At 53.8% G+C, this 69914-nt stretch overlaps 2 protein-coding genes and 1 pseudogene across 4 annotated transcripts; 1 reads left to right on the forward strand and 2 right to left on the reverse strand.

The window, feature by feature from the left end:
- The first annotated feature begins 8120 nt into the window (after nucleotides 1-8120).
- Nucleotides 8121-8213, forward strand: LOC137776001 (small nucleolar RNA SNORA11; annotated as a pseudogene).
- A 3561-nt stretch (nucleotides 8214-11774) lies between these two features.
- On the reverse strand, nucleotides 11775-26586 carry MFNG (MFNG O-fucosylpeptide 3-beta-N-acetylglucosaminyltransferase). Of its 2 annotated transcripts, XM_068560781.1 has the most exons (8): nucleotides 26332-26586; nucleotides 22002-22050; nucleotides 21489-21591; nucleotides 20926-21079; nucleotides 18048-18133; nucleotides 16005-16170; nucleotides 14167-14252; nucleotides 11775-12715 (listed from the first exon to the last, which is right to left on the reverse strand). In XM_068560781.1, exons 1-8 carry the CDS (start codon nucleotides 26584-26586, stop codon nucleotides 12649-12651), a joined length of 966 nt encoding a protein of 321 aa, XP_068416882.1. In that variant the 3' UTR covers nucleotides 11775-12648. The 2 variants fall into 2 exon arrangements, with proteins under 2 accessions (XP_068416882.1, XP_068416883.1); XM_068560782.1 differs by lacking the exon at nucleotides 22002-22050 and having other exon boundaries at nucleotides 26325-26586.
- Nucleotides 26587-29452: 2866 nt separating this feature from the next.
- CARD10 (caspase recruitment domain family member 10) lies at nucleotides 29453-53584 on the reverse strand. Of its 2 annotated transcripts, none has more exons than XM_068560351.1 (21): nucleotides 53509-53584; nucleotides 53086-53337; nucleotides 52077-52214; nucleotides 50308-50633; nucleotides 46344-46535; nucleotides 45248-45403; nucleotides 44538-44663; nucleotides 43226-43417; nucleotides 41920-42054; nucleotides 41458-41573; nucleotides 40634-40662; nucleotides 40061-40184; nucleotides 35674-35833; nucleotides 35127-35235; nucleotides 34220-34463; nucleotides 33989-34058; nucleotides 32852-32954; nucleotides 31520-31678; nucleotides 31311-31426; nucleotides 30719-30834; nucleotides 29453-30466 (listed from the first exon to the last, which is right to left on the reverse strand). In XM_068560351.1, the coding sequence occupies exons 2-21, from the start codon at nucleotides 53318-53320 to the stop codon at nucleotides 30226-30228; spliced, it is 3087 nt and encodes a 1028-aa protein (XP_068416452.1). In that variant the 5' UTR covers nucleotides 53321-53337; nucleotides 53509-53584; the 3' UTR covers nucleotides 29453-30225. The 2 variants fall into 2 exon arrangements, with proteins under 2 accessions (XP_068416452.1, XP_068416453.1); XM_068560352.1 differs by having other exon boundaries at nucleotides 30719-30831; nucleotides 53509-53561.
- Nucleotides 53585-69914: the final 16330 nt, after the last annotated feature.

The raw sequence follows: 69914 nt of genomic DNA on the forward strand, positions 1-69914 counted from the left end.
AAGGAAACCCTGCAGGGCTGGAAGCTGAATCCCACAGAGCCAGCAGCTACCGGTGGTAACAGACAACCTCTTTCTCTGTCACATACACACACACACACACACACACACACACACACACACTCATGCAGAGACACACAGAGACAAAACACCAGACACAGATACACACTGAACTGTCCTCCCAAAGGCAAAACAAATCCAGAAAGACCACAGGGAATCGTCCTGTCTCAGAGAAAGCCACAACTGTGCACTCCCAGAAACAAGGTGGACACACACCCTGAAAAACACTCACCAACAGACCTGCTCCCCTGGGGTCTCTCTGCCCTGTGCCCCCACTCCTACCCCTAGCTAGTTCTGCCCCCATAGTTTTCTCCCCAGGAGTCAAACCCAATCAGGATTCCCTACCCTCACCCATCCCCTTTCCCAGATACGCAGGCCCCCCAGGAATATCCACCCTCCCACATGTCCTCCTTTAACGCAGCTCCCAGGAATGGGGCTGCAGGCAGTAGGTGCTCGGCACACCTCCCCCTCCCCCTTGCCTGGGGCTCACTCCTCATCTCCCCTCCTCCGTGGAGCTGGCGGCTCTTCTCATTTTCCAGCGAGTGCGTGAAAACACACATTAGAGCAATTAGAGAAAAGTCATCGGAGGGCAAGGCAGGAGCCACCACCACACCTAATTGCCAGCTCCAGCAAGGCGTGGTGAAGCACAGACTCACTCGCACAGATTACAAATTGGCACAAATTCCAAAGCAGGAAGGGGTGGGGGGTGGCTGGGTGAGGAGGCTCCAAGTTTCATTTTAGATTCTCTTGTTTCTGTTTAAACGTCTTCTTTGCTGTTTGCAGCAGTTTTCACAGCCATGCTCCCAAGAGAGTCAGGCAGGGCAGAAATGATTTCAGTCCCATTTTATAGAAGGGAAAACTGAGGCCCAGGGGAAGAACGGTTGTAGAAGGTCCACCTGGACTGGTCTACCTGGCTGGAGGTGGGGATCAGTGTGGCCCCAGACCCCAGGAAAGGCCCCCACTGACCCCCATCAGCCCTCTCCTCTCCCTGGAAAGAATCAACAAAGGGTTGAGGTACAGGGCAGGTTCCGGATCGGCCACAGGCGTGCTGTCTGGTGCTCATGGTGGGCAGCGTCTGCACATGGGGTGGCCTTGCCCTTCACCAAATGGCAGGATTATTTAATTGATGGCTGCTGTCCCCAGGTGCTCCTGTGTAAAAAGATGTACTGTGTGCTCTTTTCCCCTGACAGGGAGGAGGGGAAATATCCTAGAATCTGAGTGCAGGGGGCCCATTTCTATGCCTCCTTATCCCACAAGGCTCTTCCCAAGCCTGGCCTGGTCCCCACCCCCAGCAGCATCCCAGGCATCCTAACCTTCCAGCTGGGGCCCACCTTGCCGGGCCCTGGCCTTGGGGAGAAGCCAGCAGTGAGGCAGGAGTGCCCCCTGGTGGTAACAGCCTATACTACCCACTGGGACTCCACCCCCCGGGGTCTGACATCAGGGCCTGAAGACACTGGGGATGGCTCCATTCCTGTTCCAGCCTCAGGGAGATCGGGAGGCTCCTGGGTGGCAGATGGACACTAGGTATGGTCAAGAAAGAAGGCAGGGGAGGATGCCCAGTATCAAGCATGACCCATCAGAGGAGCTCAGGAAATGTGGAATGGATGAATGAAAGAATGAGTGAACAAATGCGGAAATTAATCCATTGTTTCCTAAAAGGTGGTGTAAATATCACTAGTAATATACAAGATACCTTTTAGATAGTAGTGCACTTTTTAGATAATAATTCTTGTTTATTTTAAGAATTATGTACTTATTTTGATGTATGTTAGATATAATAGATCTGGCTCATCAAATCCATTATATAAACTTTCTGTTTAAAACAAATGTCTTTAGGTACAAAAAAAAACCATTAAGTAAGTAACATATGGGTATTCTCAGGACCTAGCATAGAAAGTGTTCAATTAATGCTAATAAATGAATGAGGAGATGACCAGCAGATTATGACGCTCTTTGTAGAGCAGAAGGTAGACAGTCCCAAACTTTGCTGTAAACTGAAATCACCGGGGGAACTTTTTTAAAAAAATATCTCTGGGCAGGTATGTGTCTTTGAATCTCCGGAGGCTGAGGAAGAAGGCAGTGTGTCCTGGACAGCTCCCAGAGGAGGGGAAAGACACAAAGCACCCAATTTAGGTGACTTATAAGGAGCAGCATGGCTTCGTTACCCTTTGAGATAGTAAAACTCATCACTGGAGGAAGCAAGCTGTGCTTGGGTGACCTGGGACTCCTTTGCTGGGTAAGAGATTGGACTGGATGAACTTGAAGTTCTCAGGCAAGGAAAGAGAAGTGAGTTATTCTTTATGTAAACCAGCTTCTACATTGACACACAGTACAAAGTTAATGTGTACTTACTATGGTTTTAACATACTAATTAAGTATTCCTCATTTATTCACCCTGCACATCATGTTTTATTTGACATATGTCTTTATTATCAGTTAATATAAATATTACATTCGTTGCCATACAGAGGATATAGAATTTGCTGTCCTGAGTTGATTTACAAGTTAGTTCATTTACGGGAGTTTTCTCTCCTGAAAAAGAAAATCCCCTTCTTCTTGAAAACTGTGTCTAGTTAATTATGGACATATATTAATATAATGTAGTTAATGTGGCTACAATCTGTTTATCTGTTTTAATTGGATCCCGGTTTGATCACAACAACTTTCAGTTACTTTCTTAATTAGAAGTTGGAGGAGTGAGGTGTTTGGTGTTGGCTTTGGAAAGGGATGCTGTTTGCTTCTAAATCCACACGTCATCTAAAAAGCGCAGGTTGAGTTAATATTTGATGTGTGAGTTGTTCCATTATCTTGTTAGATACCACTGATAACAGAAAAGAATTTCCCGTCATGAATTTTCATGGCTATACCGCTGCGAAAATATTGATAAAAATAAATTGTATCCTATTTGGAAAGATTGGCATACCTATTGAGATTGAGTCTAATTTTTTATATCATTTTAATAGTATTAAGGAGCAGCTTTTTAAATTTTGAATAGATTTTTAAAACATAAAACATGAATAGATTTGTCATAGCACAGGGTCAAAAATCAGTTCTGTTGATGGCAAGTTATTCAATATTAATTCCATTTTATGAACAAATGCAATTGAGTTGCAAATCCCTTAACAGAGGGCAGTGTTAGGCCAATGTTTTAATCGGTATTAGGAAATGTCAGACTAGCATCCCCAAGGAAGAAGAAATCTTTGGCACAATGCTGAAAACATATGTGTTAGTTTTAAAGCTGCACCTTGCTCTCTTACATAGCTACAGGGAATATAAATTGGTACATCCTCTCTCAAGGGCAATTGGACAGTATCTACCTAAATGATAAATGCAGCTTCTCTTTAATTCACCGATCCTACTGCTAGGAATTTATCTTTCAATATACTCACACATGAGCATAATAACATGTGTACAAGAAAATTCATTGTTGCATTGTTTGAACAGCATATGATTGGAAACAACCTGAATAGCCATCAGTAGAGGACTGGTTAGTAAAAGAACTGTATAACTCTTCTTTGAAATGCTACATGGCTGCAAAAAAGAATGAGGGCTCATATACAACAAAAAACAACCCAATTTAAAACTGGGCAAAGGACTTGAAAAGACATTTCTCCAAAGAAGACATACAAATGGCTAATAAGCACATGAAAAGATGCTCAAAATCACTAAGCATCAGGGAAATGTAAATCAAAACCACAATAAGATGGTTCCCACCCATTGACAAGACTTCACATGCATTAGGACGACTATTATTTTTTTTAAAAAACAGAAAACAAGTGCTGGTGAGGATGTGGAAAAATTCGAACCCTTGTGCATTGCTGGTGGGAATGTAAAATGGTGCAGCTGCTGTGGAAAACAGTATGTCAGTTCCTCAAAAAAAATGTACACAGAATTACTATGTGATCCAGCAATTGCACTCCTGTGTATATTCCCAAAAGAACTGAAAGCAGGAATGCAAACAGATATTGGTACACCAGTGTTCATAGCAGCATTATTCACAATAGTCAAAAGATGGAAGCAACCCAAGTGTCCACGGATGGATGAATGGATAAACAAAATGTGACATATACAGACAATGGAATAGTATGCAGCCATGAAAAGGAATGGAGTTCTGATACATGTTACAACATGGATGAAACATTACGAAGAAGTTTTGGTGGTGGTTGCACAACATTGCGAATACAATTAATGCCACTGAAGTACACTTAAAATGGTTAAAATGGCAAATTTTATGTTTTATATATATTATATTTTAACACAATATTTAAAATTAATAATGTAATTTCTTAAAGGCAAGGGTGGGGAGTCTAAATCCCCTCTCTTTGAACATGGGCTGGCCTTGGTTGATGCTGCTGGACTTCCTAAGCTGGGTCATAAGGGGCAACCCAGCTTATACCTGGGACTCTGAGCCAGCATGTAAGAAGTCCATCTACCCTGCAATGTCATACCAGAGAGACCTCATAGAATGAGAGCAGCAATTTGAGTCTTCCCACCCAGGTGTCAGACACGTGGAAGAGCCATCAGATAATCGTAGCCCCAGCCAGAGCCGCCCCAGCTGACACCAAGTGAAGCAGAGACAAGCTTTCCCACAAAACCCTTCCCAAATCTCAGATTCATGAGCAAAATAAGTGGTGTCACTGTTCTAAGTCACTAAGTTTTGGGGTAGTTTGTTATGCAGCGATGGGACATGGAATGGTAAACATATTACTTATGTATTAGAATTTATTTCAATTTAATTTAAAAATAATCAGATACACATAAAACAGATTTGGACTACATAAATATCTCTTGCAAACCAACTGGTAAATTGGATGTTTTCACTCTCATGGTCTGTATCCTGCCTCTGTAAAGTCATTAAAGGTGCAAATATACTTTCACCCAAATACTGAACAAAGCTGGGGTGGGAGAGGCTCAGTGGGCTGGAGAGATGGGAACACAGGTCCATCTGGAGACTCTTTTCCCAGAAGGCCACGTTACGGGAGAGAGAAAGGTCACTGGAGCTATGTAGCATGAAGGGACAGGTTTCTGACCCAGCAGGGCCAGATTAAAGACAAAATTTCGTCAGCAGGTCCTTGAAATAAAATCCAGAAGATGGAGTTATGAGTGACATAGATCACACAAGATGGGGTTTCAGGAGGCTTGAGAAGAAAGTTATATAGCCAAAGCTAGAGAATTTCAGACCAGGACCATTGAGGGGCTAAAGGTTTATTTTTTAAGCTTAGAAGAACTTAAAAATAAATCCATAATGTATCCTCCAAACATTCCCCCACTCTCTCCTTCCTGTGTGTGGCTCTCTTCACTCCATCAGTTTCTAGAACTCCTGCTTATTTGTTTATCTGTTTGCTGTATCTCCCTGTATTATTAGTCAGGGTAGGCTAAGTGCTGTAACAAACACCCCAAAACCCAAGGGCTCAACTCAACACCAGTTTGTTTCTGGTCCTTCTAACACTTCAGTGCATCTGTCTGATGGACAGACTTCCACAAAGAGATTCTGGGACCTGGGCTCCTCCCATCTCCAGGCTCCTGTAACACAAAGTCCTTCCCGTCCAGCCAGTGATGAGGACAGAGAGAGATCATCTCATGGGGGGGGGGGATTTTATGAGCCAGGCCTGCAAGTGGGGCACATCTATCAGCCAGAAATCAGTCACATGGCCACCCTCTCACTGCAAGGGAGGCTGAAAATGTAGTCTCACTGGAGGCCAGGAGTATTGCCCTACCCCCCAGTTTACTCCCCCTGTGTGCCAGTTCTCATGCCCCTTGTTCACAGTGACTGTCACCATGCCTGGCATAAATGTGGCGTCTATGAGTGAATGAATGGTGCTGGGGCTGCACCGCTGGAACTGGGCTGAGTAGGCACGTTCCTTACAAATGCCCTGGGAGATGGAAGGATGTAGTCACTCCCATTTCTCAGATAAGGAAACTGAGGCTCTGAAAGCTAAACAGCAGGCACAAGGCCACACAGCTAGTCGGTGCCAGGGCCAGGTCTCAAATCCAGGAAGCCTCTTCTGCCACGTGTCTGTTCTCTCCACTCCCCTGGCAGCCTCTCCAGTAAGCATATTCACTTGGCTCCGGGTCTGGTTATCTTCGAGGCCGCTCTGCTTTCTAACAGTCAATGAGCTATATTTGACAAGCTGCTGGTTCCTTGGGGTGGCAGCTGTATCTCACTCATCCCTCTGCCCCCTGGCTACCAGCACAGCCCTTGAACACAGTAGGTGCTCAAACCACGGTTGGGGGATTAATTTGTTCACACTGGCTCAGGCTTCATGCTTTGCTGCTTGCACAGTATGAGGGTCGCTTACAACTTACAAAAGAAATAGAGGGAATATTTATTATCCTGCCTCTCCCTGTGCAGTCAGAGCTGTCTCCCACAGCAGGACCAGTGTCCACCCCGAAACGTGCTCCCGAAGCAAAGACAAGGGCTGTGTCACTTGAGGGCCAAGGCCACAGATGTCTCACGGCCCCCATCAGGGTTAGACCATTAACTCCCGCCACATACATACATAGAATGCCCTCGCCCCAGCTAGTCCCAGGAAGGAGAGTAGATAAAGGCAGCAGTGTGAGGTTCTGTCCATGGTGCTGAACGCACCTCAAATCCTTGTTCTCTAACCCAGCAGCCACTTAGATCCTCTTGGGAAACCAGGTAAAAAATGCAGATTCCCTGGCCCCTTCTTTGGAGACTTGCATTCTGAGGATCTAAGATGGGGCCTTGGAATCTGTTTTTACCAAGCACTTGTGATTCTAATACAGCCAGCTTGGTACTAGCCTGAGGTTGACTCACCCACCTAAATAGTCATCGGTCTTCATGAAGTGCCTGCTATGTGCCCAGCACTGTGCCAGATACTATAAGGCACAGAGCTGCATCGAGCAGGGTCTCTGCTCTGGGGGGAATTTACAAAGTCATTCAGGAGGAGATGTAGGGAGGGAAGGAGGGAGAGAACTTGCTCTGTTTTATGTGGACACAGTGCCAGGTACATACTTCATCTTTGTCCTGCAAGGTGAGATAAGTAGGCACGTGAAACCAGTAATCATAACCATAACTAACATTTATCTTTCCTTAGGGTCTCCCTAGACATATCTCAAGGCAATATGTGATGCATTCTGTTCCTTCTCACCTCCTCATGGCTGAAGACCCAGATCTTCCTGATTCCTGCTGCCCCTTATACCCCCTAGAATTTACTCCTCCCTTCTTCTGTCCCATGGTCACATTTCGTCATCGATTACATGATACACCATGTTTTCAATATTGTCTCAACTGGGATTCGAGTTCCCTATTGAGAGTAGGGCTTACACCTGACCCCCCTGTGTAGCCTCTAACACTGGGACCTCTCCATGCCCCCACCAGAGGAGGTGAACAGTAAATTTTATTGGATGGATGACTAGGGGGAATGATAAGTGGGCAGAGGAATCTGCCCAGTGACTGTGCCCAAGGAGAGTGCTGCTGGGTTACAAAGCAGTTGGGACAAGTGTTCAGAACCAAAAGAAGTCAGGATGGGCCTCAAGGAAACCAGGAAACAGGCAAAATGCAAATCAGGCAGGGGCCAGCTTCTGGTCAAGGTCTGCCTCTCCTTTCTCTGGGTGTTTGGGGAGAACAGGAAGTAGACTCAGGACAGCAGTGTCTGATGAGAACAGATGTTCTCTGGGCCTGAATGTGGGGCATGGAGGAGGGGACAGAGGAGAGAGAAAGGGGAAAAGCAAAGGGGGAGGGCCATAGCTAGCAAAATGGAATATCCACAGGCCCTCTTATTTATTTAATTTTACTATTTTTTATGGAAAATTCCAAACACACACCAAAACAAAGGGAATAGGAAAAATGAACCCCCACGTGCCCATCGCCCCGCTTCAACAACCATCCCCATTTTAACATCCTTATTTAATTCCTTCCCCCAAGCGTCTCTTTAAAGAAAATTCCAGACAATATATCATTTCAGAATATATTCAGAATGTATCTCTCACATATTAGAACATTTCTGAAAAAGTAACCTCATTATCACACCTAATAAAATTAACAATTTCTTAATACCATCTAATGCAAAGTCCACATTCAAATTTCCTCATTTTTATCAAAAATGTCTTTTTAACACCCGACAGGAATCTGGGTTCATTGTGACAAGGGGCACAAACCTTGTGGCCTTCCTATGAACAAATACCCACCACATATCCCCCTGAACCTCCACATGGCTGCTGGGCAGGACCAGTGGGGCCGGGCTCAGTACTGGAAGGAAAGCTACAGTATTTAGTGGGGGAGTTTGCCACCTGGAGCCTGTCCTGTCCACACGTGGGTGGGCCATGAGTGCTCTTATAGGCATATAGGCTTTGAACCCCTCTCTTCAAAGAAAAAAGAAAAACAGATTCCAACTATATGCCATTCTGGAAAAGGCAGAACAATGGAGACAATAACAAGATCAATGGTTGCCAGGAGTTTGAGGGGAGAGGGGAGATGAATACACAGAATACAGAAGTTTTTATGAGCGGTGAAAATACACTGTATGACATTGTAATGATTTTATGTCATCATACTTTTGTCCAAACCCATAGAACGTGCAAAACTATTCACTGCATAAAGTGAACCCTAAGATGCACTAGGGACTTTGGTGATTATGATGGGTCAGTACAGTTCAGCCTTGGTTAAAAAAAAAAAAATGTCTTAAAAAGAATTAACACCGAGGGTAGACGTTTTTGGCAAAACTTTTGTTTCACTTTTATATGTGTATACATATTATATATGTGTGTGTTTGTTGGATTGTGATGTAAAATGTACTTTTTAGATTAAAAAAGTTTGCAGGCTACTGTAGTTATGCTGGCAAATAAAAGAACAAATTAATCTAAAAAAAAATGTCTTTTTAGGGTCCATTTTTTGAACCAGGATCTAAACAAGGTCCATGCACTGCATTTTGTTGCTATGACTCTTAAATCTGTTTTAATCTCTAACATTCCTTCCTCTTTCCCTTTTTTATGTCATTTTACTTGTTGAAGAAACCAGGTTCTTTGTCCTGTAGAATTGTCCTCATTGTTGATTTGGTGGATTGAGCCCTCCTGGTGTCATTTTACATGTTCCACTGCCCACTCCCCGCCCAAATCCTGGAAACTGATATTTAGACCCAGAGGGTTGATCTGTGTAGAGTCAATTATTTTGGCAAGCGGACTTCCTGGGTGAAGCTGTGTCCTTCCTAGTGCACCATATCAGGAGCAAGTAAGGTCAGATATTCCTTTTGTGTGTGATACTAAAAATGATCAACGTTACCAGCCTGATCCTTCCATTATAAAGCTTCCCCATCACCTGGTCCCCAAGGGGTTTTAGCACCTTTCGTAAAATCTTAAAACTGACAAAGCTGGAATAGCTCTGAGAAACTCATTCACTCATTTTTCATCTCATCCCACAAATATTTGTTAAGCATCTACTATGCACCAGGCAGTGAGCAGGAGTGAGAAAAAACCACCACAATCCCTGGGATCACAGAGCCAACAGTCAGATGGGGGCGAACAACAAATACTTGAGCAAGCAGGTACACCAACAAGAGACGTTTAGAGCCATGTAAAGAGCTACCCCAGAGCAAGGTGATGGTGGTCAGGCAGCCACTTTGTGGTGGGTGATCAAGGAGAGCCTCCTTAGGAGAGGACATTGGAGCTTGACAAGAGCGATCCAGTCATGCATTCCAGGGAGAGGGAGAGCTGGGGCAGGCAGAGAAGCTGCGCACCATCAGCAGTAACGAGGAGGCGAGTGTGCTCAGCACCAGTGGGCAAGGGTGAGGGGGCCTGAGGGGAGGCCAGCGAGGAGGCTGCTATGGTAACACAGGCGAGACTGACCATGACCCAGACCAGACGGCGGAGTGGAGGTGATGGCCAGTCCAGCGCCCCTTCCACCCCCTTTTACAGCCGAGAACACTGAGCTTGGGGAGGGCAGGGAGACAGTGGTTATTGAGTAACTACCCGCCACAGGAGTTTTCTACGCAGCATCTCAAGACCGCCCCTGCACACTATGTAGAGGTCATTGTGCCTATTTCACAGGTGAGGCCAGTGAACCGTGAAGTCACCTGCCCAAGGGCATAGAGGCAGAGGGGGAAAGGAGGATAGAGCCCAGGCCTGAGGAGGCCCTCTGAGCTTGCAGGGTCATCCCACGCTGTGATGACCACTGTGGAGTCTCAAACCTTGGCCCTGGCACCTGAAAGCCCTGTGACCTGGACCAAGGGCCTTCTCCCTGTGCCTCAGTTTCCTAACCTGTAAAATGGGAATAATACTTGCCCAAGGTGCACAGCAAAGCCGAGACAAGTTGGTCCAACTTTGCTCCCAGTCCCTGCCTGTGGGGCCCACACGGGTCACCTTAGCACAGCCTACAGGCAGCTTCACACCCTCCCATACGGACCCACGGAGGGTTAAACTCAGCCTCCCTCCTTCCTCCATCCCAATTCTGATCCTTGCTGACTCTGCTCCCCGCCCTACAGCAGCTATTCTGGGACAATGGAGGCAGCAGATGGCCCGAGTCCTATTCCCTCCACCCGACCCTCAGAATCTGGGAGCAACCTGCAAATTTGCTGCTGCTTCTAAAAGCGGTCCAGCCGGCAGCCTTCCGCGTACAGGGTGGAGAGGACAGCGGCAGTACAACACGCTATCCCATCCCGACCGGGCTGTGGGCCCAGGGGCCGCCCCACTCGGCTCGTATCCCACAAACCCAGCATTAGGTCAACCCAGAAAGAAAGGAAGCCCTGCACCTAACAAGCACAGAGCGGCCTCCCTCTGGGTCAGGCTCCTCCTTGGAAAAGAAGGTGCTAAGGCTCCAGCGCTCGGCGGTTCCATCAGCCCAGACAGAGTTGCGGCAGGGACAAGGTCCTTCAAGGGCTGGAGGACGTGCTCCAAAGGAGCCCCCAGTCCCGGCTGCCTGGTTCAGCGCCCCCTTGTCCTCCCTCCCTCATCCCCTCAGCCCTGAGTCCCACTGTGACGCCAACTCCCCAACATCTCTGAGCATGATGCTGGTGGGGGGCAGACAATTTTCCTTCCTAGCCTGCCCCACAGGTACCATCAGGCCTGAAATTTCACCATGATCACTTTCATTCAGTCATGCAACCTCTTCGGGACATGAAATTCTAAGGGCATTTACCTTTACTCAGCTCCTACCTGGGCTGTCAAAGTGCCCTTTTATCTGATACCAGAGGCTGAATCCCTTAGCTCCATTCAGCCTTCCTTGATTCTCTGGCCACGCCAACCCAGGCCCTGAAGACAGATAAAAGGAAGAATCGTCCCCAGCAAACCAGCACCTCATAGCACACAGATATTCACACACACACAGGTGTGACACAGGCACAAACACATCCATACACCCCACATACGTCTTTAGGCACAGACGAGCGTAGAAGGGTGTACGGCACATGCACACCCTTATATGCCCTGGCATGCAGTGACACAGCACACACTACTTACCATCACTGTTCACTGAGCCATTCCTTTCTCTGTGCTGTGCCCTTTACAAACTCTGCATCATCTCACCTACAACCCGCGAGGTAGGTATTCCTTTTCTCATATGAAAAATGAGCAAACAGGCCAGAGAGACCAAGTGGATTCCTCAAGGTCACACAGCCAGCAAGGGTAGGGCAGGGCTGTCTAGCCGAGGGACCCAAATCAACACCACTGCGACAGACAGATCAAAGACCCTGCCCTGGCCAGGAACGACTTTGGCTGCACGTAACAGAAAACTGAACCCAGCAAGGCTTAAACAAATAAGGGTTTAATATTCTTACACAACCAGATGTTGGAAGGGACAGCTGTGGATGATTGTCTTGGCCTTTCCTTCATGGTAGCAAGGTGGCTGCCCTAGACCCAGACATCACACCCACATTCACAGCAGGAAGATGGGGTCTGGGGCTGCAAAACCTTCCCCAGAAGCCTCTCTATTGGCTTTGCTTAATTTGCACTAACAGACAGAGCTCTGGCTCTGGCCAGAGCTGGGTCATATAGTGGCTCCTAACAGAAAGGGAAGCTGGGAAAGTGAGCAAAAGGATCATCATGACTGGCTAGGACCCATTCTGATTCGTCATCTGGGTCTGGACATTCTGATGCTCCAAACAAAATCGGGTGGGGAGCAGGGACTGGAGACTGGTCGGCAATAACAGTATCTGCCGCAGACCCTGGATTCTGCCCTTCTTCCACCTGGGTCCCCTCGGTGGTTGGGGATCCAGCCGAGGAAGCCAGGAGTGGGTGGCCCAGCGCTTGACCCCAGGAGAGTGACTGAGAGACCAGAGGTGGGGGCTCTGACCACACCAAGGGACCCATGCAATTCTCTGGAGAGTTAGGACTCCTGAGCCCGAGCAGCTCAAGGACCCCTACCTTTGTTCAGTTCAGCCACCTAAGGCCCGTGGAAGTCCAGCTCCTGAGGCCTCTCTGGCCCTCACACGGTGCACCTGGTCCTGGGCTGTCCAGCCCACCTCCCAGGGGCTTGGGATGCCTTTACCGCCAGCCACCATCCAATCCTGGGCCTGCCCACCACAGAGGCCCTGCCAGGGACTGCTGCCCACACAGGAACTGCCACGGGTCCTCAAGGCCGCCTGGGAGGCTAAGGACGACCAGAGGCTTCAGCTCAACCTTTGCCCGGAGGTTCAGGGTTCATCGGGCCACCAGCTGTGGGCACCAGGGAGTATCCGGGTAGAGGAGACAATGGAGGGAGCGAAACCTGTGGAGAGACGAGAAATGGACAAGACGGGTCACCCCCACGGGTTCCTGGGGAGCGCGTCACAGATATGCTCTGGAGCAGAGTTTCTCCACCTCAGCACGATGAACACTGGGGGCCAGATAATTCCGGTGTGGGGCTGTCCTGTGCATTGTAGGATACTTAGCAGCACCCCTGGACTCCACCCACTAGATGCCAGCACGCATCCCCTGAGTCCTAACGATCAAAAATGTCCCCACACGCTGCCAATTGTCCCTTAGTGGGGGGCGTTGCGGGGAGCTGCAAAATGGTCCCTGGTTGAGAACCACTGGTTTATAAAGACTTCAAAAGCCCGAGAAACCATGAAGAGGCCTCAGCTGAGGCCACACCATCTGACCGCACATATCTGAGTCCCCAGTTGGCACCAGCCCCACTAGGTAGCAACCTTTAGATTCTAAATCTTCAGGCTTTGAGAGAATTTAACACTGATTCTTAAACGTCTTGGCAGTATAGCCATAGCTTCCACACCTCCACTGATGGGGAGCTCACTCTATTAGCAGGCAGCTCCTTTCCTCTTAGAATTTGAGCCAAACTCTGTCTCCTTGTAATGTCCAACTTGTTCAACACAGCCCTGGTCCCGGCAGCCTTGGGATAGCTGTGAGTCCTCTGCCCCCAGCCAGACAGCTCCGCAGAATTTCAGGGGCAGGAGTGCTGGCTCCCCTAAGGGTTACCCTACAGATAAATCCAAAGTCCAGACAGAGCCTACAAGGCCTTCGGGGGCATGGGGGAGGGTGTTCCCTGCCACCTCCCAAACTGAATCTGACACCACTCTCCTCTCTTCTCCCACATTCCAGTCACACTGGCTTCTTTTACTTCCTTGAGTAGGTCTTGCTCCCCTGCCACAGTATGTCACAGGCTGTGCTCTGAGCTGCCCTACAGCAATCGGGGCTGGGGGTGGGACGGAGGGGGCTGGGCTGAGCAGCCCTAATCCCCCCAGGGAGTCTTTGGGGACAGAACTGGAAGGTGCCTAAGTGGCATTCTAGCCCCCATTCCAACCCTCTATCCATCGAAAAGTATCATCAAAGAAACAAAGAGCCTAAGAAAGATTTTCTTTTCATTTCCCCATGAGTGCCTGGAGCGCCTCCATTAGAGCATCTCCTGTGCTCAGTGAAGAGAGCTCAGTCTTTCACAGGCTCCCAGAGGATCAGGCCTGGGAGAGCCCTTCAGATCCACATCGCTCAGCCTCCTTGTGTTACAAATGGGGCGACTAAGGTCCAGAGAGGGCAAGGCACCTGACCAAGTTCACACAGCAAGCCAGTAACAGAGCAGATACTGAAATCCACTGCCTCCACTCCCAGCTCTGCGCTGTCAGCCACTGGCCTCTCTCACTTCCCTCCCTCCCGGCTCCTCCATCTTTGGATGCCTGGGCGCAGGCCCCACTCCTCCCATCCTACAGTTTCAGCCTCCAGACCCACCTGGAGGAGTCCTCCTCAGGGGAGAAGGGGCCGTGGAGCTTAATGACGTTGAGTTTCCCCTCAAAGACGCCATAGCTGAGGGTGACCTGCGCAGAGAGACACAGAGAAGAGAGTGAAGGGTGCGGGGTGTCCCACTGGCAACTCCACAAGGGGGCAGCATTTGGGCAGAAACAGAGAAGGCACATAAGGCATTTTGAGGGACACAAAAAGCCTGCCTCTGCACCTGAAATTCCACCGTCAGTAACAGGTGTTCCGCTGAGGGCCCCACCCCACTCCCCTTTGACCATGATCCCATTTGTGCCCCCAACGGTCCAGTTTACTAGGGAGGCTGGAACGATTCCCTCATCTACAGATTGGGAAACTGAGGCTCAAGGCAGGAAAGCACCTTTCCAGGAAGTTGCATGCCTGAACGGAGGTTTCCTGAGACCCACTCTAGGGCCTGGGCAATCCGTCTCCACCCAGAGCCTAAGGTCACTCCACGAGAAGTGAGGATGCAGGATGATGACACGTGTCAAGAGGTAGTCAAGCACAGTGGTTAAAGACTGTGGGCTTAGGGGCCACCCAAGCAGGGTTCAAATCCCTCTCTGTCCTCTACTAGCTGTGTGCCACAGTTAGTTCCACTCTCTGGGCCTCAGTTTTTCCATCTGTAGAATGGGAATAATGTTAGGACTCACCCCCACGTGAATGCTGTGAGGAAGCAGAGAGTTAAAGAAGTTAAGGCCCCCAGTGTGGTGCCTGGCACAGCGAGGGATCTGAAAACCCCACCTTTAGGGTGCCCTGGTTTTGGCTATCCAAAATCTGCCCCTCTTTCCTGGCTGTGGTCCTAATGGGACCAATCTGCATCCCCGTTCTAGGCCTGGCCAATCAACTCTAACTCTAGGCGCTAGTAGGAAACAGGTCATGTGACCCAAGTGGGCCATGTGACCAATGAGCGCCAGTCCTGAGATCTGGTGGAAGGAGGAGCTCTCTTCCCATGGGTGGGGTGGAAACCTGGGGCTGCCACCTTGCCAGCATGAGGGCTGAGCCTGCCTGAGAATGAGGCCAACGTGGGGGAGGGCACATGAGAGAGGGGAGGGACAGAGTCTGAGCACCCAGACCCTGCCAGATCTAGCAAGTCAGGCCAAGCCCTCAGCTTCCCAGGTATGCAGGCCCATAAATGACCTTTTCTGTTTAATTAGTCTGTTGCCTCTGTCACTTGCAGCCAAAAGGGCTCTGACTCACACCATGGGGCAGAAGATCCCAGGGGCCTCCCAGCCAGGACCCTCTACGGGGCTGGAAACCCATGAGTTGGAGGGCGTGTCTGCAAGGCAGAGCCAGTTGGACCTCAGCAGAGTCATTACTTGCCAGGTGGTGGGAGGGGTCCCTACCCCTTCCCGAGCCTGACATTACACTTGGATGTCCCTACTGAAGACCTGGTCCTTCCCAGTGACACCTGAGTGAGAAGGAAAAGCAGCAATCAGTAGACGGGTAAGCTTTGGTGAAGGAGAGGGCTGCCGATAGGCAGTTGAAAAGGACTGGCCCCTTCAGAGGGTGCGGGGAGGATGGGAGGTTGAAGAGAGGAGAGAGGGAAGGAGGTAGCATGTGGCGAGCTGGGTGGTCTGAACCTCAAGATGAGCTTCATCTCATGTGTGCAGGTCCCTCCAGCTGGCATTTGGGAACCAGATCAAAGAATTTTAGCATCATAAATGCAGACCCTTGAGGGTTAGAGGTGGAGAGAGCTGAGACACTGCATGCCCTCAAGGGGATCCTTTACCACCCTGGGCCTCAGTTTCCCCATCAATAGGGGAGAGCTCCCACAAACACCTTCCCCAGTGCCACCTGCCCCAAGGCTGGCTCACCTGCTCTGGGAGCTGGGCAGCCCCCAGCAGCTGCAGGGTCTCCAGGTGGGAGTGGAAGAGGGGGCTGGGCTGCAGGTGGCCGCCCAGCTTGCACTCAACGATGTAGCCCACAGTGCAGTCATCAGGCAGCCGGATGAGGGCAGATGTGTCCACGAAGCGGGGGCCACTGAGGGACAGAGTCATGCTGCAGCCACTGACCTAAGGCCTCGACACCTAGAGCCCTCCCTGACTCCCTGAAGACCCTGCCTCTGCCAGGGCCATCTGGGAAAACAGAGCTCGGCTCTAGCATCTGCCTCTTGCATACTGTGTAGCCTTGTGCAAGTCACAAGCCTCGGGGAGCCTCAGTTTCCTCTTCTGTAAAATGGGCATGATAATGGCCCTGCCCTCACAAGGCTGTTGTGAAGATTAAGTGGAGGAAAGGTGAAATGAAGCCCTTTATAAATGTATCCTTTCCTTCTCTCTCTTTCTTTTCATTCATTCACTCATTCATTCATTCATTCTTGAGTTTGAGCATCTACCTGCTGCCAGCCACCATGACACAGAGGCTGAGGACACAGAGATGAGAAAGAAATGCTTCCTGCCCTCAACAGCAGCCCCGATTCTGGAGGGAGACAGATAGAGGAGCAGGTCATTTCAGAGGAGGACTGGTGCTAAGTCAGAGGGAAGCACGAGGCCTGGGGACACAGGGAGGACAAGGTGGATTCCCAGGGGATGTGGCAGGCTTTTGTTTTGCTCTTTACTTAATTATGGCAGTAGCAGTTTTTAAACAGAGTCTTACAGGATGAGCTGGAGTCAGCCAGGTGCCGAGCAGGGGAGGAGCAGTGTTCCAGGCAAGGGCGTCACCTGACTGCATACCCCACGAATGCCGCGGGGGTGCCAGGCGGGGCAGCTTGCCCTGCTGCGCAGGATGCCTGACCGAGGGGTCGAGTGGGTGCAGAAACCCAGCCGTTGCTCCCCTCCCCAGGCTGCACCTGCCCAGAGTGGGTACATTTTTCTAAATCACACAAATGTACCATAGAGGTGGACAGAAGCCTAGATGGGGGCACCCCAGGCACAGGGATGACCCCTGGTTGTGGGTACATGCCTGCTGTCGACAGATACTAGGACAGCACTCCTGCTCCCAGTCAGGGCACAAATTGCCCCCGGAGGACCCCACCCATCCAGGACAGGGCACGGCAGGCTGGTGTGGTGACAGATCACGCAGGCCTTAGAGCCAAACCCAGCAGTTGAGTGACCTTGAACCAATTACTTTGCTTAACCTCTCAGTACCTCAGTTTCCTCAGCCAAGTAGAAATAAGGCCAACACCCCTTCCTCCCTGGGGGCTGTGATACTCTTAGCAAAGCACAGACCTGGCTCAGAGTCAACCCTCAATTCAAGGTAGCGACACTGATGTGGCTGTGAATAACAGCCCGCTCGGCAGACCTCAAGAGGCTAGACCTTTGCCACGTCCTCTCTAGAATATCAGTACCCCCACCAGGTACTGAGGGCTTCCACTACTCCCACGATCCCCCGCAGTCTGAGCCCTCTAGGACCATCCCAGCTCAAATGCCACCTCTTCCAGGAAGCCTTCCCTCCTTTCCCCAAGCAGAAGGCCCTACTCCCTCCTCTGAGTGCCCCTCCAGTTGGCCTTCACCTCCCCTGTGACAGTGACCAGTCAGAAGAGGGCTGAAAATGGGACCTAATGTTTGCCGGGCTCCTGCCAGGTGCCAGCCCAGACACTTTTTCATTTAACCCTTACAACAACCACTGGCCATTGTACTATCAGGTCCATTTTACAGATGGGGGCACTGAGGCTCCTGGAGATTACACAACTTGCCTGTGTGTGGCAGAGTGCACTAGGCGGTGTACCCCCAAGGGCATGGTGACAGGTGGCTTGCTCACCACTGTGTAACTCTGTGATGCAGCGGGAATGAGAGGTAGTTTCTCCTGAGCTCTCTCTCAAGCCCTTCCTGCTGCAAAGGCCCCACCCACACACCAGCCAACACCGCCTCTCTGCATCCCCCCCCACCACCTCTTCCACCAGTCTTTAGGTCTCTGCTTACCTGGCCCATGGGGCCATCTTCAAAGCCAGTTTGCGGTTGATGCAGAAGCCGGCACCCCCGGTGGCAAACCAGAACTGTACCAGCCTCTGTGGGGAGAGATGGGGAGGGCCAAAATGTAGGGTGACCTGGGGTGGGGGCAACAGCCAGGCCCCCCCTTACCCCCAACCAGCATGGCTCAAAACTTTTTACTTCACATCTCACTAGAGTCTTCCTACAGCCTGACATTATTATGCCCATTTTATAGATAAGGAAACCGAGACCCAAAGTCACATAGCTATTTAAGAATGATGGGGACACCAATTAGACCCCAATCTGGCTGGATTTCAGTTAAAGAGGACACATATCCTATTTGTCTACCCAGTGCACCTTATCCCTATCCTCAGAGAAACATCCCCGTGTGGTTCAGGAGGGACTGCCCAACACAGCACCTGCTCCCATAGGCCACAGATACGGGCAGGTGCCCCAGGAATGATGGATCACAAGACCACACCTTTGACCCAGTGACTGGCTCAGCGACAGGCACATGACTCAGCCAGCCAATCAGAGTCCTCGCCTGAGTTCCATATGCTGTGAGGGAGAGATGCTTTTACAGGGTCACCAGTAAATATAATCCTGATGCCATTTACACCGGGCCATGTACACTGGCCTCGCCACTCCCAACTCCTGGGACCAAGAAAGCTTTTCTGCAAAAGGAGAGAATGAGGTCTCATGGAGGAAAGAGAGAAGGGCAGGCAGGCCTGTGAGCCCCTGAAGCCAGCAAACCCCTTGGCATTTCAATCTCAGCAACCAATACCACCCCTTTGGGGTGTAAACCACTTTCTGCCCTCACCCAACATCACCATGGCCCAAGGCCTCTTCTACCTCCTCTGTGAGGACCTGTGAATTCACCCATGAATTTCTTTAAGGCTTTTGAGAAACACTGAACCTTTTCAGCTGTACCATCTCTTGGTCAAACAAGTGCCCTAAAGTTACCTTCTCCCAAGTACAGAGTTGGTGCTTCATTGATGCATGTTGCATTGGGTTGGGTTACCTCCCACGATGCAGCAGTGAGAAGAGCCGTGGGCAGGGAGCTGGAAAGTGGAGGGGCCCCCGCCTCCTCCACTGCACAGCTGTGTAACCTTGAGAAAGTTCCTGCCCCTCTCTGTACCTCAGATTTGTCACCTGTGAGTACAACATTGGCTCCAGTTCTGAAATCCAATGGCTCTCCTGGCCCAGAGGTGTCCTCCTCCTAAAGACCTCTACGAGCTTACTTCTGGAAACTCTGCCCTCTTAGAGAGAGGTCAGGCCTCAAACAGGCAGAATGAATGGTTTCTTGAGGACCTGACACACAGGAGGTGCCCAATAAATGCTTGTTTAATGAATTAATGAGGGCAGGGCTTCCACTCCCAGAGAACTATAGCAACATCAGCAGTGACCATGCAAGCGCCTAACCCTGAGCACGGACTGCGGAGCCCTGTGCTGCAGGTGAGGTGACCAAGGTGCACAGAACTGAGGTCACTTGACTGAGGTCCCAGAGCTGGGACTGACTCCAAGCCCAAGCCCTTGTCCCCTTTGCTGTCCTACCCTGGGGGATGCCAGGGTCTTAACAGGCCAGGACACTTTGGAGCAGAGTCCTGGGATCCCGCTGGTGGGGTGTCTGACAAGGAGGGCATTCATGCACGTTGTGAGGTCGGGGACTGGGTGTGCCCAGGACTGGGTGTGTCCTGAACCAGCACAGGAAGAACACAGCTCAGAGATGAGGCTGAGATGAGTCGGGTGCTGATTGATAACGCTCACTAGTGTCCACCACGTGCCAGATCCCGTTCCAAGCCCTTGGATAGATGACCGCATTTAATTCTTTTTTTGCTCACAATGGCCCTATGAGGTAGTGACTGTTTTCACTGATTTTACAGATAAGGAAACCGAGGCACAGAGAGGTGAGGTGACTTCATTCAAGGTCACAAAGCCAGGAGGTAGCAGGGCTGGTATGTGAACCCTAGGAGTCAGGTTCCAGAGCGGAGCTCTCAAACCCTTAGGTCAGGGATGAGGTGGTGTGGGAGTCTGGAGGACCCCGCGGCTCACCTGGCATCAGCTCGCTCATACGCGCTCCCCCAAGGCCCAGGAAGATTTAATTAGGGCTCAGAGGCTGATTAGCTGCAGATAATTAAGGTTCTGTGTTTCCTGCTCTCGGTTTCCCTAGTGAAGCAGATGGTGACCCTGGGAGGGAGAAAACCCCACAACTGGCCCAGCTCCTGCTCCAGGCACCACGTCTAGAGAGGGGGACCCATGGCCTGACTCTTCACAGGGGCCACGGGAGCCCTAGGGGCAAAATCTGGCGACCTAAACCTGTCCATTCAGGTCTGGAGCTGAAGCTGGTGCTGGGGACCCTGTTGTGCAAGGTGTCAACTCAGTTGCTGGTTAGTGAAATCTGGAAAGAGGAGGGGTGTCTAGAGGAGAGGAGGGGAGGGGAGGGTTCAGGGGCTCCCGGCAGCCACAATTCACTACCCTGCCCAGCAGATTCAGCATTTTAACAATTTGTACAACTACATGGTGATACCGGGTGGCTAGGAGCCCCGCCGTGGAGTCAGGAAGCCTCAACTCACCCCCCCATGCTCACTCTGTGACCAGGACGAGCCCCTGCTCCTCCGTGGCCGAGGCCCTACTAAGCGCCAGTCTCTGTGCCTTACCTGCATTATCTCAATCTCCCCATTTCATAAAGGAGGAGACTGAGGATCACAGGCGAAGCCACCAGCCCAGACACACCCGGATGCAGCCAAATCTGAAACCCAGAAAACCCACCGGACCCCTCCACAGCCCCGCCCCCGAATGGCCCCGCCCCGCATGGCCCCGCCCCCGGGGCCAGCGGCCAATGCACGAAGGAGGCAGCGAGGGAACCGACCGTGCGGTTGTTCGGCTGCGGCTCGGAAGCGTGGATAGGCCGGTTCAGGCTGGGCCGGCCGATGTAGACGTCGCGGGTCCACGGCAAGGTTTTTAGCAGCTTCAGCAGCGCCCTCGGGTTCAGGTAGTTGTCGTCATCCACATGACAGAACCACCTGTGGGGATGGAATGCGGGACAGTGAACTTGGAGGGGGTTCCCAAGGGCTGCCAGCCAGCCAGACTCTGCCCTGCGCCCTCATAATCAGTCAACAGAGTTATGGGGTGGGGGAGGCTAACATTGAAGGCACCTGTTCTGTGCCAGGCAGCGTCTGGTGTAAGCTCATGAGGAAGTTGTGCCCACTTCACAGGTGGGAACCAAGACTCAGGAAGGTTAAGACACTTGCCCAAGGTCACACAGCCGGTGAATAGCAGAATTTGAATCCCATCTGTCTGCCCAGAGACAGACCCCAGCAGGCCCTACATGTGATTAAATTCACAGGGCCCGGACAACTTTACTTTTTTGACAAGACACCTCATTTAGGAACTGGCCTGAGGCAAAGGTCACGCCTGCCCCCTAAGACTCACCTCAGTCCACTGGCCAAGAAGGCATCAAACTCAGCAGCCATCTTGCAGGACAGGGCAGGGTGGCTGTGCTCCGCGGAGCAGTTGGTGACCACGAGGTGGGACCCTGAATAAGGGAGGACAGGTCAGGGGCCCCTGCCCAGCTCCTCCCAACAGCCCTACACAGTGTGAGAATGCAGAGGAAGGCGGGGCCTCAGAAAGCCTGGAGCAGTGCATCCAGTCCCATTTTACATATGGGGAAACTGAGGTCAGGGGGTGCTGACCTGCCCAGGACCCTGGAGCTAATGGACAGTAGGCCGGGCTGGGACCCAGGTGTCCAGGGTCTTGTCCAGCACAGTCCCTCCCCACACCCATACCCGTTTCCAGGGAAGAAGCCTGCTCCCCTCCTGGGCAAAAGGGGAATCCACGTGTGACAAGGGTGGGCAGCCCTGTTTCCTGGGGAACCCCAGGCCAGGGGACAGCCACCCCAGCTTTCCCTGGCAACAGCCGAGGGGCCCCCAACCCACCCAGAGTTACCCAGTCTCTCCTGGAGGCCTTCATCCAGGCTGTCGGTGAAGATGAACGTCTAGGAAGGAGAGAGGAATCAGGACTGGGGTCGGCCAAGGAGAGTCCCGGGCCAGCCCACAGCCCACCACAGCCAAGTCCAGGTGGATACACACATGGCAGACCTCTGTCCTCCTTCAGTGATGGACACACACCCCTCTCACAGTCACACGCTCCTTTAGGACAACATGACTTCCTCAGCTACCCAACCCACCCCCCCATACAACACACACAACCCAGCTTTTGTACAACTTCGCGGTATACACCAGCCCATCAGTCTCACACTCAGCCCCCTTACAGACCAGCACCCACAGGGTCCCTACCAGAGTCACACACCCTTAGCAGAATCACACCTCCATCAACCACACACACACACACACACATCACACATCACATCACACACACATCACATCACACACATCACATCACACACACATACATCACACACACACAAACACATCACACATCACATAACACACACATCACATCACACACATGCATCACACATCACACACATCACACACACATCACATCACACACATGCATCACACATCACACACATCACACACACATCACATCACACACACACATCACACATCACATCACACACACACACGTCACATCACATCACACATCACACACACATCACACACACACATCACACATCACATCACACACACATCACACATCACATCACACACACACATCACACGTCACATCACACATTACACACCACACGTCACATCACACAGCACATCACACACACATCACACATCACATCACACATCACACACCACACATCACATCACACATCACACATCACATCACACACACATCACAGTCCCGCTTGGCCCCTCCACATATACAGAACCCTAAACACTTGTTCAGTAGACAGACCCACACACTAGAACACCAAACTACTTAGGGAGACGGTCACGACTTTCACAGCCACACAAACTCCCTGTGCAAGTGTCGGGGCCCTTACACATCTCCCAGATAGGAGAGGTGACCCACCAACAGCATTCATACACCCGGTCCCCCATGACCTCACTAAACCTCCAGACAGGTGTTATGATCTGTCCCCTTCGCAGATGGCAAAACGGAAGGTAAGTGATGGAGCAAGGCTGTGCGGTTGGCGGGAGGTGAGCTGGGATTTGAACCCAGCCTGGACCTCTCCCCGCCCTCAACTCCCGCTACAGCCAGACTTTTCCCTGGGGGTCTAGCAGGCACCTCAGACTGAGGGCGAGAACACCGAGCACCCAAGCACCCCCAGACCTGGGCTCCTCTCACTCTTCCCCATCTTGCTGAAACCCAACACCTTGGGGTCACCGTGCCTCCTCTCTTTCTCTCACACCCACATCCAGTCTGTCAACAAATTCTGTCCACCCAGCTTTCAAACTGCCCAGGGTGCACCCTCTACCTCGAGCCTCCGCGGCCAGCCCTCGGTCCAGCCCACCCTCGTCACCTCCTGCCCGTTTTGCTGCAGTCACCTTTTCCCTGCTCTCCCTGCTCTGTCCTGCCCCACCCCAAGTCTGTTTTCAACACAGCCCCCGGGGGAGCCTGTAAAATAAATCAGACCTTTCTTGCCCTGCTCCCTGGCAAACTTTTGCCACCAAACAGTCACCCAGATAGTGGAACTCTCTCAAGTTTGGAGCGTGGGCCAAATGGGCCAGGGAATGCCTGTGAATGAATCGGTGGGGGGAGGCGGAAGGGAGGGGTCCCCGCAGCAGGGCCCGGGGGCCGAGCAGGGTGCATGAGGCTGGTGTTTCGGTCCCCAGGAATCCTGAGGCTGGCAAAGAGCGGCGGGCAGAGTTTCCTCTGAGCTGAGGGTTGCATTTGATTTGTTCAAGGAGGGACTCTGACAATGGTTAAAACCTTGCAGGAAAACAAAGGGACAGACAGCCTGCTGGGGTCAGGGGAGGGGTGGCCGGGGGCCATCTGCTGCAGAGGAGGGGAGAAGTGGGGCCATTGTTGCTCCCCCCATCCCCCACCCACCCTCCTCGAGGACTGTGGGGAAGAGGAAGACCCCCCCCTGAATCACAAAACGTGCCTCCCCCAAGCCCGCCCCCTTTGCCTGGGACAAAGGCCCCACACGAGCCCCAGCTCGCTGCCACAAAGGCCCACCTGCCACCCGGCTGCCTTAACCAGCTGGGGCGGGTGCCCAGCCCTGGAGTTAACCAGCTCAGGACCGCTCCTGATAGCAGAGCTGAAAGAGGCTCCGAGACTCTCCCGCCCTGTGTGGCTGGGGAAACTGAGGCTGAACGGTGGAAGGCCTTGGCCGAGGTCACAGGAAGAGATAAGCCAAAGGGTAGAAACGAAGGGGGCCCAGATGCAGTGGCACGAGTGGGTCTCTCTGTCTCCTCTCCTCTTCCTCTGAGTATCTTTCCTTTTTTCAACTCTGCCTTAAAGGACAAGATTTCTAGACTCTGCCCCTTGTGGTAGGGGCAGGGGTGGGGGGAGTGGGAGTGTCCAACTGAGTGAATTCATCTCCTACCTCTGCTTAACCTTGCTCAGTTTCCTCACCTGTAAACTGAGAATATCAATACCTACCACTCGGGTTGTTGTGAGGGTTCAGTAGAGTGATGCACCCGATATGCTGTCACTTAGATGCTGAGCATCTGGCAGGCACTCCCTCTGGCTGCCTGCTTAGCATCTGGGACTGAGCTCAGGGCACAGAGGGGGGCTGCTTGCCTCTCCTCTGCCGGCCTGGTCCTGCCAGACCCAGACACCCAGGCTGGATGCCCAAGTGACTAGGCAGCTCTGGGATCCCGGGTCTCAGCAGAGAAGGAGGGGCCCCAGCGGGAGATGGCAGGCGGGTCCTACTGGGCTCTGCCCCCTCAGGCCTTGGGGGCAAGCACTTCCTCCTCTCTGGCCTCAGTTTCCTCATCCGGAGCAAGCGCACCACCATAGTGATCAAGACGAGACAGGAAAGGGCCTCTGACCACGTGAGGCCATGCTCCCGGGTACACGCAGACACAGCACCATAAACAGGAAGGTCTGCGGGGAGGGCCAGGCTGGGCGGCTTCCGCAAGCGGATCCAGAATCTCCCCAAGATGAGAAGCTGTGCAGAGCCCCAGGGAAGAGCCTGGGGTGTTAGGGGTACAGCAAGGAGAGGGTTAATCCAGGGTGCTAGGAAATCCGGGCAGGGGTGCCCCCTCCCCAGGGGGCCCTGGCCTCTTCCAGGCACCACCTCCCCCCTCCTTGGTCTCCAGGAGCCCCCAACCCCCTCCGAAGGCTCATCACTTCCACTGAGCCAAAGTGGGGACAGTGTGTGTGTGTGTGTGTGTGTGTGTGTGTGTGTGAGAATCTGCCTCTCCCCCTCCCCCAGGGATGACTCCCAGCACCCCCAAATCACTGACTTTGCTTGAGGAGGGCACTGGATGTGAGGAGGGGAAGAGCCAGAAGGGACTCAGCGTGTCAGGGCCACCTCCCCAGAAAGACAGAAGCCGCGCACCCCTGTGACACACACGCCTCTTGTCACGGCACATCTAACACTGACGCCGGCTCCATGCGGGTGAGCATGCACGCGGGTGTACACACACACACAATCCCAATGCCAGGCAGACCTCTGCCCTGCCCTTCTGCCCACCACTACCTCAGCCGCCACCATCGCAGCACACACCCCACCTCCCTCGCCCGGAAAGTGCCCCACAGGAAATGGAGCACAGGAGGTGAGGTGCCACCGCCCTGGGCACACCCTGGGCAGCAGAGGCGTGGGGGCAGGGGCTGTCAGGAATTCTGAAAGGATGCCCCCCTGCCGCTCTCCCTGAACAGGCCCCCCCCAGACTGTCCCCTCCTCAGCGGCTCAGTCCCTGTGCTCCACCCTCAAAGCCAGGGCAGGACAGCATCCAGGGCCTGGACAGGGGGCGGCCTGGCCTGGGCGCATGCCAGAGGCAGGACCTCTCGGGGGCCTCTGTCCCAGCTGCCCAACACCCCCCCTTGCCCCCGATGCCAGGCTGGGCCAGGGTGGGCAGAAACGAAACCTGTGCCAGGACAACCAGGGAATCGAGGGACCACCCCCCAGAAGGGACCCAGGAGCCCGGGGTAGGGGCCCAGCCTGGCCCCAGAAGAAACGAAGCAGTGGGCCTGAGGAGCACCTGGCCCCGGGGCCAGCAAGGGACACAGTCAGGGCCGCAGGAGCCCCTGATCCTTCCAGGAAGGAGCGAGAAGACAGCCCAGGTGCGGCAGGTGGGTGAGCAGCTTCTCCCTCGAGGCCGCCAGGGACCCCAGCTTGGTAGAAAGTCCTCTGTGAGTCCCTCAGACCAGAGGCCACTCCTGGGGCCCGCAGTCACCCGCTTGTCACCTGTTCCCTGGTCCTGGAGACCCACGTGTCGAGCAGCAGCTCCAGGCGGGAGCGGTGGAAGGCCCGGGTTGTCTTGACTGCGATGAAGACATCGTGCAGCTGCAGCTCGGGCGGCCGAGGGCTTGGCGGGCTCAGCCCGGGGGTCTCCGGCACGCCCTGCGGGGATGGGCTTGAGTAGTACCGTAGGGAGAGGAGCCCCATGCACAGCAGGGTGAGCAGGACTCCAGCCAGGCCCCGGAGGAGCCGGCACTGCATTGGCCCTGGGACCCCAGACGGCTCAGCCCCCAAATCCCAACCAGACGGGGAGGGGAGGCTGGTCAGGCAGGAGCCCCGGCAAAGGCAAAGGTCTGCCAGGCATGGGGGGCAGGCCAGGAGGGGAGAGGTGGGAGTCGGTGCTCTGGACCCGGAGGCCGAGCCATGGCAGCCCCGCTGCCGCTGCCGCCAGCCCTCCACCTGCTCCCAGGCCCTCCCTCCCACTGCCGGCTCTGGGGCGCCTGGCCCCGCCCCTGCCTCCAGGGCAGCCCAGGGGCGGGGCCGGCCCAGGGGAGCCCAGAGGTGGCTGAAAAAGTGTCACCGGCTGAAGGGACAGCCCAGCCCTGCCTGCTGCTGCCGGGGGGGGGGGGGGGGCAACAACAAGACCTCCATGCCAGATGGAAGGGAGGGGCCCTCCAGCCCTCCCACTCCCCAGAGATCCCCAGCTAAGCTCATTCAATACCCAGTATCTTCTGGTGTCCAGCCTCCCAGCTTTTGCTCACGCTGTTTCTCGTCCTGGATGCTCTTCCCCAGCACCCACCATCCTCACCCACGTTCCTTCCACCAGGCTTAATTCTATCTGGACTTCAAGGCTCAGCTCAAGGGTTCCCTCCTCCAGCAAGCCTCCCAGCCTCTGGGGCTCCCCCAGTAGTTAGCTCAGTTCCTCTGGTCTTCACAACAGTGTTAGAATTATTTCCAGTTCATAGCTGGGCACATAAGGCTCAGAATGATCTAAGATGATCCAGCAGCTCAGCCACAGAGCCAGGTAGAACCCAGGTCACTGGCCCTCGTCTGGCCCACCAGAGGCCCCTGAGGGTGCCTGTCCTGCTGTGGCCCACTGGAGCCCATCTTGCTCAGCAGTCTTTATTGCTGCCTCTCTCCCAGCCAGGCCAGTGGACAGAGGACCCTCTGCAGCTACCACCTCCATCTTGTTTTGTACAAGGTCACTCATATCTTGTCCTCCCTCTGCTAGAACCCTGATGGCTCCCATCTCCCTCAGAACAAAAGCCAAAGATCAGACACCAGCCTACAGGCCCTGTGTAAGGGGGGCCCTGTTACCTCCAACCCCATCTCCTACCATCTTCCCCTTGCTTCCTCACTCCAGACCCAGTGGGCTTCTGGCCAGTTCAGGGACACACCCACCTCAGGACCTTTGCACATGCTGTTCCTGCCTGGGTCTCTCCCTAGAGATCCATACACCTCACCCTCACCTCTTTCAAGTCTACACAAATGTCTTCTACGTGAAGCCTTCCCAGAACACCTTATTTAAATTGGAATCCCTTCTCCCTCGTCCTTCCCAGCCCCCCAGGCTCTCCTTCCCAGGCCCCTTTTTCTGCTGTTTTCTCCATAGCACTTCTCATCTTCCAACACCCTGTATATTTTATTTATTGTCTGTCTTCCTCATGAGAATATGAGGGCAGGGATTTCTGTTTATTCACTGAATCCCCAGTGCCTAGAACAGTGCCTGGCACATGGTAGGAGCTCAATCAATATTTGTTAATTAAACACAAGAAAGTACCAGATGGCTGGTGAATTGCATTAGCCCCATAAAGGGAGAGGAAAGGAAAAGCAACCCTTTTGAGTCACCGTTCTATGGGCCAGCCCCGTGCCAGGCCCCTTCACAGTCTGTCTTCTCAGAATGGCATCACCAAGGGATGATCCCGTGGTTCATGCCACACAAACCAGGGTTCAAATCCTGATTGGGGCACTCCCTAGCTGTGTGACTCTGGGCAAGTTACTTCACCTCTCTGAACTTTACTTTCATTTGTCAGATGGGGGCAAAAATAAGACTCGGTGAAGATTAAAGGATTGGTGGGCTTCTCCACCCCCATGGAAAAGGCACCTAAGATGGGACCAGCTACTGGGCTCCTGCATCTTCACCCAGACTCATATGTCCATAGACTAAGCACTAGGCCAGGCACACAGCAAGGAAGTGGGGAGGTTTGTTTACCCAAATGAGCATGACCCAGTCTCCATGGCCAGGGAGCCCAGAGCCACCCACAGAGACCCACCATCCTGCCACAAAGCAGAGCATGGCATGGCCCAGGAGAATTCCCAAGGGCTGGGAGAATCAGGCAGGCTTTGTGGAGATGGTGTCTGAGCCAGACCTCAAATTTAAGCTGCCCCCGACCCCTGGATGTGGACTTCTCAGCCTCATTTCCTACCACTCCCCAGGTGGCCAATCTCAACCCATTTTCTGCCTCTGAGCCTTTGCTCTTGAGGTTCCCTCCACCTAGTATACCCACTCCCCCAAAACCTCCCAGGAGCCTGCCCAAATTCATCACTGTGACTGAGGACAGTCATAGGAGGACTAAGAACATATAGGCATGTAAGTCCAATAAGTGCTTCCTGAAGAAAGGAATCCCACAACGCAAGCTCAAGTAGCACCTCCTGCAGTAAGGCCACCTAGATTTCTCCCATTGGAGGTGACCATCCTCTCCAGTGAAGCAGTCTCAGGGACCTGGTAATACACTGAGGGTTTGCTCTTAGTCCTCTGGATTCAGCAGCTGGGCCCCTTAGCCTAAGACCACACCCTGCTGGCTTGGCATCCCCACCCCAGGGGACACTCCTTTGATGATCAGACACGGGCAGAGCTGAGCGCAGGGGTGGCCCATCTGTGGGACCCTCCTCCAGTCATTCCGGGGCAGGTAAGGTGATGCCAGCACAGATGGCAGGCAGCTCCGGGATGAGTCAGGAGCGAAATCTGACCCTCCCCACGGGAGAGTGGGAACCTGAAAGGTGGTATCAACCTGAGCTCGTGGTGGCAACAAGTGGGGGGATGGAAAGGGGGCCCCGAGCCAGGGATGCAAGCAAGCAAAAGGCCACCAGCTTCTATGACAAACTGTTTAATGTTCCATAATGTGCAGCTTCTAAGTGAAAAAGGCCCGTTAAAAATCTACGAGCTGTACATTCTGGTAATGGGGCAGCCGGCCCCCTCCCCGGCCGTCCCTCCGAGAGGCAGGGCAGGGCAGGGTACAGGCGCCGTGAGAACATGGTCCTGGGTGTGCTCACCAGGAACACACGCGGGTCAGTGCCCAAGGGTCATGGGGGTGGGGACATGATATTTACACAGGGGAGAACCATGGACACGTGTGACCGGAAGACACGAGGGGCACAGGTGACAGTGGACCCGGGAAGCCACAATGCCCTCGTGGAGGTATACACAAGAGATGTGAGCTGGACGGGTGGGCACCACGCCTGACGGGCTCAGGGCTCCTGTGAGCAGAAGAGGCTGTGGAGCCGGGAGACCTCGTGTGCCAGGGGGAGGGGCAGACGCGAGCCGTCCCCATGGGAACTTGGGTGTGCAAACCAGTGCACAGGGGTGAGAACGCAGATGCTCCAAGGTGAGCGACGAGGGAGAGGACACAGACGTGTGCATGAGACCCACGAGGTGGGTCCGTGGAGACACAGGGCCACGGGAAGGCCCAGAGCAGCAAGTACAGGGATGGGAGGGAGCTCTGCCCCGGGGGCTCCTCCAGGTGAGAGAGCCCGGAGCCCAGAGCCAAGGGCCCCCCGTCGAGCGTCTCAGGGTCTAGGAAGGCTCAGGATGGGGAGGACCCAGCTCCACTGCACACACCAGGGTCCCCGCTGGGGGCTGTTTCTGAGGTGCGTAAGGAAGGCACAGGCGTCAGAGGGGACTCCTCAGGCCTCGCTGCTGCTGCTGCTGCTGCCGCCTCTGCCGCTACCACGCTCCGCCCACACGAGGCGGGCCTGCTGCTGCAGGATGCGGCCACGCACCACCTTGGCCAGCTCCTCTGAGTGGCCCCACTCGTGGGCCGCCACCTGCACCCAGGAGCAGGGCAGCCCCCAGAGCACCTGCTCCGAGCCTCGGCACTGCCGCAGCAGCTCTGAGTCCCGCCAGCCCGGCCGGCCCAGCAGACCCCTGCCGAGAGAGAGGAAGGTGGGTGGTGGTCAGAGTGGGGGATAAAGATGGACGGTGAGACAGAGAAAGAGGGACAGACTCAGATAAGAGAGTCAGAGAGAGAGGACGGACAGCGGGAGACAGAAAGACAGAAGGCAAACAAAGAGATGGAGAAGAGGAAGAGATGGAAAGAGAGAAAGACAGAGACAGAGACACAAGCACCCAAAGAGGAGGAAGCGCTGGGGTCCTCCCCATCCTCCCGGCCCATCTCACCTGACTTCCCGGACATTCTTCTCAGTCACCTCCACGTGGATGACGATGGGGTAGATCTCGTTCTGGACCAGCTCCCGCACGCCCCGAGCACCCAGCTCCAACAGGCAGTGCTTCTTCTCAGGGGGTCAAGGCTACATTTTACTCTCAGGCCAGAGACCCTAAGCTCCCTGCCCCCTGACTGGGCCCCATGACACAGCCCCCTACAGGGTCCTGTTTCTGCATCCAGGGGGACCTTGGCAACAAGGAAAGAACTGGAGGGGAAGGGCCAAGACCCAGGGAAATAAGTCACTTCCCCCCACTAGACCTCAGCCTCCCTATCTGTAGGATGGAGCTGACCCCGGCAGCCCCAGATCCCAGGGAAGAGGCAAGTTTGAAGGCAAAGACAAACAGGTGAGATGTATCAGCCAAATTCTCCAGGGTGACCCACATGAGGTCGACTGCCCCAGGCCACCCATCTCACAGGTGAGGAAACAGGCCCACGGAAGGGAAGGGACTTGCCCAGGGTCACCCTGCAACTGAGCGGCACAGGCATGCACTCAGACTCTGCTCTTGGGCCCAGAGGGCACCCCCCCGCCCCACCCCAAGCACCTACCTTCCCGACAGACTCCTGGATGGCACGGATCCTGCTGCCCAGCCCAGGGGTGGCAGGTTGGGCCTTGGGGGCTCCGGGCGCTGACGATGTGCACTGTTCCTCCCCAGAGAGGCTTTCTGCAGGCAGGGAAAGGCAGGAACGAAGGGCCAGTGGGCCTGGCTGCCCCAGGGTGCCACCCAGCCCTCCCCTCTCCGGGCATGCAGGCTCACCTGCTGGGCACACTTGGAAGTCCAGCCGGGAACTGGGCAGGTCTAGGAGGTTGCGGATGAGCCGGGGCGCCAGGCATTCAGGCAAAAGCACCACGGGCCGCAGGGCAGACACCAGCAGGGGCCGTACCAGGCTATAGGGTTTGAGGCTCCGCTCTGGCTCTGGACAGGGAAGGGGGTGTGAAGAGATGGGGGTGCAGGCAGGGCCCCAGCTCCTCTTTCCTGGGGCAGCCAGTCCCCTTGATACTCTCAAGGCCCCTATCTTTTTTCCCTTCCTAAGCCCTGCTGCTCCTCCTACACACAGCAGAGCTGCCCCCTCCCTCGCTGGGACCTGGGACCCTCGCAGGAGGCTCCACCCCATCCCCTGCCTCACCCTTGCCCCCTACGGGCCATTCTCCTCTCAGCAGCTGCAGGGACGCTTTAAAACTGAGGTCAGATCCTGTAACTCCCCTGCTTTCAACACACCAGGGACTCCCCACAACTCTCAGGAAGAAAGCCACATCCTCCACGTGGGTGAGCCAGCCCTGCCGGAGCCTGGAGAAGCATCGAGCTACGTGGCCCCTCACAACGGACTCCATTCCTGCCTCACAGCTCAGCAGCTCTAGTCACAGGGCCTTTGCATGCCCTGGGGTGGCCCAGTTAACTCTCCTTTCAGAGCCCAGGTCACGCTTTCCCAGGTCCCCAGGTGGGCGGGGACCCCTCCCCCCTCCCCTCTCCCCCCTCTCCTCCTCGCCGCCACAACACATGACAGAGTTATGCACTTTCTGTACTCAGTGTCCTCCAAACACAGTACATGCAGCCATGCCTCTGAGCCTTCGCACAAGCTGTGCCTTCTGCCTGGCACAAACTCCTCTTCATCCGTGAAGGCCCCAGTTCAAACAACCTCCCTTCCAGGAAGTCTTCCCTAACCACCCTCTCCTCCTTGCCCCTCAGAATTGCTATTCCCTCATCTGGGCTCCCCCAGCCCCTCTTCCCTTCTCTGGCCCAAGGCCTCACCCTCCTGCCTCCAGAAACTCCTTCTGGGGTCGTCATGGCACCTGCCACCACACACAGGCAAGAAACACAGCTACGCATGCTTTGCCAGACAAGGACAGGCCCGTGCTCGTGGGTGCCCCAAACTCACCCAGACCCACAGTCACACCTGGACATAGACAGCTCCCTCAACCCTGGTGGCCCATCTCCCACCAGGCCCCTGGCATGGGCCCTGCCCCCTACCGGAACCCTCCCACAGGCCCTTCCAGGCCAAAGGGACCACCGAGGCCGAGGACACCCAGATGTGCACACTCCTGGACCCCGTGAGCAGCGCAGGCTGCACCTTCACACCTGTGCACGCACCTGAGCAGGGCTCCAGCAGCAGCTGCTCCGGGGAGTCCCCAGCAGGACTCCCCACATGCTTGGGCTTCACCAGCCGCAGCTGGTCCAGGGCGCGCTTCTTCAGCTGCGGAGCAGGTAGGGAAAGAGGGGCACCTGAGAGCTGAGCTCCATCCCACCCTCAGGGAGAGAGGGCCCCGCTGCCACCACTGTCCAGGCTCATGGGTCAGCACAAGCGCCCCCTCCCCACCATGCTTTCCCCTGCCCCCACCCGGCCCAGCACAGCCCCCGAAGCAGGGAAGGGCAACCATCACTAGGGACCAAGGGAAGCAAGACTGTCAGACCCAGTTAGAGCTAGAGGAGCCTTAGGTCTGCCCCCACTTTAGAGATTGAGAAACTGAGGTCCAGAATAAGACATAAGGGACAAACTCTGGGGTCTCTTCCAATGAATTAGCAATGTGACCTTGGGTAGGAAGATTACAGAAACCAATATCGACAGCACTAATTATACCAATAGCTGACAGGTGTTGAAAGCCTACAATGTGACAGACACTAACTAGATCCCACGTGCATGAACCCAAGAGGCAGGCAGCATAATCCTCCCATTTTACAGATGAGGAAACAGAGCCTCAAGGGAGGGTCCCATGGTTGTCCAAGTTCACAGGCTGAGAAGGAGCAGAGCAGGGATGCAAATCTGGGTGGCCTGGCTCCAGAGCCCAGGCTCTCCCCCTTCTCTCTAGCACCGTGGGCTCTTGAGACCTCTTTAACCTCTCTGAGCCTCACTCTGCCCAGGCGCACAGTGGGGGCCATCACCCAGCCCAGCCCTGGTCCAGGGATTAGAGAAGGGGGTGTGACTGTTGTTCTGTTAAGTGCTCACCACGTGCCACGCAAGCTCCTGGGCAGCGGGCACACTATCTCACCTCCCCCTCTCAACTACCCAGACGGGAGCCCTGTTGTTCTCTTTGCTGGACACATCGGAGAGGATCAAACAAGTCTGGGTGGAGAAGCAACCAAGGAGCTCACCAAGAAGATGAGGAACCAAGCGTGGGTGGGGTCTCCTCCCCCAGCTCCCGGATAATGGAGCCTGTCCTCTCCCTTTTGGGGACCCCCTCAGTACCCCATCCCCAGGCCCTCGCCCTGCCCGCCCCCAGCCCTGCTTACATTACTGCGGGGCCCCCGGTGTCGGCTGGAGGGCAGGCATTTCTCCTGAACTTCCAGGAGCTGCTGGGCTCTGTGCGGGGGGTCATGTCATGCATTTGTAGGGAGAAGGGGAGCCCCTCACCTTCTCTCCTCCAGCCCCCCAATCCTGTCCCAGGGGATGGCGAGGGACTGAAGGAGGGAGAAAGAGTCCCCCATCCCAGTCCCAGCTCCCAGGGCTGCTGGCAGTGTCACCTCTGATAATTGGGCACAGTGCCCCGGTCCAGGTCCCGCAGCGTGAGGGGGTCAACCCGCGTGCAGAACCACTCCTGCCGCCGCTTGTACGCTGGGTCCACCAGCCGCAGGATCTCCTGGGCTTTCACGCACAGGGCATGGGGGTCGGTCCGCTCGGGCAGGGTGAGGTTGGCTCGAATGTAGAAGGGCTCGGCCCCCGGCCTCTTCACCCAGGCGTCTAGGGCCTCATGGAAGGACTGGCAGGCTGGGCGTGGACAGGCAGGGGGCAGCAAGGAGGACAAGGAGAGGGCAAAGTCACGCATCAGCCTCAGAGAGGCCACAGATGGGGCCCTCTCGAGGCCTGAGTGGCCAGGACCCTACCTTCCTCTTCTTTTTTTTTTTTTTTTTAATATTTATTCATTTATTCGGCTGCGCCAGGTCTTAGTTGCGGCATGCGGGATCTTTAGTTGTGGCACGCGGATCCAGATCCCCGAGCAGCAATCGAACCTGGGCCCGCTGCATTGGGAGGGAGGAGTCCCAGCCACTGGACCACCAGGGAAGTCCCCACCTTCCCCTTCTTAAAGTGAGAGTCCAAGGCCCAGAGAGGGCGGGGACTGGCCCAAAGCCACCAAGCTCACTCGGGACAGAACCAGGACCCGAACCCAGGTCTCTGGACTCCTATCCAGTGCTCCTTTCACTGTAAGCTGTTTACTGAGGACAAGACAGAGGAAGGGCACAAGGACAACCGGCAAAGAGGCAGCGGCTCGGGAGGGAAGGGAACTGCCAGGAGTCAGGAGGCGGAACATCCCCCTCTCAGGCCTTGGCTGTCCCACCCACACTATGGACGAGATGAGCCTTCTCTTGGGCCCTCAGTTCTGACCTTCTAGGACTCCCGAGTCCTCAGTCCCTCCCCCCAGGCCAGATTTACCCTTGAAGTCCATCAGAGGGAGTGTGGATGTCTGGTTCCAGGGCAAGGTTCTCTGCTGGGCCTCGCCTTCCAGGCCTGTCCGCTCCAAGCCAGCAGCCTCTGCCCTTGGCTGGGAGAAAACCCAGGCAGGGAGGGAATTGAGCTTCCCAGGGCTTCCAGAGACAGCCCTGGGGCTGGAGAACATCGGGTGTGGGGGTGACCATGTCTCAAAATTCAGCTGCCCCCACCTCACAGGGTGGTGCCCAGTCAGACACTGCTCTTGGCAACTGGCCTCCCCACCCAGCCTGGCTCAGTCTGGTCTTTCCCACGTGTAAGGGTAGGGATCTGTCCAGGTTCAGTCAGTATGCCCCACCTCCCAGCCCCTGCCCAATCAGATTTCATTTGACGCTGGCTGAGGCGGGGCAACCGGCCGCTAGTCACTGAGCCCGCCTCAGCTTCGGCCAATCCGCAGAAACTCCGCCCAGTGACCTAGATCCACCAATCAGAGGGCGTCCAGCCCCAACGAAAGCACTGACTCCGCCCCCAGCTCAGAGGGGCGGGGCCTCACCTCTCTTGGTTCCACCCTGGCCGATCCTGGCCCAGAGAGTACCCTCCGAACGACAGCCCCCGACCAGCTGTCCCCGAGGAATGACAGGCCATCTAGGCCCTTGTCCTGGGGCTCAGGCCCCCCCGGAGGGTTCCAGCCAGACACTCGGATGGCCAGAGACCTGAGAAGAGAGAAAGGAGATGGGAATTAGCGTTCAGTATTTTGATTCAGTTCAACATTCTTGGAGAACCATAGTGATTCCCCAAGGATGCCATGACTCCCACCCCGGGCCACTGCACCTGCTGGAACGCCCTCCCCCTTCTTCTCTGCCTGGCAAATTCTGTTCATCCTTCAAAGCTCAGGTCAAAAGCGACCTCTCCCTCCCAAACCCCTGCACACGGTGAGGTGGAGCTTCCTGCTGAAGCCCCGCGTTTTTGTGTTTTCCCATTTGTTTCCTCGCTCAGAAAGAACGCCCTGAGAATAAGCCTGCTGTCATGTTCAGCTCCAGATCCCTACCACCAAACACAGTGTCTGGCACATAGCAGATGACTAATATAAGCTTGTTATGCTCATAGTCTAGGGCGGGAGGTCACCTTTAGATCACAACAGATCAGAGATGGTTTCTGCTGGCAGTGGGAGCACAAAGGGGAGGGGCTTCCCAGAGGAAGCAGCAGCTGGGCTACATACATCATGGTGAAAAATAGAAGCACTTCGGGAATCGACAGAGAGCACACGGTTCCAGGCTGAAGAGCTGGCATGGGCAAAGGTGTGGAGGGCAGGATACAGGATACAGTGTGGAAGAATTTAATAACAACAATAATAATAGTAGCAGGAAACCCTGGGTGCTTCCCATGTGCCAGACACCATGCTAAGCTCCTTGCCCTAATTAACTCCCAGAAAAGGCAAGCTGGAGCCAGCCTATGGAGGGCTCGGAATGAAGGCGCCTGGCCTTCCTCTCATGGGCAGTGGGTACCACTGACAGGACAAAGAGTCACCAAACCCCCATCATGGCAGGGCTCTGCCTGTCCCTGGATGAGAAGTGGTGAGGCCCTGTGGCCAGACTAAGTGACAACTGACCACAAGTCTCCCCATGGGCCCCCACGGTTCTGGGGAAGAAGAGAGACCAGGGTCCATGGGTGTGCCCCAGCTGGAGAGGGGGCCCAGGAAGAGCCCATGCGTTCACTCGCCTCCCCACCCACCCTGGCAGCTGCAGCCACAGGGCCACACTGCCCCCTGCTGCCAGCCTGGGGTGGGCAAGGCTGCAAAGACCTTAACCCAATCAGCACCCATGCAGGGGGGGAACCCTGGCCCTGGGGAGTCCGACTTGGCTCCTGCCCCCTCAGTCAAAACAGAGAGCCAGGCCCCAGGGGCTGGGGCTAGACATGGGTGCTAGAGGCATCAGGGCTGCCTTTACAGGCTCCTTCAGCCCCGGGACTGTCCTGGCCACATCAGTGTGGCATAGAAAGGCCTCGGCAGAGACAGGAGGAACAAACAGTGTTCCATTCCATTGAAAAACAGTGCTGGTCATGACCCAGTGAATTTCACAACCCATTTAGTTGGAAGGCCCTGCAGCCCTCTGGTTTCCACCTCTACCTGCATTATCTCTATATTTGACCCTCACACCCACAGTGGGAGACGGGTGCCATCATCGTTCTTGCTTTAGGGATGCGGGGACAGAATCAAGTGGCCAGCCAGCTTGCTTGTCCAAGGCTAGGGCACAGTTAATGCTGGGGTTGGAGCTGGACTGTGTGGCTTCAGCCATCGGGCCATTGCGCAGCATAGCCAGGCCTGATTGACCCCAACCCTGCCTGTGGGGGCTGGAAAGGATGGGGTCCCAGGACACTTCCCCAGTGTCAGGTCAGGAGTTGGGTCACAGGGGAATGGGGCCAAGTCCTTCACTCTGCCAGCCCTGAGCAGTGATGGGCCAAGTGGCCTGGATGAGGGTTGCCCCACCCCAGGGCACTGTGGGAAGATCCCTAGGCAGGCCAGGGACCTTTGAAGTTGACACTTAAGCATGTCACATAGATTGCCTCACTGAATCCTCCCGACAACCCTTCAGGAGCCGCCTGTTATTCCCCCCACATTAGAGAAGAGGAAAACTGAGGCCCTGGGGAAGTTATAACATGACAAGGGTTACACACGTGGTGGGTGGTGGAGTCAGGTGATGACCTTTCCAAACCCTCCCTGTGCAAGGTCGGCCAGTGCTGGAGACCCTATGTCTACGTGACAAGTGCGGACAGGGGTGGCCCTGCCCGGGAGACAGCACCCCGATACTCTCCCAGTGCCCTCCCCACTCAGCACCTCACTTTCACTCTTTTTCTGCCTGTCCATCCATGTCCCCCAACCTGCCCTGCCCCAAAGCCCTGGGAGCCAAGAGGGGCAGGTGAGAGCAGAGGGCTGAAATGCCCAGAGCACAGTGAGCACTCAACACGGGCGCGAGGTTAAAGTAGCTTCGACGGGAGGAAGGGACAACAGAATCCCCAGCTCCACCACCAAGTGGCCATGGGACACATTCCTGACGCTGAGCCTCATTTTCCTCATCTGTATAATGGGGCTTGCAGGGCTACCCTGAGGATTAAGCCACAACAGCACCAATAATAATAGCTAAGAGCTAGCTTCCCGCTCACTGCGAGCCAGGCGCTGTACTAAGCACTCTAGTAGGAGTACCGGAACCCCCAACAATGACCCCAGGGGACAGGCACTATTGTGAACCCATTTTACAGAGCAGGAAACTGAGGCACTGAGAAATTAAATGACTTGCCCAAGGCCCCACAGTAGCGAGTGACAGAGCCCGGACTTCAGCTGGCTCCCAAGTCTGTTCTTCCCCCTGTGCTCTGAGCTGTAACCCTGCCTCCAGCCCAGGACACATGCAAACAGCACTCGCCAGCCCATTAGGGCACTCGAGTCCCTGACCTCCCATCGGTCCACCCCTTTCTCTCCCGGTCCACCTCAGTCTGCGTTCTTCCCCATCTCCCTCCTCCCCAGGAACTTCGTGGGCAGCAGAGGTGGCCCCACGTGATCATGGGGCCCAGGTGGGGGCTGGGCCAGAACCTCCAGCTCCCTCTGCTGCATCCCGGCCCCCTGGACAGCAGCCAGGACCCCTGCTGCAGGCCGGAGAGCGGAGGAAGGGAGGAAGGGCCGAGGCAGGCAGGAAGGGAGGCGCCTCCGCCCCTTCCCCCAGAAGCACGTCCTGCACAGTGAGAAACAATGTCGCACTGGGCCCTGTGCCGGAGGGTGAGAGTGGGGGCAGGGGCCTGGCCAAGCTGCTTCCAGGAGGCAGGAGGCCCCTGGCTCTGCTGTGCCCTGATTTCTTGTGTGACCTGCACTCTGTGACCAGCATCCCCACGTTCCAGCTCTGACACCAGCGCTTCCTATGCCCCCTCCAAAACCCAGATCTGATCAGGTCACTCTGCACCTTGGCCCTGGCACATCCCAGCTGTGTGACCTCAGGCAAGTCAGTTAACCTCTCTGAGCTTCGGTTTCCTCCTTTACAAAACAGGGGTAATCATAATAATGCCTGCCTCCCAGGACAGAGGGAATGCTGTAAGGCAGCCAGGAGCCGGCCCTGCATTTAGTAATAGCTAAGCTCCCCCAACCACCACCAGGTTTCCCAGGGTGCACAAGCCAAAATCCACACTTCCCCATCCTGACTCACAAAGCCTGCCGGAGCCTTTCGCCTTTCCCCCTCCCCCACCCTCACACTCCAGTCACCACCAAACTCCAGGTCCATCCCTGGACAGATTCTGTTCTCTCTTCTTCCACGTCACCCAGCGGCCCCCCATGCCTGCTCCTGAGTTCAAAGGCCACATTCTCAGACCAGCCTCTTCCATCTCCTGCCCTCCTGAGATCACGGACAGTCTTGAGCAGGGAGACCACGCATCCACCAAAACGGACAGAGCACATGGCCTGCAGCGCGCTCGGAGCTGAGGCGGTTCATGACTCCAGTTGTGGGCCTGGGGCCAGCCCAGCTGCAGGGGCCCCACCCCACCCTCAGCGTGAGGTTTGCTGGGAGGCTCAGTCCTGCTGGGAACCCCGAGCCGGCAGGACAGGCAAGCAGCACAAGTAAGAGCTACCATCTACCCACCACCTGCCTGGCAAAGTGGGGTGCTTTACTGCCACGAGTCCTAAACCTCCGAACACCACCTGTGGAAGACATCACTGTGGCCCTTCAGCCAGTGAGGAAACTGAGGCCCAGGGAGGTGAAGTGACCAGCCCAAGTCTCCCAGACGATAAGCGGTGGTGACAGCATGTGAATCCAACGTGTGACTCTGTCTAAAGACCTTAATGGTCTGACAGCTGCGAGAGGCAAAGGCTTCGCTGCTGCTCCCTCCCACCTCGCCCCTGCTCACTCTTCTCCGGGAATCCGAACCAGCCCCCCAGCTCCACCCACCCCAGGCAGCTGCAGTACCTGTTGAGGAGATCCAGGCCACAGCCTCTGGCCAGAAGGCCCTCCGGCTTTCCCAAAGGCCACACGCTGTCGGAGGATGAGGACGAGGAGAGGCCAGGGGACCAGGGCTTAAGCGTCACACTCCCTGGGGAGGAGGAGTGAGGTTTAGGGGTGCCAGACTGAGCAATGGGGTAGGGCCCGGGGTTGAGCCCCTCAAGCCCTGGGATGGCCCAGGGCCCAGAGGCCTGGGGACTTGACAGGTTTGAGGCCCCTGGAACACGTTGGACTCACGGGGCTCAGGGCTGGGCCTGGGCCGGCCAGGGTGACCCTTCAGTTTGCCGGAAGAGGGTGGAGGGCGGGCTGGAATTGAGGAGCCCCATAGAGCACAGCCGGGACCAGGAGAGAGGACCAGGGTGGGCCCGGGGTGAGAGGTGGGAAGCAACTCCCCCAGGGCCTCCCAAGCAGAGCCTCCCTGCCCGGCCAGGGGACAGCAAAGCCTCAGGGAGGGGGACACAGGCCAAGGGCAGAGCAGACAGCATAGCCCTCAGGTGGGCCCCCAGATGAGCCCTCCCCACGGAGTCCCCAGGCCTTTACCTGTGATGTCCGACATGCTGCTAAAGGACCTGGGCAGAGAGAGGGCGAGAGGGGCCGGCACTGAGCACGGTGATCCTGTGCCTCCCAAATGTCCTGCAACCCCCAAGCACGTGCAGGCTAGACCCCGGGAGGGTCTCAGGCACGGTGCACTCGTGCCGCCCAGTCCCCTCAACACACAGGACAAGAAGTTAACATCCTGACCTCTGCCCCTTTCTTCCACCTAGAATGCCCTAGCCTGTCCTTTAATGCCACCCCCTCCCGGAAGGCTGCCCTGACCTCTCACGCCTCATCTCAGCCTCACTTTCTACCTTTGTCATTCGTGACTCTGGGGTCTGCCTCCCTCCCACACTAGACCATGATCTCCCCATCACACACCTGTCATGGCAAGTTCATCCATCGGATCAAGCCCATGACAGGGGGACACATGCCAGGAGGCGTCTCCTGCCCTTGGTCTTGCCATCAGTGATATGGCTCAGTTTTTCTGGCCCCCATTTTCTGCTGCTGCTTGAATCTGGGGCCTGACTTTCTTGCTTGAGGTCCCTGACCCCTGGGAACTTCCTCCATGTCTCCTAGCCCTGAACCACCCAGGCTTCCCCCTGGATTAAGGATCTTTGAGGCTTGACTTCCAGTGACTCTCATGTCAAGGTGCTCAGCAGGGACTGAGCTCACTCTGCCCTTTGACCTTGTCTTAACCCCTGACCTCATTCATGCCTATGACTCCTGCAACCTGGGTTTCCAGAGCGCCAGCCATTTAAGGGCAGTAAAGGGAGGTGACAGCCTGGACCTGACTCAGGCATCAGGGATTCTGGGAGGAAGCTGTTTACCTCTTAGGGGGTGCGGGGTCCTCCTCCCGCTGCCGGCGGAGGATGGAGCCGGCGCTGGGGGGGAAGGGCAGGATGGAGAGCCGGTTGATTTCCTTCTCGCTGTCCGTGGCCTCCTCCTGCAAAGCCACAGCAGGGCCTGGTCACCCCCACGGGACCTGCCCACAACTCATCATACCTAGTTTGTGCCCATTTCACAGATGGGAACTAGGGCCCAGAGCCGAGGGGTAGGCTCTGCAAGGTTATGGGCGTGTGAGTGGCTCCCCAGGTCTCCCGGCACCCAGGCCTAGGCCCAGCACAGAGCTGGCTCTGCGTGAGCTTAAACAAGGCATTTGGCCTTCATGGGCCTCGATTTCCTCTCGTGTGAAACCGAACTGTCAGCAAACTGGAGAGTACCCTACGTGTCAGTAATTCTACGATGGCCATCCGTACCCCCCCATGTCCGGGCTAGGGCAGGTGTCTTACCGAGGTGTGGGGCTCAGATCCCCCCGTGACAGCCGCCTCCCCAGCTGTTTCAGGGCCTCCCAGCGGGGAGGGGAACTCGCTCAGGCTCCAGGTGCTGCTGAGGTTGGAGCACAGGGAATGGGAAGAGGCGCAGGCCTGGGAGAGGAAGGGGGTGGGCAGGTCAGCAGCCCTGGGCCAGGGCCAGCCCCCGCCATTTTCTCAACACCTGCTGGGAACAGGGATGCGGTGGAGAAGGAGGGCTGGCTCTCTGCCCTTGTGGAGCTCACACCCTAGCAGAGGAGATAAGCTATAAACAAGCAGATAGATGAAGGAAATAAGGCTCAGCGGCCAGGAGAGCCAGGCAGGAAGGTACCCAGGGTGGGGAAGGCACTCAAAGGCCCCACCCAGCCGGGGGCATCAGAGTGCTTTCCAGAGAAAGTGTGGTTGGAACTGAGAACTCAAGGATAAGTAGGTGTGAAAGTTGGGGCGGATGGTCTAGGCAGATGGAACAGTATGTGTAAAGGCCCTGAGGCAGCACTGTGACACATTCCAGGAATTAAAAGGCTGAGACGGAGAGAATCAGGCTGGGGGGGTGCGGGGCACCCTGTAGGGCCTCTAGGGCATGGTAAGGGGTTTTGCCTTTACCTAAAAGCCACTGAGGACTTTTAAAAGTCAGAAATCACAGATTCATGCTTCCTTTGTTCTATTTCTTCAAGCATTAAACTCAACTGATCATCTTTAAGCAAACCCAAGACAGGAAAAGGCAGAGTTCCAGGCAGAGATCTGAGAGCCAGTGTCTGGTTTATAAGGGATCTGGGGGCTCAGCTCCACTGTTGGCTGTCTGTGTGATCTCGGGCAAGCCTCTGACCCTCTCTGGGCCCTGTGCAATGAGGGAACTGGACTAGCTGGTCTCTGAGGGACTTCTAGGGCCCACATTTTGCATTCTAAGATGCTCACAGGCCCTCGGGCAGCCGGGCTTCTCCAAGTATATGCTAAGCCAGGCTTCAAACTATTCTTTGTGCCCCAGGTGCAACCCCAGAAACTCAGAGACCCCCATGCTCCTGTCTTGTTCCCTGATACACCAACCCACAACTACCCGAGCTACATTTTGTCCACCCTGGCCAACAGGGCCCTCCAAGACTGGCATGTTCTTGACCTTGGGTGAGGGCTCCAGCCAAGACCCACGTATTTCCTCCCAGAACTTGCATCTTCCCAGGCCCAGCTGAGGACTCCCAATGGGTCCCCCATGTCCCCACCCCCGGCTGAGTTCTCCCACCAGGTCCCACCCTGGCCAAGAGCTCCAGCTTGGATTCCTGACCCTGCTCACCTTGAGGTAGGGGCCACCCTGGACCCGCTGCAGCTGCACCTCCAGCAGGGCCTTGGCACCCTCCAGGCTGGTGAGCGCGGTCAGCAGCTCGTCCCGCTCGGCCTCCAGGCCCCGGACCTGCTTCCGGTACTGGTCCTTCTCGATGAGGCTCTGTGAGTACTGCAGCTGGATCCGGTCTCGGCTCTGGATGGCCTGGTGAGAGAGGGCAGGGAGGGCGTTGGGCCAGCAGCTGAAGGAGCCACATGGGCTCAGCTGTCCTGGCCTCTGACCTCTCAGATGCGGGGGTGGCAACAGGAACAGCGGCTAACGTTTATTAAGGACTTCCTGTGTGCCAGGCCCTGTGTTAAATATCGGCTCATTTAACCTTCACACTAACTCTCCGACTTAGAGATTCTCACTATTCTCATTTTACAGACATGGACACCAAGCCAGCAGGGACAGAGTTGCAGAGTCCAGGCTCGTACCGTTTCCCCAAAACAACTTAAAACTCTTCTGTGGGACCCACTGGGTGCAGGGGTCTTTATTCCCAGCCTTCAGGGTTCAAACCCAGCCCAGTGCACCCAAAGTGCTTTTCCCCACAGTGAAGACCAGGGTCCCTGAGAGCTGGGCCCATGGCCAGGACCTGCTACCCATTGTCTCAGAGGGAGCTGGGGCCAGAGACCCACAGGCTGGGAGCAGGCAGGTGAAGCGCAGATTCCTGGGCCCACCCCAGACCACATGAATCAGAATGTCTGGGGACGAAGCCTCAAATCTGCGTTTTCACCAGGCCCTCCAGGGGATCCTGAGGCCCGTTCTCACGTGTACACTTCAACTCCTCTAGTGGGATTCAAACGTGGTCCAAGGACAAAACCTCCTGCCCTTCCCGCTGCATGGGAAGCCTCACGCAAGGAGGGCTGCGGGCCCGGAGGAACTGGCCCGAGGTCCTCAGCCTACCCTATGGCCTCAGGAGATGAGGGCTATGGTACCCAGGGCCTGGAAGCCAGAACTTTTGAGGATCTCTTCATCAGTAAATATCTGTAAGTACCTCCCACTGTGTAGGCCTTGCCCTTGAGGCAGGGAGCACAAGGGATTCAGATGCAAAGGCCACCAGGACCAACTTTCATAACCGTCACAAGAGCCCAGTGAGGCAGGTGTGTTGAGGGGGCCGGGCTGGCACATCTCAGGCCCCCTGTCTGTTTCTCCTTGCCTACTTGCCCCCTCCTAAACTGATAAGTGTACTGTTCATCTCTGTCTACAATTCCAGTCCTGTCTGCCTCTCGCCATCCTCCCCTGGACAAAAGCCAGGGCCGGGCACACAGCAGGCCGGGCTCACCTGGTCCCGCTCCTTCTCGATCTCCTCCAGCTGGGCCAGGACGGTGGCCATGCGGTGCTTATACAGGTCACAGTCCTTCTGCAGCGTCCGGTGCTTCAGCCGCAGGTCCTCCATCTCCTGCAGGTACTGTGGGCAGGCGGAGCGGGGTGGGACACGCACAGGCCGGACCCCAGGGCTGGGGACAGGGGCAGCTAACCAGCTGGTGTCCAGCAGGTCCAGGGAGAGAGGCCTGAGCCCCAATAATGAGTGCCCACCTCCCCAGCTGGGTGGCCTGGGCCACTGACTGACATCACCTCACTGGGCCTCAGCTGCCTGATCTGTAAAATGGGGATAACGACCCCGTCCCAGCCAGCCTGGGCCTCCCCATTTCAAGTGCAATCTGCCCCCTTACCCCGCTCTACTTGTTCCACAGCACTCATCGCCCTCTGTGACATGAAGTAACAGACTGCGGATTACGTGTATGGCGTCCTGTTTGTCTCCCCTGCTAGAATCTGCCCTCCCCAGGAGCAGGGACCTTTGTTCCATTCACTGATCGATCTCAATACATATTTGAGAGCAAATGAATGCACAGGTCTTGGCACAGGACTTGGCATACAGCAGATGCTGGGGGAAGACTGGCTGAAGTAAACTGGTGATGCCCTCCCCCCTCCCCTCCCCAGGCTGTTAGCAAGAAGGCAGGTGCGAGGGGAGGGGGGAGACGCGGACGCTACCTTGTCCCGCAGCTCCTCGGCCCACTGCAGCTCCCCCTGCACGGCATGCAGCTTCTGGCACAGCTCCTGCCTGCTGTCCTGCGCCTCCCGCCAGTCATGCTCCAGGATGTCCAGGAGGATGCGCTCTGAGCCTGGGGCCCCTGGCCGGCTTGCCTCCTGTGGGGTCAGAGTTCACGGCTGCCTCAGCCCCTGGCTCAGGGCCCACCCTGAGTGTGGGTTAAGGGGGACAAACAGCCCTCAGCCCAACCCTACTAGCTCTGCCACCTTGGCCGAGGGCCTTGACCTCTCTGGACCTCGGCTTCCCCCTCTGTAGTGTGTGTGGCGCCAACAGCCCTGCCCACCCTCCAGGGAGCATCTGGGGGTACAAATGAGGTAAGTGGATGAGGGCGTGCTCAGACAAGTTGGACCAGGACCTTATTCTTCAACAAGAACCAGGCCTGTTCTCTCTTGCTCTGGGCCCTACCTGCCACCCAGGACAGCAGACGGGTAATATTTCCAAGGCCTATTCCCCCCGCCCCGACCATGGGTCTTCACAGGGTCTGAGCCTGGCCCAGGGAGGTAGACCGAAGGCTTAAGATCCAGCCCACAGACCCACACCCCAGACGGCACGCCCAACCCTGTGAAATACACCAGAGCCCCGGCTCCCGCCCCCACTTCCTATGAGGAGCAATGGCCAGGTGGCAGGCCCACACCGCCACTGACCTGCCGCAGGACACCGAGCAAGCTCCAGGGCCACCCAGGGGTCTCAACCTTTCCAGGGTCAGACTCCTCTACAAATCCAAGGAAAGCTGAGGCCCGCTCCCCGGAAAAATGCTCACACACAAAATCGGGTACACAGTTTCAGGGAGTTTAGAGGCTTCCTGCCCCACCCAACCCCATCCCCCCGCAGACCCCAGACTCAAGACCCAGCGCAAGCTGAGCACTGAAGGCCCTCCACTCAGAGCTTAAGACAAGGGGCCAGCCAGGATTCCATCCAGATCTCAGATCCCCGGATCTAGAATCCTCACTCTCCAGGCCTCAGGGGGACGAGTGAGCAGCAGGAGGGTCTGGCCTCCCCCCGACCCCCGGCACTGCCCCCTCCTCCGGCCCCCCGTACCTGCTGCAGGCCCTCCTGCAGCTCCTGCAGCGATGCTACCAGCCGCTGGTTCTCGGCGCGCAGCTCAGAAACCAGGTCCGCGCTGTCAGGCTCTTTCTCCTTCTCCTCGGCCCCGGGGAGTGGCCCCCTGGCCCTTCGCAGCAGTGTGCACTCTTCTTCCAGCCGGCTCACCTTGAGCTTCAGCTGGTCCACCTGGGGCCCAGGACAGGGGTCAGCTCAGGGAGGGGGCACCAGCCAGGCCAGAGAGGAGAGGTCCTGCTCGCACACTCCTGGGTGCCTCCCCGATTCCCAGAGGGGCCCGAGCAGGTGTCCTCCCCAGGCGTGTCTAGGAAGAAGGGACAGGCTGGACAAATACAATGAGGAAGGAAGGGAGGCAGCGAGGCCAAGCCACCCTCCCAGGGGAATCTGCCTCAAGGACTTGTGGGTAGAGGAGCTGTATCGTAACACGCTCTTCTGTCCCACACTTCTGACACTGAGCACAGGACCAGCATAACGGAGGGGACGGAGGGCTGCACCAAGAACAGGAGGACCCAGGGGCTGGGCCCAGCTCGGCCTCTACCTCAGTGTGGCCTTGGGCAAGTCACAGCCCCTCTCTGTGCCTCAATCTCCTCATCTCCTTGTGGGGGGAAGAAGGAGGAGGAGGATTCTGAGGGTTTCACCCAGCCCAAGAGCCAGGATGTCCCCCTCTCACCCAGCCTCCCCACTCAACATACACTCACGGAACACATGTGAGTCTCACCCTCCCTTAAAGATATTCCTACCAGAGCCTCCACTTGGGAAGATTATGAGGTTGGGTCACCCCAACACAAATTCCAAGTCCGGGATCCAGATTTCAATTGTACCATTTTACCCTCTGTCATCCTGAGCAAGTCACTTACCTCCTCTGAGCCTCAGTTTCCCCATCAGTAAAATGGGCCCATTCAATCCCCCTGCTCCACCACCTGCCTCCCAAAGTCACTGCAGGAATCAAACAAGACAGCAGGTGGACGTAGGCCTTTAAACTATAGAGCTGCTGAGGGTGTGACAGTGTCTATCTCTACAGCTTTAAATAAAATCCTAGGACCCCAACTGTCACCGGTTCAGTGCAGGCAGCCAGAAACTGGCCAAGGGTGCTGGGTGGGCGGCTGGGTGGTGGCCGCCTGGCAGACAGCAGATATGCACGGCCAGTTTGCTGGATTATGAATGCACTCAGCTGGAGTGATTTTCCAAATTCATGCGGGGTCTGGTGTCCAGCAGGTCCAGGTGGCTAGACCTGTGGTGGCTAGACAGTGACAAGAGGGGCAGCAGGTGGCAGGCCACAAAATGAAGTCACTGTTGGAAAAAGGGCACAATGACCTCTGGGGCTATAATCAGGCATGCTGACATCTGGTGCCCTAGGAGTGCCCTGGCCTTGTGTGGAAAGGACTTGCAGCCCCACACCCCCAGAGCCTGGCATGGCACCCCCCTCCTCCACGCCCCCCCCCCCACACACACGCAAGGGTCTGGAGGCTGGGTCAGGCAGTTCCACGAATTAACAGCCCACTCCTCCTCCACAGAGGACTCAGAAAGAAATTCATGACTCTCACATTCCTTTCCCCTCACAAAACACGCTTTGTGAACCGCCGGAGAAAGACAGCTAGTTACAAGGGCAAATGTGGTCACACCCTCTCCAGCAAACTGCAGCCACACACCATGGCCTCCCGCCCAACCCACGGCCAGCAGGCTCCCCCGATGAGCTCAGGGGACAGGGCACCTGGGAGTCTCCGCTGAACGCCAGGAAATATGGATGCATTTAATCCTGGTGTACAAACTCACTTAGCACAAAATTATAGCGTTCGTTCCTTTAAGTTTATGTTGCTTAGAAATAACAGCTCATTACATTTGCACCTTATAAAGCACAGTATTAAATCACAGCCACTACACACCTGTCCACAGCGGGAGGGAACCCAAGCTGCAGAGAAAAGCACCATCAGCTGCTCTGTTCATTTCCATCCGCAAAGCCTTTGTTAATATGTTGCCAAAAAGCTCCAGTAAGTTAAGGCAAATGTAGGGTGGCTACATTTAAAGAAAAGCTTATCTATTAACTGAATTTCACCCCTTACCCTCTGCTAAACTGGGAAAAAGCAGCTATTATCTGCCTACTGGCAGATCGCCATACCCCTAGGGCCATACTGTGTGCACCTACAGCTGAACGGCAGACCCAGAGAGAACCTGTGACACCTCTTCTACATCCCCCTACCCAACCCCAGGAGACTCCAGACAGCTGCACACACACACAGGGCATCCCCCACCCCAGTCACATGCACATATCTGCCACCTAAGGGGACCAAACTCAATCACACGCAGCCCAAAGGTGAGACAAACCGTGCGGGCCACAGCCCCTCCCAACACCCAGGGGGGTCGGTGGCCATCGTGCTGTCCTCTCTGAGCAGGCTCTCCCCACCGGCCCCCACCCCACCCCACCCCACTCCCAGCAGTGCCCAGAGCAAAGTCAGAAATGCTCAATCTTCGAACCCTGGGAAAGTACTCCAACCAACCTCTCTGTGCCTCAGTTTCCTCATCCATAAATGGGGATAATAACAGAGTTCCTCCCCAACCCCCATTCCAATGGAGCTGCTGGGAAATTAAAGGAGTTGATGGACGGCAAGCCCAGAGGACCATGTCTGCTGCACAGGAGGTGCTGTCTTGCTGTGATGTCATCTGCATCCATGACCTTGCGCTTCAAGGATGAGGAAGCTGAGGCTAAAGTAGGCCTGGCAGCCTGGGCCCATCAACCTGTGGCCTCAACACCCCCAATCAGGACTCATTTCCCCAGACATCAAACCCCCAGCACGCACGGCCGCAGGCTCCAGCGCACCAGTGCACCCGCACTGACAGCCTCACACGTGCCACCCATCATCCACGGGCACCTGTCACCCCCTGGGGTGCTCCAGCCACAGCTGAGGCTCATGGGGTCAGGGGGCTTCAAATCCCACAGTCAGAATCCCCCCTGTGGAACCTCTCTGGGTATGACTGGGGAGAGCCTACTGTGTGCCGCGGGCATTGTCAAATCCTTGGGACAACTCTCTGCAGCAATAAAATCCCAGCTTTCTCCCCACGCGAAGCCCCAGTAAGGAACCAAGAAAGAGAGGCTCCGTTTCTCAGCCGGTAAGAGGCATGGCCTCACTCGTTGATGGAAAAGAATTGGGTGAGATTTCACCTGGACAGGAGCAAACAGAACAGCATCATGGGGCAGAGACCAGCGCTGGAGCCAGGTGGACCTGGTTCAAACCCAGGCTGTGCCATTTCCCAATTTGCAGTCTTGAGCAAATCCCTTTACAATCCTAACCCTGTATCTGTATTTCAAAATGAGAACCTGGTGCATGGTGCCTTAGTGAGATTACACGACGGGATGCATGTAACCTGCGTTACTTGCACAGAGTAGCACTTAATAATAATATCAACAACAATGGCTAACGATAATCCAGATTTTGAGCACTAACTCTGTACCAGGCACTGTACATGTCTTAAATCCTGTGACTTAAACTCAAGGAATCCTCGTAACCCAAGGTTGCTCTGGCTCAGCACTTCCTGACATTTTGCGCTGGACAATTCTTGGTTGTGGAGGGCCGTCCTGTGCAATTAGGATGTTTAGCAGCATCCTGGGCCTCTACCTACTAGATGTCAACAGCACACGCCTGGTTGTGACAACCAAAAATGTTTCCAGACATGGCCAAATTTTTTTTTTGCGGGGGGGGGGGGGGGGGGGCAAAATCGCTCCCAGTTGAAACCACAGTCATAATTCAATGAAATAAATACTCCCATAATAAATCAACACTCCCATGTTACAGATGAGAAAACTGAGGCACAGGGCAGGGAAGGGACTTGCCCACAGTCCAATATGCGACAGATGGTGGCTTTGGGACATCGGCTGTCTACCATATGACCGTCATTTTTTGCAAAGCTGCCCCTTTCCCACGGCACCCCCCATCTCCCCAGGGCCTACCGCCAGCTGCAGGTCCCGGCTGCGCAGCACGGCCGAGTTCTTCTCCTCACTGAGCTGTGCCAGGCGCATGGCAATCATGTAGTTCTCGTCCTTAAGCCGCAGCAGCTCCAGGCTCCCCGCCTCCCAGTCCTCCCGCAGCCGCTGGCAGCGCTCCTGAGCCTGCTGTTGCTCCCTCAGCCGCTGCTCCAGCCCTGCCCGCTCTTCCTCCAGCACCCGGCCCCGGGCCTGCAGCTGCTGCTCTCGCTGCAGCTGGCTCTTGCGAGCCTCCCTCAGCCGCCGCACCTCTGTCATCAGGAACTGGGTCAGGCCCTCGGGCCCCTCCTCATCTGCCAGGGGTAGAGGAGAGAAAAGTCACGTCGGGCAAATAAAATCCAAGGGGATGACAGACTGCACAGAAAAACCCAAACCAGAAGAACACTAGAAGGAAATATTGGAACCAATTTTTACAATTTGGGGACAGGGAAAGCCTTCCTGAACAAGGCACAAAATCAAAGAGCTATAAGAGATTTCTAAACGATGACAGATATAAGAAACAAAGTTAAAAGACAAGCAACAGAGTGGGAGAAAATATAACAAATATAACAAACGACTCAGAGCCACAACATACAAAAAGCTCCTGCAAATCAATAAGCAAACAACCAAATAAAAATGTGGGCAAAAACTATCAATAGGCAAATCCCAAAACAAAAATGGCTGGTAAACATAGGAAAATACGTTCCAACTCACTAGCAATAATAACAATAATAGTAGTTCCACTAACAATTGACTTTATTCTTTGGCCTACATATATATATTAATTTATCTAATCTTCACAACAACACTTAAGATAGGTACTATTTATTGTACCCATTTTAAAGACAGAATAACCGAGGCACAGAAATGTCAAGCCATTTGCCCAAGGTTGACTAGTAAACTGTGAACATCTCTCAACAAAGTACAAACTTAAAACAACAACATTATTTTTCACATATCTGACTGTATAAAGTGTTTTTAAATGATCCCCAGGATGAATGAGGGTACAGCAAAATGGGCACTCAAACACTGCTGGAGGGATGTATGCTGATTTACCTTTTAAAATACACACTCTCTAAGAAATTTGACTTCTCAGAACCTCTCCTCCTGAGACACACATTTGCACAAAGATGCACCTAGAAGGATGTTCCCAGCATTGTTTGTAATGGTGCAAACTGGAAACAACCTAGATGTCCATCAACAGGGGATGGGTTAAATGACTGGCACGTCACTAATAAACACTACGCAGTCATTTAAAACAAGTGTAACAGATGTGGAAGAAACACAAAAATCAGTTGTTCTGAGAAAAAGTGAAACACAGAGCAAGACATGTAAGATGATTCCCGGTGTGTATGTCTGTGTGTATAACTGCAAAGAGAAAGGAAACTCGCCAAACTGATACCAGCAGAGCAGAGCTGAAGGAAGAAGTAAAGATCTTTCCTATATATTTTCAAGTCTCCTGGAGTGTTTGAATTTTTTACAGAAGAAACTGTAAACTGGTACATGCCTGACACATCTTTGGGGGAAAGAGCTGCATTAAATGTGTGGGCTCTGAACTTAGACTATAACTGCATTAGAATCACAGCCCCACACTCAGCCTGCTGGGGGGGCCTTGGGCAAACCGGTACAGTTCTCTCTGTGCCTCAGTTTCCCAATCTGTTCAACAGCGACAATGGGAGTGCCTCCCTGACAGGGACGGGGTAAGGAACCTCTGCACTGGTATCCGAGGCGCTGGCACCCACTGCGGACCCACTCACCGAGGATCATGGAGCAGCGCTGGGCAGGTTCTTGGCCCGTGAGCAGCGTGAAGTGCTCGGGGTAGTAGAACTCCAGGGCTTCCAGGAAGGCCTCGTAGCCCCTCTTCCCCCGGCAGCGCAAGATGTCCATCAGGCGCCCTGGGAAGTGGGGCGAGGGGGCGGGGGGAGAAGCGGTGCCCAAGGGTCAAGGTGAGGGCTTCTCCCCGTGCCTAGTTGCTTTCTCCCCCTTCCCCACGCCCCGCCATACTCCAGGGCCCACGTTCTCCAGATTTCTGAACCGGTGACACACACAGGGGCCTGACTCAACACATCAGCGGGGAGAGCCCGTCTGCCACAGCCAGGAATGCCAGGACCCACCCCCTCCATGGCACCCCAAGCCGCTGCCTGCGCCCCCCCCCCACAGATATAGGGCCAGCAAACGCAACCTGCCTTTTCAATGGCACAGGGAAGCCCCCTCCGTCCCCAAACGCAAAGAAAAATATTTCTCTCGTTGACCAATGCCTGAATTCCACCATTAGACCCTCATCCCTTTGCCAGCTCTGTTCAACGGCACAACGTATGGGAGAAGGCACCCTCAGAAAGCTGAGATGGGTCTTGAGCACTTGAGGAAAACGCTCCCAGGAGTGTGTAGCACACAGAAGTCGGGGGCGGGAGGGGGGGAGCAGCGAGAACCGAAGATCAAAGGACACAGGAAAGCTGCCAAATCCACCAGCTGTGACCGGGAGGTCCCAAGCCCAGCCTGCACCGGCAACTACAGCCAACCCCTTGCTCTAAGGGGGGCCCAGGAAATGGGAGATAAATCCAGACGCGGTCTAGGCACCGCGGACACGCTGGGTCACACTGTGGTTCAGGAGGAGGGAGGATGGTGGGCACACCAACCATCCCACTCTACCGATGTGGAGACCGAGGCCCCGGGGATCGGAGCCCTTGGCCCGACGGTCCCGAAGAAGGCCCCAGGGAAGGCCGGCACCGCCCGCTCAGGCCCGACCCCGCGCCCCCCACGGCTCACCGGTGCGGTTGACGCGGCACGGGAAGCGGTAGGTGCTCAGCACCTCCTCCTCGTCCTGCTCGTCGATGACCCGGCATTGGCGCAGATACGGTGTGAGCTTGGCCGGGTTGAGGGCGCGCGTCAGCCGGTGCCGGACGCCCTCGATCCGCTCCCACAGCGCGTCCTCCTCCGCCTCGGACCCGGAGCCGGCCCCAGCCTCCTCCTCGGCCTCCCCTGCCTCGGCCCCGCCCGGCATGACCGCGTCTTCGGGGTCTGCGGGCCAGAGGCGCGCGGGGGTCAGCGCGGGCGCCGGGGGCGGGGTGCGCCGGCCGATCCCAGCACTGGGCGTCGCCCGCAGGACCAGCCGCCCGTCGCCGCCGGAACCCCCCCTCCCGCGCCCGGTCCGCCCGGCGGGTGCCCGGCCCCCGCGCCCCCGGGACTCACCCCGCACGCCGGAGCCGTCTCGGACTCCCGGGTCAGCGCTCGGGCGGCGGCTCCGCCGGCGCAGGGGGGCGGGGTCCGCGGCGCCCCTGGCCCCGCCCCCGGCTCCGGCCCCGCCGCCGCCCGGGCTGCCCCGGCCTCCCCACATCGCTGCCCCGGCCCGGGCCGAGGAGCGTCCGGCCGGCCAACCACCCGCACGTCCGCCAGCACGCCCGGCTCCCCGCCGTCCGGCCGCCGCGCGCCTCCCCCCGCTTCCTGTTTCCCGCCGGCTCTCCCTGCCCTGGCTCGGCGGGGTCCCGACGGCCCGCCCACACCTGCCCGGCCTCGGGGCCTGGCGGCGCGGGCGGGACGTGCAAGCTCTCACCCTCCCGCGCGCCGCCACACACCTTCTCGCGTGCGCGCGGGGCACGCGGCGTCGGCTCCCATGGCGCACCGCGCGCCCGCCGCGCCCGGCCCGCGGCTCCCACCTGGCACCTGGCGCCCACCTCGACACGCAGCCTGCACGGCGGCCAAACGGTGCACACGTCACATCAGCAAGAGGCACACCGGTCACACCGGCACACGACGTCACACCCCACAGCGCACACGTCACACCAGTGTACTCAGAGCTCAAAGGTCCCACACAACCCACATGTCACACCAACCCTGTGCAGATGCCACACACCCCGTCACAATCTTATCTCCTCCGTCTCTTAGGAAATGACCATGCAGTGTGGGGCAGGGCTCCCATGCTTCTGAGAACTCCCCCAGATCTCTCCCCCAGAGCTGTCCCAGGGTCAGAGCACTTCTATGGCCCAGCTCAGCTGTGGGCCTGCTGGGGCCCGTCGTGTGAGAGCACTGCCTGGGAGCAGGAGATCCTGATCCCAGCCAGGCCTCTGACCTGCTCCTGACCCGGGCGAGTGCTTGCCCTCGCAGGCCTCAGTGTCCCCAAGTAGACTGCCAGCTCTGGCACCTTCCCTCAAACTAAAAGGCAGCCCCTGGGTGGGCTGCAAAAGACAGAAGTATGGATGCGTTCTCAGAGATGGGAGTCTGAACTCTCAGGGCACCACTGCCAGATCCCCTTCTACCTAAAGTCTCATGGCAGAACACGAAGACCAGGGATCCATTCCCCAAAAAGGGTGTTCCTCCAGATGCTAGACCCAGAAATGCTTGGGAGCGGTTCTGTGGTCAAGTCAAGGAAGTTTGAGAAACGCTGCCTCCATATTCCCCCCTGCCACCTTGGGAAACTTGTAGTCACTTATCATGATAAAGTGTGCACCCATATCTTCTGGCACCGCGATAACATCTCTCCATGGGTTAGAAACTGCCAGTGGGGCCTGCTGAAAGTGAAGAGCGGAAGGGCAGGAAAGAGTTCTAAGCTCCCCAAACTCCTTCCATACCATCTGAACTAAATGCCATGTCCATTTGTGTTATTTATCCAAAGAAATAAAAGTTTTCAACAAATGAGGGCCCTGAAAAGCCCTGCGATAAAGAAACTGGTTTAACTTTATAAATCCTAGTGTTGTTTCCCAAACTTAATTAACCATTTTTTGTTTTGTTTTGGAGATCACCAGTTTACATGGGGGGAAATGCTTTGGAAGTACTGGATTCTAGTGCAAATTCCTCAGTTCACAGAGGAGGAAGCAGATGCCCAGTAGGGCAAGGAACTTGCCCAAATTCACACAGCGAGGAAGCAATGGGACCAGGCCAGAGCCCAGCCCCTGGTCCCTCTGTCTCCTCACCCAGGCTCAGAGCCCGGGCACACACCAGGCCTTCCTCTCAGTGGCCCCAGGTGCCCTCGGCTTCCTGTAATCCTCCCGCCAGCAGCCCTGTTCATTGTCAATATTTTTAACTTGGCCAGGATAATGGGATGAAAGTCTTTGAAAATCTTTCTGTGGTTAATTATTTCCTCATCAAGAAGCCTAAGCAGGGGGCTTCCCTGGTGGTGCAGTGGTTGAGAATCTGCCTGCCAATGCAGGGGACACGGGTTCGAGCCCTGGTCTGGGAAGATCCCACATGCCGCGGAGCAACTAGGCCCGTGAGCCACAATTACTGAGCCTGCGCGTCTGGAGCCTGTGCTCCGCAACAAGAGAGGCCACAATAGTGAGAGGCCCGCGCACCGCGATGAAGAGTGGCCCCCACTTGCCACAACTAGAGAAAGCCCTCGAACAGAAACCAAGACCCAACACAGCCATAAATAAATAAATAAATAAATAAATAAATAAATAATTTTTAAAAAATTAAAAAATTAAAAAAAAAGAAGCCTAAGCAGGGCCTGGAGATAAGGCACAGAAACCAAGGGGCCTGCAGGCAAGTAGACAGAGAAGTGATGGGACACTAACCTGAGCAGGGGGTCGCTGGATGCCCAGCAGTCCTGGAGAACCTGCAATCCCATGGGCACCATGCTCACATATTCACATGCAGTTACACACACCCACAGACACACTCACACACACTCACCCACAGAGGGCATCCAGCCAGGTGAGAGACAAGGGGGCACACACCTGCCCTCCCCACAAGGCAGAGCTTCCTTGGGCGTCCACAGCACCGAGGGTGGAAGAGTGCAATTAAACATCACGTCCGGGCTTCCCTGGTGGCGCAGTGGTTGAGAGTCTGCCTGCTAGTGCAGGGAACGCGGGTTTGAGCCCTGGTCTGGGAGGATCCCACATGCCGCGGAGCAGCTAGGCCCGTGAGCCACAACTACTGAGCCTGCGCGTCTGGAGCCTGTGCTCCGCAACAAGAGAGGCCACGATAGTGAGAGGCCCGCGCACCGCGATGAAGAGTGGCCCCCGCTTGCCGCAACTAGAGAAAGCCCTAGCACAGAAACGAAGACCCAACATAGCAATCAATCAGTCAATTAATCAATCAATCAATCAATCAATCTTTAAAAAAAACAAAAACAAAAACATCACGTCCTCAGGATTTCCCTGGTGGTGCAGTGGTTAAGACTCCGCGCTCCCAATGGTGGGGGTGGGGGGCGGGGTTTGATCCCTGGTCAGGGAACTAGATCCCACATGCATGCCGCAACTAAGAAGCACACATACCACAACTAAAGGAGCCAGCGAGTCACTACTAAGGAGCCCATCTGCTGCAACTAAGACCCAAAGCAACCAAATAAATAAATAAAATAAATATTAAAAAAAAAAAATCACCTTATGTCCTCTTGTGGATTCTGTTACATTCATCTCTCTACAGCCACACCAGGAAGGCAGGAACTGAGGCAGGGAGACAGAGGGTCTAGACCTCGCATCAGGGGCCCTGGGTCTTAACCCAGGCTGACTGCCACGAGTGCTGTTCTTCTGAGCCTCAATTTCGTTGTCTGAAAAGGCAGATGATGAGTAATTCCAGCCACACCTAGAGAAGAAGACTGTCTAGGAGCAGAGAAAGTGCCCTAGGGACTTTGGGGCACATTTGACCTTAGTTATGTCTCCTTGGACAAATTCCTTCCCTTCCCAATTTCTACATCTGTAAAATGGACATAATGGTCACCCTCTGCAGGGACTGCCTCTGAGCTACAGTTCCTTTATTTGTGAAATGGGCACTGGGCAGTCAGTCCTCTTCCTGCTTCAGAGCAAAGCATGTCCCCATATGGCAAACCAATCCATGTCCCACCACCTCTGACCCTGCCGGTCCAAGCCACTAACCTGCCCACCCGCAGAGCGCTGGACTACAGTGCACTCTGCAGCCAGAGGGCTGGCTTTAAAAACAGTTAATACCCTCCAGAGGTTTCCCACCAAACGGGAATATAAAGCAAGTTGCCCCCCAGACCCTGCCAGCTGCCCCGCCCCATCTCCTCCCACTGCCCCCCTCACTCACCAGCCTCATTCTGTTTCTGGAACCGGTCAGCTCTTCTCACCTCAGTGCTTTCATTCAGCCTGTTCCCTCTGCCTGAAACGCTTGTCCCTCAGCTCCTGGCATGGAGGGCTCCTTCTAGCTATTCAAGTCTCGGATCAAAGGTCACCTCCCTTGGGACTTCCCCGGCGGTCTAGTGGTTAGGACTTCGCCTTCCAGGGGTCCCCTTCCGCAGGGGCTGCGGGTTCAATCTCTGGTTGGGGAGCTGGGATCCCACATGCCTCGCAGCCAAAAAACTGAGACATGGAACAGAAGGAGTATTGTAACAAATTCAATAAAAACTTTTAAATTGGTCCACATCAAAAAAAAATCTTAAAAAAAAAAATTGGGCTTCCCTGGTGGTGCAGTGGTTAAGAATCCACCTGCCAATGCAAGGGACACGGGTTGGAGCCCTGGTCCAGGAAGATCCCACATGCCGCGGAGCAACTAAGCCCGTGCGCCACCGCTACTGAGCCTGTGCTCTAGAGCCCGCGAGCCACAACTACTGAAACCCTCACGCGCTAGGGCCCGTGTGCCGCAACTACTGAAGCCCGTGTGCCGCAACTACTGAGGCCCGTGTGCCTAGAGCCCGTGCTCGGCAACAAAGAGAAGCCACCGCAATGAGAAGCCCGCGCACCACAACGAAGAGTAACCTCCGCTCACCGCAACTAGAGAAAGCCTGTGTGCAGCAACGAAGACCCAATGCAGCTAACAATAAATTAATTAATAAATAAAATTTATTTTTAAAAAAAGTCACCTCCCTTGGGACAGGAGCATCCACACAGGCAGAGCTCCCCCTGCACGGTTCCCATGCACCCCCTCAAGCCACTCTGTGCTGTTTTCTCCATTGCATGTTTTTTCCATGAGACATTTCCCCATTCTTCGATTACTTTACGTGTTTGTTGCCTGCTTCTGCTCCAAGAACAGAAATGTCTTCGTCAACAGGAGTGGGCTGGAATGTTCCAAGAACAGTTGAGGATGAGGTGTGGAGTCGGACAGGAGAGGAGATTGGAGAAGGCAGGAGGATAGGGGAAAGGATACAGAGCAGAAGGGCCATACAGGTTATTGTCAAGACTTTGGCTTTCCCTTTTATCAGTAGTAATACAGGGGGCCCTTGAGCAACACAGGTTTGAATGGCACAGGTCCACTTATTTGCAGATTTTTTTCAGTAAATATGTACTACGGTATCATCCTTGGTTGGTTGAATCCAAGGATGCGGAACCTGGGATGCGGAGGGCCAGCTGCAAAGTTATAAGAGGATTTTCAACTACACAGGGGTTGGCACCCCTAACCCCCATGTTGTTCAAGAATCAACTGTACCAGATTATTATTGTCTCCCCCAAACCAGCCTCAAAGCCCACAGAGGCGGGCATCTACTTTTTCGTTCACCCCTTCAGGGAGGCCCCCAACACTGGCACCTTCTCTGTTCCTCTTAGGCGACCTCTGATTGCATCCCAGGAATCGGAGCCTTGATTTCTCTCTTCTCTAGACTGGAAATGTGGGTGCATGGTGGACCTGGGCTCCCCGACCCCAGCCCCTAGGCTGATCTCACCTTGTCTGGCCATCTCTTCACCAAGAGCAGGGCCTGGGTCCCATCGATGCATACGTGGCAGCACCCAGCATGGGACCTGGCACACAGTAGGTATTCAGTAAGAGACTGGTGAATGGACCTGGCACTGGGGAGAATTCCTTTTGATGGGATGCATGACACCAGAACCAGACCGCCCCAGGGTTCAAATCCCAGTATAACACTTGCTTGTGACCCTGGGCAAGTCACAAGTTAAGTTTTCTCTACCCTTCATGTGACGGGCCTAAATGCACATGATCAATTGAATTCATCTAGCAACATCCCTTTCTGTCCCACTGCCCAGTGTCCCCCTAGGGTCACTCTGTGCAGTAGGCCAGGGGGGACCTGCTTCCCTGGGACCTATTCCACAGAGATGGGGAAGGAAGGAGGAGGCTGGGGAGTCTTTTGTGGCCAATCGCAGGAGTCTGGGCCAGAAGGGCCTTTAAGACTATCACCTTTCATTAGCTGTGAAAAGGAAGGAAATCCTACCATTTGCAACACCATGGATGGACCTGGAGGGCATCACGCTGAGTGAAATAAGTCAGACAGAGAACGACAAGTACTGTATGATCTCACTTATATGTGGAATCCAAAATAACCGAACTCATCGAAACAGAACAGATTGGTGGTTGCCAGGGATGGGGGCTAGGGGCATGGGAAATGGGTGAAGGGAGTCAAAATGTACAAACTTCCAGTTACAAGATAAGTGCTGGGGATGTAATATACAGCAGGGTGATTACAGTTAACAATACTGTATTGTATATTTGAAAGTTGCTGAGAGAGTAGATCTTTAAAGTTCTCATGGCAAGAGGAAAACAATTTGTAGCTATGTGAGGAGATGGATGTTTACTAAACATATTGCGGTAATCATTCACAATATATACATGTATCAAATCATTGTGCTGTACACCTTCAACTAATGCAACATTGTATATCAATTATATCTGAATGACACTGGGGAAATAAGACTACCATTTTACAGAAATCGGGACAACTGAGGCCCGAGGCTTTGGTGGCCTGGGTGAGCCCTGGGTTCCCCAAAGCAGGAACAGCTGGGCACCCTGAGGCAGAGGAAGGAATGGCCTGCAGGAGCCACCCTCCAGCATCACGTGATTGAGCTAGAGACTCCACAGGGGTCAGGAGGAGAATGGGTGGCCTTGTCCCCCCTTCTCTTTCCCCCATCACTACCCTCAGCAGCCTCGGCAGCAGCGGAGCAGAAAGGCAACTCACCCTCATCCCAGTTCAGATCAATTACAGAGAGATTCGTGCCTGTCTGAACTTGGGCTCCCAGGGGCTGGGAGCTGGGCTGGGCTGAGGGGTCCCATTCAGGAGGTCCAGGGCTGGGCTGAGAAAAGACAGAAGAAGCAGCCGGAAATTGAAGCTGAGCTTCTCTGGCCCACCCCTACCCCCAACCATGGCTGTAGCACCCTGCCACATCACAGGTCCTCTCTGCCTCGGTTTGCCCCTCTGCACCACAAGGTAATTGGAGGGAGATGTCCATCCCAACAAGTCACTGACCCTCCTCCTGAGAGAAGATGGAGACCCCAAGGGGGACACACCTGAGGGACACAGCAGAGACTGCCATGGGAACACGAGCCGCCTGCCAGCTCTCCAGGGAGTGCATCCAGGAGAAGGCAGCCACTCAGGAATGCTGCCTGGGGGCCCTGAATTCCACAGAAAAGCCCGCGGAATTGCCTGGGCTGAGTCAGTAGGAAAGGGCGGGCCAGGGGACCTGCCAGCTCTGAGTCACTTGGGCCCCACTGGCTTGCGTGCCTTCCTCTGCCACCTGCCAGGACCAAACGCAGGATCCTACAGACCCGGGTTCAAAGTCCAGCCCGGACACTTCAGTGAGGTCATGACCCTGGGCAGTGGAGACAATAATGGTTGTATGTCATTAAATGAATGGTTTTATGGAACGTGCTTGGCACCAAGTTGGCACTCAATAACAACAATAGCCAACAGTTTTGAGCACTTGTATATGGGACATATTATACAAACAGTTTCCAAAATTAGCTCCTTAAAATCTTAACAGGGACTTCCCTGATGGCGCAGTGGTTAAGAATCCGCCTGCCAGTGCAGGGGACACGGGTTCGAGCTCTGGTTCAGGAAGATCCCACATGCCGCAGAGCAGCTAAGCCCGTGTGCCACAACTACTGAGCCTGCGCTCTAGAGCCCGCGAGCCACAACTACTGAGCCTGCGAGCCACAACTACTGAAGCCTGTGCGCCTAGAGCCCGTGCTCTGCAACAAGAGAAGCCACCGCAATGAGAAGCCCGCGCACCGCAACAAAGAGTAACCCCCGCTCGCCGCAACTAGAGAAAGCCCGCGCAGCAACGAAGACCCAATGCAGCCAAAAATAAATAGAATAAAATATATAATTTTTTTTTTTTTTAATCTTAACAAACAGCTAGACATGTGGAGTCACAAGGGTGATGTTGTTGGTGCTGTGCTAAGCATGGAGGGGAGAAATCTGCCCACCCCCCCTCCGTGTGACCCTCCTTTCCCCCTCCCCCAGGCCCACCTACCAGCACAGTTCCCTGCACAGTCTCCCTGCACAGCCCTGTTTGGTGCCCTGGGCCAACCACTTTAGGTTAAGTTGCTCGCAGTGGTAAGAAGAGGGAGTCCTCTGTCCAGGGGCATCAAAAACTAAAGCTGAGGAAGAGGCAAGAGAAGGAAGGGCAGTTCAGGCAGAAGGAATAGCCAGTGCAAAGGCCCAGGGGCAGGAAATCTCACATTCTGTTCCCAAAGGGCCCCTCATTTCCCTCACCTGCTGGGACTTGCACCATTCTGAGCCATCAGTGCTGTTCCCCATAGTCCCCATGACTCAGACACCACCCCAGGGGAGGAGGTGAGTTGTGGGGCGGTCCTGCCGGCAGGCTGGTGAATAATCATCCCACTGGCGTAGAACTCAGACCCAGGCAGGGCGCTGAACTCCTCCGTCTCACACAAGCCCAGGGGGCAGGGCCTGTTAATATCCCAGGCTGGGTGAGGAAGCCAAGCCTCAGGTAAGACCACAGACAGAGCTGCCTGTCCCAACCAGGAACTTGTTGACTCCAACACGCTCTTGGGAGAATGAGCAACCTCAGTGTGGACAAGAAAACCTGGTTTAAATCCTACTCTGCCTCTCATTTGTTACCAGACTTTGGGGAGCCAGAACCTCCTTTCTCGGCCTCATTTTCTACCATCTGTGCAGTGGGGGTGGCCTGATGAAATAGTCTGGTCCTGGAGTCAGCTTGTTTTGTTTTGTTTTGTTAATAGACTTTATTTTTTAGAGCAGTTTTAAGTTCACAGCAAAATTGAGTGGAAGGCACAGACACTTCCCATATAACCTCTGCCCCAGCACAGGCATAGCCTCCCTCATTGTCACCATCCCCCACCATCAGCTTGCTTATAAACACTTGCTTATAAATTGTCCAACACTGCAAACAGGAAGGCTTCCTAGAAGAGGCAGGGCAGAAACTGTGTCTGGAAGAGGGGAGCGGATTCCTGCACCACAGACAGGGAGCTGGTGCGTACAGTAGGGAACTGAGTGCTCCCAGATGTGACTGGATGAGTGGCAGAGAGAGGGCCTGGAGAAAGCCCTGGGGAATAAAGTTACCAGATGTTCCACTTAACCTAATGGCGCGTATCAATCCACCCCAAAACGCAGCATACAACGACAACCACCACTTACGTAGCTCATGAATCTGCACTTGGGTGGCTCGTCTCTGCTCACATGGCGTCAGTGGGGATCAAAGACCATCTAGAGGCTGAGAGCTGGGGCTCCTCAGGCACCTCCCTCTATCTTTTAGCGGTCTCACTGCATGGTCTCTAAGCGTCATGGCCTCAGGGCAGCCAGCTTCCAACACGGCATGTACAAAGAGATCCAGAGGACTCCATCGCCCTTTATGACCTGGCCTTGGAAGTCAGCCAGTGTCACTTCTGTCACATGCTCTTGGTCAAAGCAGTCACAGGCTCGCCCAGGTTGGGGGCGGCCACGGGGGCGTGGGCTGTACCTCTTGATGGAGGAGTGGCAAAGTTCTGGAAGAGCATGTGTGGGGTGATGAATACTGTGCTAGACATTTTTGAAAATGTATTCTGTCACAGCAGGTGACTGGGGCTGGATCAAGGTGTCAGCCAAGGAGCCTGCTCTGTCTGTGCATGGCAGACTCAGCTCTAAGTCCTGGGTCAAGTGACCGTATGCCTCAGACCTTTTTTTAAAGCTTTTAAAAAATGTTTACTTAGGTATAAAACACAATGAAGTGCACAGAGCTTTTTTTTTTTTTTAATTTTATTTATTTTTGGCTGCATTGGGTCTTCATTGCAGCGTGCGGGCTTTCTCCAGTTGCAGTGAGAAGGGGCTACTCTTTGTTGCGGTGCGCAGGCTTCTCATTGTGGTGGCTTCTCTCATTGCGGAGCACGGGCTCTAGGCGCACGGGCTTCAGTAGTTGCAGCACTTGGGCTCAGTAGTTGTGGCTCACGGGCTTCGCGGCATGTGGGATCTTCCCGGACCAGGGCTTGAACCCGTGTCCCCTGCGTTGGCAGGCAGATTCTTAACCACTGCGCCACCAGGGAAGTCCAAGTGTACAGATCTTAAGTGGGAGCTCAGTGGATTTTGACCGATGTCTGCACCCAGGTGACCATCACCCAGATCAAGACACTGACCATTTCCAGCACCCAGTCAAGACCTCCTCCAGAGGCAACTACTCTTCTGTCCTCTGTCGCCGTGGATTTGTTTCACCTATTTTTGTTCTTCGTAGAAATGGAATTATCCAGCATGTGCTCCTTGGTCTCTGGAGTCTTTCATTCACCACGTCAGTGAGGTTCTTCCACGTAGGTATGTATATCTGTAGACTGTTGTGTATTTGTAGATTATCCAGTCTTGTTACTGAATAGCATTCTGTTTTGTGGATATACTGTTTAATGGGCATCTGGGTAGTTCCTGTTTAGGAGCTATTACAAACACTGCTGCTATGGGAATTCCCTGGTGGTCCAGTGGTTAGGACTCCATGCTTCCACTGCAGGGGGCACGGGTTCGATCCCTAGTCTGGGAACTAAGATCCCGCATGTTACGCAGCACGGCCAAAAAATAATACTGCTACTGTGAATATTCATGTGCACTTCCCCTAGTAAACAGGTTTGTGCATCTCTGTTGGATTCACACCCAAGAGTCGGCTTGCTTGGTCATGGGGTCGGCATATGGTCAGCCTCAGTAGATCTACCAAGCAGTCTTGCCATGTGCTTGACCATTTTCCACTCCCAGTGCTGGTGTGTGAGCAATCCACACACTCACCAACACTCAACGTGGGCAGTTTCATTTTACTCAATCTATTGAAGGTAAAGTGGAAACCAGTTCTCTGAATGAAATCTCACTACAAGCCACCGTTTCTAAGACAGATCAAAGGCGAGATGAAGTGAAAGCGAATACTATGTACAAGGGGGAGCCTACAGAAGCATCTTGCTATTGTTTTAGTTGGTTTTGCTTTATTTTCTATGTTTATATTTTTACTGAGGTGATTACATATTGTTAAATTAAAACATAAAGCATATATGAGCCCTTCTTGAAAAAACTGTGAAGCCCTTCCTGCTGGTTGGCAAGCAGCTAAGAGGTGACTATAAATAAAGGAACTCAGAAATAGAGGAGCTGAGGTGAGTATGGAATCCACTTCGGTAGAGAATTAAAACTAGACAAGCAAAGAAGTTATGGCGAAAAAGCAGAATTTAAATGCTATAAACTCCAACAAAGCAAAAAGAATATGAACAATAATAACTGGGAAGTGGGTAGGAGGGGAAGTGGAAGAAAATGTAAAGGAGCGAATTTATCTTTTATTTCAAAGAGGTGATACAGGATGATTAAATTCAAACATGTAGTTTTCAAATAATTACTCCAAATATTTCAAGTGAAAGTTAAGATTGTCAGACTAGATAAAAATAACAAACCCAACTCTACGTTACTTACAAGAGATATGGTTTAAATATAAGAACACAGGAAAAAAAAAAAAAAAAAAAAAGAACACAGGGACCTCCCTGGTGGCACAGTGGTTAAGAATCCGCCTCCCAATGCAAGGGACAAGGGTTCAAGCCCTGGTCCGGGAAGATCCCACATGCCGCAGAGCAACTAAGCCCATGCGTCACAACTACTGAGCCCACGTGCTGCAACTACTGAAGCCCATGCGCCTCGAGCCCACGCTCTGCAACAAGAGAAGCCACCGCAAATGAGAAGCCCTCAAACTGCAACGAAGAGTAGCCCCCCTCGCCACAACTAGAGAAAGCCGGTGTGTAGCAACGAAGATCCAACACAGCCAAAAATGAATAAATAAATAAATACATATAAGAACACAGAATGGATGAAAACTAAAGTGTAGAAAGAGATATACCACACAAACAATAACCAAAAAAATTTGCTATAGCTGCCCCAGTGTTACAGAGTAGACTTGAAGATAAGAAGCAGTACTAGAAATAAAGGGGACATTTCAATCAGGAAGATATCATAATCTCAAATTTGTATGTACCCAATAGCAGTGGTTCAAAATAGAAGCAAAACTTAATGGAACTAATAAGAGGAAGAAACACATCTGTAGTCATGGTAGGAGACTTTAACAAACATCTCTCGACAATTTAGGTGAATTTAGCAAAGTCACTAGAAATGGGGTCAGTATACAAAATCAACTATATTTCTCTCCCTTGGCCACAAATATAAAACAACATTTTAAAACAGAAACTATTAAACTCCTGGAAGATAATATAAGAGAAAATTTAGATGACCTTGAGTTTGGTGATGACTTTTTCAATACAACGCCAAAGGCACGAGCCACAAAAGAAATCATTGATAAGCTGGACTTCATTAAAATTGAAAACTTGTAAAAGACACTGTCAAAAGAATCAGAAGACAAGCCAAAGACAGGGAGAAAATATTCCAAAAGACATATCTGATAAAGGACTGTTATCCAAAATATACAAAACTCTTAATACTCAACAATAAGAAAACAAACAACCTGACTAAAAAAGGAGCAAAATATCTGAAGAGACACCTCCAAGAAAGATGTACAGATGGCAAATAAGCATATGAAAAGATGCTCAACATCATGTGTCAGTAGGAAATTGCAAATTGAAACAACAATGAAATGCTACTATGCACCTATTAAAATGGCCAAAATCCAAAACACTGACAACACCAAATGCTGGTGAGGATGTGGAGCAACAGGAACTCTCATTCACTGCCGGTGGGAATGCAAAAGGGCACAGCCACTTTGGAAGACGGTTTGGCAGTTTCTTATAAATTAAACATACTGTTATTACCATATGATTCAGCAGTCGTTCACTTCTTAATATTTTACCCAAATGAGTTGAAAACTTAAGTCCACACAAACACCTGCACATGGATGTTTATGGCAGCTTTATACATAGCTGCCAAAATTTGGAAGCAACCAAGAAGTCCTTCAGTAGGTGAACAGATAAATAAACTGTGGTACATCCAGACAATGGACTATTATTCAGTGCCAAAAAGAAATGAGCTCTCAAGCCATGAAAAGACATGGAAGAAGCTTAAATGCATATTACTAAGTGAAGGAAACCAATCTGAAAAGGCTACATACCATGTGATTCCAACTATATGACATTCTAGAAAAGGCAAAACTATGGAGACAGCAAAATGATCAGTGTTTGGGGGGAAGGAGGGATGACTAGATGGACCACAGAGGATTTCTAGAGCAGTGAGATTATTCTATGTGGCACTATAATGGTGGATGTATGTCATTATACATTTGTCAAAACCCAGAGAATGTACAACCCTTATGTAAACTATGGACTTTGGGTGACAATGTGTCAAGGTAGTTTCATTGATTAAAACAATGGGGTGGGGACTTCCCTGGTGGCACAGTGGTTAAGAATCCACCTTCCAATGCAAGGGACACAGGTTCAAGCCCTGGCCCGGGAAGATCCCACATGCCGCGGAGCAACTAAGCCCATGCGCCACAACTACTGAGCCTGTGCTCTAGAGCCCACGAGCCACAACTACTGAGCCCCCGTGCCTAGAGCCTGTGCCCTGCAACAAAGAGAAGCCACCGCAATGAGAAGCCTGCACACCGCCACAAAGAGTAGCCCCTGCTCGCCGCAACTAGAGAAAGCCCACGCACAGCAACAAAGACCCAGTGCAGCCAAAAAATAAATAAGTTTTAAAAAAAAAACAATGGGGCGTTGATAGTGGGGGAAGCTATGCATGTGAAGGCGGGGGATAGATGAGAATTCTCAGTACTTTTTTTTTGGCCATGCCAGGTCTTAGTTGAGGCATGCAGGATCTTTAGTTGAGGCATGTGGGATGTTTTAGTTGCAGCATGCAGGCTTCTTAGTTGCGGCATGCATATGGGATCGAGTTCCCTGACCAGGGATTGAACCCGGGCCCCCTGCATTGGGATCACGGAGTCTTACCCACTGGACCACCAGGGAAGTCCCCTCTCAGTACTTTCCACTCAATTTTGCTGTGAACCTAAAACTGCTGGAAAAAAATAAAATCTATTTTTGGAAAATGAAGCCATCTGTAGGAGCATCAAAAACATCAACTTCCTAGGAAGAAATCAAACAAGAGATGTGCAAGACCTCTACACTGAAAATTACAAAATAATTACATGTGTTAATCATTAGGAGAATGAAATAAAGACCACAGTGAGGTCCCATTTCACACCCAGGAGGATGGCTATAATCATGACTATAATCAAAACAATAACAAGTGATGGCCAGGACGTGGAGAAATTAGAACCCTCTCACATTGCTGGTAGGAATGTAAAATGGTGCCACTCCTTTGGATAACGGTTTAGCAGCTCCTCAAAAAGTTAAATATTGTGGTACCCTATGACCCAACAATTTCACTCCTAGGTATAAAATACCCAAGAGAATTGAAAATATATGCCCACACAAAAATGTACACATGATGTTCACAGCAGCATTATTCATAATAGCCCCAAGGTGGAAACAACCCAAATGTCCATCAACTGATGGATTGATGAACAAATGATGTATAGCCTGACAGTGGAATATTATTCAGCCATAAAAAGGAAGAAAGTGCTGATACACGCTCCAACGTGGATGAACCTTGAAAATATGAAGCTAAATAAAAGAAGCTAAACACAAAAGGCCACATGTTTTATGATTCCATTTACATTAAAAGTCCAGAATAAGCATATCCATAGAGACAGAAAGTAACTAGTGGTTGCCAAGGGCTGGGGGGAAGGGCGCATAGGGAATGACTGCCAATGATGTGGAGTTTCTTTGGGGAGTGATAAAAAATATTCTGGAATTAGATAGTGGTGATGATTGTACTACTTTGTAGATTTACTAAAAAAAAGAAAAACCCACTAAATTGTACACTTTATTTATTTATTTATATTTTCTTTGGCCGTGCCACGCGGCTTGTGGGATCCTAGTTCCCCAACCAGGGATTGAACCCAGGCCCTCAGCAGTGACAGTGCAGAGTCCCAACCACTGGATCACCAGGGAATTCTCTGTACACTTCAAATGAGTGAATTTTATGGTATGTGAATTATATCTCAATTTTTAAATTTTTAAATAACATAATGTGAAATTAAATAAGATCTAAATAAACTGAGGGCTATATCATTTTCATAGACTAGAAGCCTCAATATTATAAACAAATCAATTCTTCTCAAATTACTCTACAGATGCAATGCAATCCCAATTCAAAATCCCAGAAGTGGGACTTCCCTGGCGGTCCAGTGGTCAAGACTCCGCACTCCCAATGGAGGGGGCACAGGTTTGATCCCTGGTTGGGGAACTAGGATCCTGCATGCCACACTGAGCAGCCAAAAAAAAATCCCAGAAGTTCCCCCCCCCGAAATTAACAAGCTGATTCTAAAATATATATGGATATGCAAAGGAAAAGCCATTTATATAAAATACATAAATAAAGAACAAAACCAGAGAACTTACTGTACCAGACATCAAGAACTATTGTAAGAACAGGAATTTGAACAGTGTGGTGTTGGTATAACAATAGACAAACAGACTAATGGTCCAGAAACAAACCCACACATGTGACACCGCAGTGCAGTGGGAGAAGGATGATCTTTTCAGTAGATGGTCCTTGGTCAACTGGATAGATTATTGTGGGGAAAATGCATCTTGACACCTATAATAGCTTCCTGTGGCTGCTATAAAAAATTACCACAAACTTGTGGCTTAAAGCCATAGAACTGTATCCCCCCACAGTTCTGGAGGTGAGAAGTCCAGAATCAGTATCACTGGGCCAAAATCAAGGTGTTAGCAGAGCCAACCTCCCTCTGGAGGCTCCAGGGGAGAATCTGTTGCTTGCCTCTTCCAGTCTCTGGAGCTGCCGGCATTCCTTGGTTTATGGCTGCATCAGTCCAATCACAAGGCCAGCAACTTCAAACCTCTCTGTCTCTCTCTGCTCCATCTTCATAAGGGCTTCCGTGTGTGTGTGTGTGTGTGTGTGTGTGTGTGTGTGTGTATGAAATCTCCCTCTGCCTTCCTCTTACAAGGATGCATGTGATTGTATTTAGGACCTGACTAGATAACCCAGGATAATCTTCCTATTTCAAGACCTTTAATTTAATCACTCTGCAAACACTGTGTCATATAAGGTAACAGTTCCAGGAATTAGGATGTGCGCATCTTGGGGAGCCCATTTTTCAGCCTAACATAACCCCTACCTCACACCATAAACAGAAATAAATTCCAGACCTAAATGTGAAAGAGTAAAATAATAAAGACTTAGAAGAAAGCATAAGAGAACATCTTCACAACCTTGAAACAGGCAAAGTTTTCCTAAACAATAAACAAAGGAGCTAATCATTTTTTAATGGGCTGTATTAAAATTAAGAACTCTCTTCAACAAAAAATGCATTTCAAAGAGTTAAAAGACAACCCACAAAGTGGGAGAGGATATTTGTAATGCATATATACAGCAAAAAACTTCTGTTTGAAATATACATAGAACTCCTACAAATCAATACGAAAAACACCCAATATAAAAAGACACCAGAATAGAAAAATAAGCAAAAGACTTGAACAGATCAAAGAGG

This window comes from Eschrichtius robustus, chromosome 13 (assembly GCF_028021215.1).
Source record: "Eschrichtius robustus isolate mEscRob2 chromosome 13, mEscRob2.pri, whole genome shotgun sequence".
Classification (NCBI taxonomy): domain Eukaryota; kingdom Metazoa; phylum Chordata; class Mammalia; order Artiodactyla; family Eschrichtiidae; genus Eschrichtius; species Eschrichtius robustus.

What these genes read in the sequence shown, in the direction of transcription:
- MFNG (XM_068560781.1), bottom strand. Translation starts at nt 26,586, where the DNA reads ATGCAGTGCCGGCTCCTCCGGGGCCTGGCTGGAGTCCTGCTCACCCTG. An exon ending in AGGCCTCCAGGAGAGACTGG is followed by an intron (nt 21,592 to 22,001) that starts GTAACTCTGGGT and finishes TCCCTTATTCAG; the next exon opens with GGTCCCACCTCGTGGTCACC. An exon ending in AAGATGGCCCCATGGGCCAG is followed by an intron (nt 16,171 to 18,047) that starts GTAAGCAGAGAC and finishes TCTGTCCCTCAG; the next exon opens with TGGCCCCCGCTTCGTGGACA.
- CARD10 (XM_068560351.1), bottom strand. Translation starts at nt 53,320, where the DNA reads ATGCCGGGCGGGGCCGAGGCAGGGGAGGCCGAGGAGGAGGCTGGGGCC. An exon ending in TCGAGAAGGAGCGGGACCAG is followed by an intron (nt 43,418 to 44,537) that starts GTGAGCCCGGCC and finishes CTCTCTCACCAG; the next exon opens with GCCATCCAGAGCCGAGACCG. An exon ending in GATCTGAGCCCCACACCTCG is followed by an intron (nt 41,574 to 41,919) that starts GTAAGACACCTG and finishes GTGGCTTTGCAG; the next exon opens with GAGGAGGCCACGGACAGCGA.